A 57,208-nucleotide genomic window follows, 5' to 3' on the forward strand; every position below is an offset into this window, starting at 1 on the left:
AAAACACAGGCTTCTTCAACAAGATGAAATATCCCTCTGTGATCATACAGACTAATGTGTTGTTGTCTGCTGCTACTGCTGCCTCTCTCCGCCCTTGTATAAATTATGAATGCCTTCTTCGTGGAGAGCAATGGCCTTAACCAGAGTATGGGTATTTAACTGAACATTTAAAAACATTAGCCAGATACTTGGAGCGTGATGCCATCAGTGAAAGAGGAGGATGGATTGACAAAAAGGGGGAACTGGATAATGCAGGGCGAAAGGAGGAGAGAGAGAGAGAGGCAGAGGGATTAGACATGGGGAAATTCTTTGCGGTCGCTCATAAAAATGGTGGAAGCAGGAAAGAAAACATGTTCCCTCTGACCGCACTATGCTTTGATGGCACTTGATGAACTCTTGTGTGCGGACATGGGACATAGACAGAGACAGGGAGGGAGCAAGAGCTATATGTGCCACAAGGACTTTGGCTGAATTCATCATCCACATGCTTTAATCCAATGTGTTGCTTGGCGGCAGGCTCCATTCATCAGCCCCCACTCTTAGCTGTGCTGCTGACTAACACGACCCATCAACAGCAGTATATACTCAGCAGGCACGTTTCTATTCGCTGCCATTCACTACTGTCAGAGCTCTCCTTTCCCTCCTTGTGCTACTTTATGCACTAAATTTGGCTTCTGTATGACATATTTTTCCAACATCATGCATTTTTATTAATCAAAAGTGGGCATAATTTATCAAGCGTGGAGTCTCCAGAGAAACACATTGAGGTGAAGCTGTGAAGTGCTGTCTGTATACACACGTCTCCCTCAGGTTTTTTTTTAATTTCATTTATGAGCCCTATTTTGCACATTGACAGAGAATCATTTTATAAAATGTATTTAAATGAATGGTTTGCTTATTTGCACATCCAGCAGACCCGGACCAATGTTTACATTATTTGGAGTTGTGTTTTTCTGTCCACGTGATTCATCTTTAGACCAGTGGCCAATCTCTTTTTAGCTTTGGTTTGGTCTCCAACTCCTGAAAAAAAATAAAAAAATCTTGTTCTACTATGTTCTCCAGTTTATCAAACCCTTTTTTTCTGAAAACAGCTGTCTGCAGGAAATTGTTGATGAGAGCAGCGAGACTGATCCAGAACAATAAAGTTGTTATGTGTCATATTATCATGACATGCAACGCCTTCATCAGTCATTTCATCCATTGTTAATACAATAGGATTGGATTGGCAGCTTTAAATGAGACATACGGTGCATCTGAGAATCATTGTCGGACAAGAAGCCCTCCACTTCCCCTTGTCTCTGCTGCTTCTCCTTAAGACCCGAGGCAGCACAGACCCTGCACCTCCGCTCTGTGATGTAATGAGGCACAAAACCCAGTTTATTTGAACAAAGCTCTGCAAACAGGAAGAGCAGTGAATCAGCAAATAAGCTAACTTGTCACAGATGTGCTGGTGGGCAGGTTTGATGGTCAATTAATTAGAGGCCATAAAAAGACAGTTCCTGTATGTTTTAAGGGAGGAGGGGTCATTGTTGTAATGGGATTAACCTTTTCCACTTGGTCAAATTACTAGAATCCGGCCTGTTAATCTGATTTGGGTGTGTCTGGCCTTAGCATGAGTCTCCCAAACAACCTCTGCCCTTATAAAAACTACTGCAAAGTGGCTGCATAACTTTTCATTTTGCCCCGACTCTCCTGTATCTACAGTAGGTAAGCGCTACTCCATTATTCCCCCTTGACCTTTAAATTTGGGACCATACTCCTCAAGTAAACACGGTAATCAGGTTTCCTGGCCTTCAGCTGAGCCTAATTGAAGATACTCAACTGAGAACTCAATTGTGTAAGTGTGATTTAGTCAGTGCCTGGCCTAATTAAAGTCCTGGAAATGACCTCAAAAGTTCTTGTGTGGCATTAATCAGCTAAGACACCTCATCAGCCACCCGCTTGGCATTAAGTGTGTGTGTGTGTGTGTGTGTGTGTGTGTGTGTGTGTGTGTGTGTGTGTGTGTGTGTGTGTGTGTGTGTGTGTGTGTGTGTGTGTGTGTGTGTGTGTGTGTGTGTGTGTGTGTGTGTGTGTGTGTGTGTGTGTGTGTGTGTGTGTGTGTGTGTGTGTGTGTGTGTGTGTGTGTGTGTGTGTGTGTGTGTGTGTGTGTGTGCGCTGTGAGACTGATTTCCTGGTCTTTAACCCCCGGCACAGCTCTGACAGGATCAGCCACACTGTGGTCTATTGACAGCCCTAATCCTAGCTCCGTGTTCAAGCCCCCACCGCCTGCCACCATTCTGATACTGCACACGTTCCTCATTTCCCCCGACATGTGGTCCACACACGGGGACTCAAGTTGTTTTTAGAGTAGCACCCCCCAACACCACCACCACATCATCCCCTCCCCTCGAGAGACCAAACTGGCTTTCGCTCACCTCCTGCCCACTCTCTGCAAATGTTTGCCGAGGTAATGCATGCAAGTTTTGATTAAAGCGCTCCCTTATGTTTTTTGGCTCGGAGCAGCTCAACCATTAACGCCCGTGCCATGAACAAATGGATTGTGTGCCGCTGCCAGGGCACTGCCTCTCCGCCTGCTCCGACTGCCTCTCCTCCATCCAGCTTAACACTCACAAACCGCACCTTTCAAAGCCTCTTGTCTTCCCTTGACCTCAACGTCCATATGTTCACTTTGACAACTTTTGAGATAGGTATCCGATCTAATGCCATTAGTTGATAACTGCAATGACTTCAGGCAGTGTCTTCTTCTGAAAGGAGTTCTTCATTTGAAAAAGTGAAAGACTGACTCAATAGATACATCAACATATACTTTTTTGTATATGACTAAACCTGCAATATGTCCCTAAACTGCAGGAATTTGTTACAGATATCCAAATGTCATACTTTGTACTTCTGGCCAATTGAATTCCTGACTCACCTCACAAACAAGAGTTACACACAGAGAGGTGTGTCTTTCTACCTTCCAGAAATCTCCTTTGTGCTCCGGTGCTTTAGTGCCGTCCTTTCTGTCTTATCACATTTTCACACAGCCCCCCCCCCCCCCCTCTGCAGCTTCCACAATTTTGAAATGCTGCCTTTTGTTTTCTAGAGCCTGAAAAGAGAGAATGAGTGGAACGAGGCCTCAGAGAAATCTCTGGGCCATCAGTGTTAATGCAGAACGCTGCGATGCATGCCAACGAGGCAACTGGGCACAAGTAACTCTCTACGCGTGCACTTGTGTGTAGGTATTCTGTACTCGATAAGAGAGCTTACTCCACAGCTCTGCTTAATGGAAACACGTTCAGCAGGATCAAAACAGAGCAAATCAGAGTCAGGAAGTCATCAGCTTAAACCACCACTCAGCGCCTCGTGCTTTGAAAGCAGCGTTTTGCAAACTGAGTTTACACATGAGCTACGAATGATGAACACTTTCCCCTGGCTCTGGTTTTCCTCCCAGGTATAATCTCCTGTTTTCTACATCTTCGGGCCTGTCATCGAGCTATTCCCGCTACTGCATAACTGATTTCCATGCTCGGCTCCTCTGGTATTTAAGATTAAGAAAAAAAAGTGAAAGAAGTGAAAGGAGGTTAGATTGATAGGTGTGATTTCTGATTTTATTGGCAGTGTTTGCTGTTCGCGAGGGAGTCGAGGGGAGGAAAACGAAGGGAAGAAAGTGAGCAATTGGGAAGAGAAGGAGCGCCGGAATGGAGATGATGAAGAGAGGGTGAGGGAAAGGAACGTTAAATCATCAGCGGTCTTCCCAGCACCACCTTAACGGGATGTCTTTTTCATGCCTCCATGCATGACACAGATTCATAAAGAGGGGTTCTGCTAATATGTTATGTCATAGGAGAAATGGAAAAAGTGGAGCGAGAGTGTTTCCACAGCTGGCCTCACGCTGGGAGCTCGGCGAGGCGGATTGCGGCCACACGGCGGGATCCACGATCAGTCATTAGCTACACGTGCCAATCATACGTTTAGCTTCCACCATACCGTGCCAATCAAGGATTTCATCTCCTCATTCCTATTCCCATTTCTTTTTAAAATAAACTTGGCTTAGAGGCCGCCCATATCTCACATGTGTTTTACTCTCTGGACAAGATTTCTTTTTAGAACTGCTCTGCAAAACCAATGGTGCCTGACTAACGATTTGCAAGCAAAATCTCAAGCAAAATCTATATTATCTATTTATAATTATTATACAAATACGTTTAGGTATAGTTTGCAATATCGGAGTATTTAGCGGCATCTAGTGGTGAGATTTTAGTTTGTAATGCTCCCTTGCTAGCTCCTCCCTTTTGAACACTTTACAGAAGTTTTGGTGGCCTTCAAGAACAAGAAGCCAGTAACTACAGTAAAGATGTCATCATCCACCACTGCCTCAAGTCTTTCCACAATATCAAGTAATGAGGTGAAGATGTATTTAGTTATTTATTCTGTAGTACTTCTTGGTCTTCCAACAGGTGCATTTCTCCTGTACTTTGTGCCTGATTCATTAAAACCTCTATAGGCAAAAGTGCTAACTAGTATGCATCATCTTTGTGATCCACTTCATGAAAATGGTGTGACTTCTGATATAGTGTAGTGTGTTAAGAAAAAACATCTATTTCTTCTATGATATGAAGTTCCCAAGTCAGTGCTTGAAAAGTGGTAAAAAGATAATATGCTGTTGAAAGTGTTAAGTGAAGTGCTCAAGCTTTTCAGCTTTTGGGACCGAATTTTTTTTTTTACTTAACAGCTGCATCCACGTGCATTAATATTTATGAGCCAACAGCTAAAGGCTCTACTGTCCAAGTACAAACTTCTGTTATTGATTTTGAGGCGAAGGCGCTGGGTCTGCAGAGGCTGGAGCGGAGAGAAGTCACAGTCACTGCTCCGGACCCTGGAAAGGTCACTGTTGACAAATTGGTGTGTTGATGGGTCAGTGAGAGGGGTCGTGAGCACGCGGGAAGAGGCCAGAGGGGTCAAGTTTGTGTAAACACAGACTAACCGTGTTGCAGCTACTGCCAGGAGCTGTTCAGACTTCAGCTCAGTTGTATAGCCTCATATTTCTATTGCGGTGTCCTTTACAACATTGAGCTTTAAAATGGGACAAGGGAACAACTTTATCAACTTGTATTTTCTCCTAGAACAACTGTATACCAAGCTTAACTTTCCAATTTCTGAATAAAAAAAAAAGTGTTTCCTTCCTTTGTAGTATTTTACGAGTTGTTTGAATTCACAGTGCAGGCGGGTGCAGGGTGTAGATATATTCTGTAGCTCCATTACCTCCCTATTGATTGAAGGGCTGGACTTGATGTGTTAATCCACTCTCCCCGGTGAAAGATTCCTGTCTATGGAGACACTATACACACACACACACTGTCTCTCTCTCTCTCTCTCCCTCTCGCGCTGGCTGAAAGAAAAAAAAACGTAATCAGCTGAGAATTCTACAAGGCTCCTCATTCACCTCGCCGTCTTGTGAAAGCCTTTGATCAAGAAGTGCTTAGGTTTCACATAAACGGCTGGATACCTTTCAGAGAGCACGCTAAGCACACAGCTACTTGGGGGATTTAGCCTGCTTTAATGCCTGTTTTCAGAGCTTTTCTGCGGTATTTGAGCCAACACGTTAGCTGAGGTGCATGGCGAGTTATGAACCGCCACACAAGTAGGTATATCGCACAGGCCAAACGAATGCGTGTCATGAAATATTGGCTTAACCCAAAGGCTCTTCTTCTTTGTTGTTTGACAGCAAAAGCGGCGCACCTTCAGTTAATGGGAGATATAAAACCCTCTTTTGTCAGCTCTTAATGTTATGGCACGTCGCATTCGGAAATTTGCATTGTGGAATTAAATGTTTTGCAGCGAAGCCTCACAAATAAAGACAGTCTATATACACTTTTTCGTAATTAGCTAAATGTTATAATCTAAAATGAAGCATCTTGATGGTATCAAGTTATTTAGTCAGTGATGCTGCATGCAACAAAAAAAAATAAGTACAAAATAAAGCTATTTAGAAACGAATATTAAAACCTCTAGATCGCATTGAGCTTCTTCACCATCTGCATTTATAATCCTGTGACTTGGAGTGTTTGTCTGAAAGCTGTTTACAGTTTAATTGCCGGATAAATGAGTTACTGACAAACCCTATGTCCTATGACAAATCCAGTAACTGTGTCCTATTTCTGCGGCATCTTATGCATTTTGTTTGGAAACACTCTCCTACTCTCCCAGGTCCAAAGACGCTGTGAATGCAATGAACCATTTTAAAATCATATCAAATAAACATGTTTGTGACTGTGTCGCAGCCTGCATATACGGTGTGTGTGTGTCTTTGTATCATAAATGTATGAGACATTACGGATTCCCTCTGCGATGTCTGCATAAAGACCTCTTGTTGTTTTCGGCTGAATCTATTTGTCTTGGTCTCCCTGTCATTCACTTGCAAGTTCATGAATATGTGTCAACACTTGCATAGCTTACCGTGCTTAGCAAACATGTTTTGCCGGCGCAAGGGACTTGCTATAATTAAAGCAAATGCATTTTTTAGCATAAACATTGTCGAGCAAAGTTGCACGTAACACTGATTAATTTCTTCCTTGTGTTTGCTAGTTAATCACTTATTTATTTCCAAACAACTGTTTTCCTCAGCACAAACCAAATCTTCCTGCTTCTGTACTTTGTCCACCATAACCCAGCAGGCTTTTGTCTTCATAAATTAGAACCCCCTGATTCGTTGTAATGATCGAGGGAATCCTTGCACTCAACAGGAGCACTGTGTCGGACTTACCTCCGGGGCCAAAACGCACCGGTTTCCACATCTTCTGAGTGGCCAGCGCAGTATTGACAAAAAAAGCAACACTCGCATGAGAGCCCCCCACCACCGCCCCCACCAATCAAAGCGCGGAGCAGCGAAAGGTTAAAAGCTCCTGGGGCCTGCAGACACATTTTTCAGGGGGGCGGGTAATAGGATCAGGGCTTCCATAACTCCCCAGAACAGCCAATCCTCCCTCGTTTCTGCCCGTTTAGCCTTCAAAGAGAAAGTTTGTGTGTCTGTGAGGGCTTGGTCAGGGGGTTAAGAGGAAAGTGCATTTTTTTGGTCGCAAACTCAATTTCCTTGGTGAGCCGTAGGGGCCATGCCTTTAAAAACCCAGTGCATTAAGCCTGTTTAATTTGTCCCACATACAGTATCCTCCCCGAACCTCTCACTCTGGTGTCCCGCTCGAAATAAGCAGCAAAAGAATGTCTATCCAAATATTTTCCTCCGTGTCGTGACCCTTTGTAACTATAATAATGACACACTGTGTATTCTTTCATGCGTCTGTGTCGTCCTGTCTTCGTGCTGTTATCTCAAAGTGGAACATTTGTCAGCGAAGAAAATGAGGCCAAATAAATGAACCCCATATCTTATTATTAGCATCTATGATGTATTCCCATAAGTAATTTCCTATGACAGCACTTAACAGTTCCCACACATGTTGTGTTTTAGGTTACATGACTTAGACTGTAATGTTAGGTTAAACACGTCAGACCTGAAAAAAGAACAAAAGTGAGTATATTCTAACTAGTCACATCAGCATTTATAACAGTAATATTTTGGAGAAATATCAGTATACATGAATGGATCTTTGTATTTCAATCAGTGGGTTTTCTCTGGCAGGTGAAGTGACAGAATTGGACTTCAACAAATTGGAGTTAGCCATGCGGTTTTGCACCCCTGGGCCCTGACCAATAGGGAGAAATATTTGAGCACTATTTCTTTCCTCTGTACAATGTAGTCTTTCTTTGTTTAATTTGGTTTCTTATCACACACGCAGAAGTAGATCTGGGAAATAAAATTGTTAGCTTTATTTCCGGTGTTAGATGAAAAGATCGATACCAATCTCTTGTCTGTGGGTTAATTACTGAGCTGCAGTCAAGCCGTGTGTAGCCTACATTAGCATAAACCACACAACTGCCATGGCTCTCTCCAAAGTGAAAAAAGACACTTACCAGCATCTTTAGCACTTGTGTATCCGATTTGTTAAGCCTTTTTATGGACATAAATGTGAAAAATACCAATTACAAATACATTTGTTGATACACATTGATGTTCTCTGGCTTTGTTTTTAACCTTAGATCAAGTTTCTTGGCAATTTCATGGTGCCACATTTTCCACTTATGTTTACATTGCAGAGTTGGATTTCTCTGTTGTTGATTGTATCCGTAGTTATTTTAAATATGTCCGCTGTATGATGCTGTGACACTGTGTTAATCTTTGTGGCCTTTTGTATCACGTACATGTCTCTACAATGCGACCAATTATCACCGCGCCTGTAAAGGCTACACGCCCGAGTGCCTGAACTGTTCATCTCACGACCGGGAGCAAAATACATTTTAGCCGTCATCACTTGAGCGAGGACACTAGCCCCCGATAATTAAAAAGGGCTCCATTGTCATGCAGAGCTGCTGTTGCGATGCATGCATAGCCCGGATCAGATGACGATGACAGGGCGAGTGTGTAGCTGGGCCCGGGACTGTGTGTAGGGGGGTGGGGGGAGGCAGGGTCCCTGAGTTTGACCTCGGCCGGGCTTCGCTCACCAGCTGCTGCCTGAAACAGGACACCTGAGCCCCTCCGCTGCCATCCACCTGGATCACTTACCTGACACACACACATATAGACTATATGCTTCATACACACACAGATACAGATGCAAACGCCAACGGTGCACCTTTCTTCCTCTTAATGTACAGTATAGTCATGCACACATTGCTCTCTTTAAGGCAGGGGTGTCCAAACTACGGCCCGCGGGCCAACTGCGGCCCGCGGCCCGCTTTTTATTGGCCCGCGGCCGATTTTAAAAATATAATGTAATATGGCCCTTTTTGAAAAAAAACAAAAAAAACAAAAACATTTTTTTTTTGCATTTCTCAGTTAACCCACTAGTGCAGGGGTGTCAAACACTGATTGATTGGCCCGTGGCACATTTTAAAAATATAATGTAATATGGCGCTTTTAATTTTTAAATAATTTAAATGCACTCATTATATTACATGTCCCATAAAAGAAAAAGAGCAACAAGCCCATCCCAGAGGACCCTGCATAATATTTTATTTTAAATTAATATTATTATGGAAAATCTATGTGTCCTTCTCCAATAGCTTCTAATTCATCTGACACAGTGTCTCCATTTTTTTTTCATACAAAATTCTTCAGATTTAGCCTCTTAATTTCCCTCTCAAAGTGCACCAGATTCATGCATTTCACTTTAAAAACTTTAAAAAATCTCCCGGGGGGGCATACCCCCGGACCCCTCTAGGACGGTCGGGACCTCGGCTGGATACTATTTTCACCCTGCTGGACATTGGACGCAAAGGCAGAAAACACTGGGTGTATCATTGGCATATAAACAAGAGGGGGAATGTGTCTGTTTAATGTACAAGGAAAGTGTTGCCGTGAAGAAGGATTACAATTTACGAAGACACTATGAAACTAAACATCAGAGCGGCTACATGTCCTGATAAATGTGTTATTTTTGCAAAGTGGCCCGGCCCTTCGTAGATTTTTCTGTATGTGGCCCTCAGTGAAAAAAGTTTGGACACCCCTGCTTTAAGGGAACATACATTGCTGTGAAAAGAAAGAAGTGCAGTCTCATCTGGAGGCCAGTAATACAGAGTCTTACCCTCTGTTTAAGTTTTTTTTCAGCATCTTAAATCCCAATTGTCTATTAATTGCATCTTGGAACTATAACTCTACTGTTGGCCCGAAGACGGCTACATGTGCCATGTGCATGACACATGTTGTTGGCAGCGTCTTCCTTTCACCTGCCAGCACTAAACTTTGCCAGGTCATAAACTTTTCTATTCTTTAATGGAAGCACCACGGCACACCTTACTATCCACCCTGCGTAATCTCATCATTTAGCCAGCCAAAAAAAGCATGTTGTAGCTTGAGCAAATGGTTAGCAATATGACAATCACTGTTTACTGCATAATCAAACTTTGGAGCTGATGTTTCCCTCAGTTTGGTTTCTGTGCACCTTCATCATATGGCAGCAGCATATAACCACAATTACATTGGAAACACTGTACCCACCAGCGAATATAGACACTTGTTCACTGGAATCCCCAAATAACTACTAAATCGAATTAAACCAACCCATATCTTAGTTATAGTGAACACAAACTTTTTTAGTTTAGAAATTTTTATGACATAAGACACTAATTTTGTCCTTGTGATGTATACATCTTGTGTTGAGGTTGTGTATACCTTAGTGTTGTTTTGCAGCCGGGATACACTTGAGAAATGTTTAATCTCATGAGGTTTTCCCTGTTAAATAAAGGTTAAATACCATGTACCAGCATGACCACCAAGCATGCTGAGAAAAAGAGCACCGTGTCAAGAAATGTCCACAAACTTTATGACTGTTTTGTAAAGGCCAGGCGGCATTATGGGCGGCGATACATCACCCTCAAACCTAAACCTTACAGCAGTCACATGTGTGGCAAAATACCTGACGGCAAAGTGTAAACGATCCTCCATACACCATCGCTGATGACTGTAGCATCCCCAGAAACAAATCCATCACCCGATTACACCCAAACCTCCATGGCAACACACTCCTTTGGGGATAAAAAAAAGTTAACGCACTGCCACACCTGTCATATTTATCAGCACGAGTGGGGCCTCTGTTTTGTAGCAGCCAGAGCTTGTGCATACTTCACACATTGACCCCTGTGGTACTGTCATTTGTCAGAGCGAGACAAACCCTAACTAAACGGCTAAATGGAGGGAGTGGAGACCCCCACCTCCCTATAATTTGGGTGGTGGAATGACAGAGTGGGGAGTGACGCTGGAATAACACACACAGTGTTATATGTCATAGGGTGCTTAGCATGAACAACCCCTCTGCTCCCAAAACAGGTTAAAAAACAACTAGACTAAATCTAATTCACTTGACCAAAGGGACACATTTGCCCCCATAGCTCACTGTAGGTAAGAACAACAGCTCGGATTTCCCCCATCGCCCGCCCTCTTTATCTTTTACATCAACCCCAAGTGTGCCTTGACCTGCTCCACCAAAGTATACAGTGGGAGAGGTAATATTGAGTCTGTCTGTGACACCTCGTAAGGCTCTCTCCTCGAGGCTAGTTCATCACGTTGGCTCCCTCCAGTAACACTTTGCAGCTATAGCCCTGGGTGATAAATAAATTACTGGTCGGAGCCTTGACTCTTTTTTTTTTCTTCGGTGGTGTTTGCATGCTGTCCCTTCGCTCAGCACCGTGGCACTCCGACAGTGTCAATTATTAACAAGCTGCTTTTTGCCTCAGTGTGTGCTCTCTCTTTTTCAGTGTGTGTGTGTCTGCGTGTGTTTGTAAGATTGTGTTGTTTCTGGGCTTAAAGTTAACCGGGGTGTTAAGAGGTTGAAGAGTTTTGCAGCAATAATGCTGTGTGTGTGTGTGTGTGTGTGTGTGTGTGTGTGTGTGTGTGTGTGTGTGTGTGTGTGTGTGTGTGTGTGTGTGTGTGTGTGTGTGTGTGTGTGTGTGTGTGTGTGTGTGTGTGTGTGTGTGTGTGTGTGTGTGTGTGTGTGTGTGTGTGTGTGTGTGTGTGTGTGTGTGTGTGTGTGTGTGTGTGTGTGTGTGTGTGTGTGTGTGTGTGTGTGTGTGTGTGTGTGTGTGTGTGTGTGTGTGTGTGTGTGTGTGAGGACCTCTTGAGCATGATGGGCAAATGTCTGTAATGAGTGGGAGGTAAACAGGGGCAGTTCTCACTTATTCATAAGGCAAACAGAGACTGTTCAGTGAATGGGAATAAGTGAATGATGATTTATTCAGGGCTATTTGTTTCAGGCCACACCGGCTAATTTCCCTCAACAAACAACTAGTGTTCTTATTTCAACTCTTTACCCCAATTGCCTTAGGCTATACTTCTAGTTCTTATAATCTCAGCAATCACAGACATCTATTTGGACCATCTCACCATCACTGACGTATTTCAGTTGAGGACGTATGTATTGTCTCCCTGCCCAGAAACAATGCTGCATTTGATCATACCGCTTACAGTAAACCTTGATCATAAATACAGCCTGACATAATTATCAAATATGACAAAAAATTGTGAATATGCCAATCACAATTCGCCAATACCCCAAATAACATCTTGAAATCGCTAATTTTACTCATTTTTGGACCAATGGTCCATAAGAGAAAAGATGTGAAAAGGATTAGACATTTTAAATACATAATAACAGCCAGTATTATTCTCTGACAAAACCACAAATTGCTGTTAAAAATGACACTTTGTGGTTTCGGGTGGAGTTATGTGCTGTAACTATTACTTAATAACATACAACAGTCTATCTGTCTGTACGGCCCTTCTGTGCAGCTTCTCTGATGGTTTCCTGGCAACCTCGCTGTGAAGTAAAGATGTTGTTTGTGGAGAAATTGTTACCGCATGTAACTTTGCATAAGGCCACAAAAATGTTTCCTTTTTTTTTACTATTTTTTTTCAACCTTTCTATTTTTTTTCTACAAGGTTTCAAGAAATGTCATGTTTATAGCCTATGTGAGCTTAAAACTGTTAGTAGGTTGATTTTTAAAACTTTTGACGGAGACAGGCTAGTTAACAGAGTTATCCGTTTTCCCACGATTTCTATTCTTTAGGCTAAGCTAAGCTACTTACCACCATCTAGCCAGCCTCAAAGCTAACTCACAAATAAATAATTTATATCTTCTCATCTGACTTTCTGCAAGAGCTGTAATAAGTGTATTTTCAAAGTGTGTTGGACTTTTTCTTTAACTTCACAACTAGACAAAACAGAAAAAAGCAACAAGTCCTCATATTTGAGATGCTACAGTAGAACCAGAGAATTTTTGGCATTTTTGCTCGATGAAACACTTAAACAATCAATTGGTGCCACAAGATTCCAGTTTATTTTACTGGAATCCATGGCATATTTGGGTTTTATGAAAGAGGGCTGTGTACATGCCCAAACACATTAACATGACTTTCCCAAAAGACCTGATATTACCATCATACTTGTATCCATGTGAATGCACTTTGATTGTGTGACTAAAAGGTTCCAGTCCTGAGTGGCAGGACTTCCACTAACAGGGCAAACTTCTCCCTCCCTTGAGGCCGTTTTGGGCCCTAGCTTTCAAGACGATCTGGTCGTCTTGTTTAGAGTTCTGTCACCCTGCTTTTCATCCAGGGGGAAAGGAAAATTTGAGCTTAGCATGAACAGATCTTTAATCATGTGTCAAGATGAATTATCGCCCTTTGAAACGCAGCAGCTCTTTTGAAGGGAGGAGAGGTGCGTGAAAACTTTTTTCGAAAAGTCAAAACACACATGTCTGGAAAGAGGCCTGCCTGCCAGACAATCTTAATTGCTAATTGTGTGTGTTGTCTGCTGTTCTCCGGGCACAGAAGTGACAGTTCAAAGAGCGCTACTTGCTTTTATTACTGGCGTGCCGAACGTTGGGTGGAATGCCCTTTTCATCACGAACAAACAATCGGTCGTTTTCATGAGAATGTCTTTAAACATAAAACCCAACAATTTTGCTGCAGCGTAGCTAAAACATTTATTCTCTCTGCCGTTTTCCGCAGGCCACAATCCCTCTGTTCTGTCACATTGAGGAAAAGCTGAAGAGTGGTTCAAAAATATAACATAAGTGAAGTATAAGTAGCCTATGAAACGTAGGAAGAGTAACATTATTTATTCATGTGAATCAGTAAAACAGATCAAACCAGAATTGTCGGTGGCTTTTGAGTGATATACTGTAGATTTATATATGTTTGGAATATGACACGCAGGTATCTAGGTAACATCAGGCCATCGTGCATCAGATAACAAAATCTGCTTTGAAGATGCAAGGTCCACGATAGATGAAGGAAAACTTGAAATTGAAAGTGCGACTCCGTCACCCCCTTGGCTGTTTTGATTAAGGCTGTGTGTGGAGCGTGCCTGCCGGAGATATTTGCTCAGACTTGGCCAAGGATTAAGGGCTTCTCTACTGGGATCCAGAGAAAACAGAGGTCTGATCCCCTCCATGTCCCTCCACGGGGCACAGGCGAGTGGTGACTGTGTTCGTGTGTGGATTCTAGCTGGGCATTGTGTGTGTGTGTGTGTGCTCGGATAGTATTCATATACTGTACATACAAAGCCATGTCTGCGTGTATGTATGCAAGCGTGTGTGACTCTGTGTTCTAGGAAAAATACGCACAAAATCATCCGGGTGTTGGCAAAATCCTCTCAATGCTGCCTCTTTCTTCAAAGCAATCTCTCCATGATCCCTTCACTTCATCATTTATATGGCCTATATGATGCTCAGGGCACTTCACACGCAAGCATACACACAACACACCGCGCACACACACATGCACATTCTCAGAACCTTGTTTGTCTAAAGCGCTGGCGGGTTGTTATCGCACAGCCCACCCATCTTTCAGCGTGCTCCTGTGACGTGTGTGTGTAAAGACTAGGGCTCAGAGTTGCGTGTATGGAGAGGTGGGGTCTGGATGAGTGGAGGTTTTGATAGCTTAGAGTTAAAGGGGTAGCGGGTGCAAGCTAATCGTGCGCAGGTGACTCCACGCAGGTGTTCCCGCGTCTTTACATACGTGTGTTTGTGAGCGAGAGTGATGCCACATTGATGGAATGAGTAAAAGAAGCATAAAAGGGAGGGCAACATAAGAAGAAGAAAGGGAAAAGTGGATCAAAGGGACTTGGCGAGGTAACCAGAAATGCCTGTCTTTCTGCAGCGGCTCGCCACACCCTCTGAAAAAACCACCACATGCGGTCAGCTGTTTTTCAATAGACGGGCTTCAAGTTCTCCCCAGGTTCCGTGCCGTTGATATTGAGCTGAATGCCGCTTGACAGGGGTGGTCTGCGCGCCGTCCCGCAAGCAGATGTTGCCTTTCCATTTTTCTCCCTTTTCATAGTCAGCGGGGCCTTCAGAGAATAGAGCGGGGAGAGGATGGAACCTGTCTGTGTTTATTACTGTGAGGAACCGTCACTGAAGAGGCCCACGCCGACCCACTCAAGAAGGAATAACAAGCAAATTGGACAAGTCAACAAATGGACAGGAGCACCCCCCCCCCCCATTCTGCTCAGCTCCCACGACTTGACGCAGGTTGATACAGTCACAACATTATCTCACCATGCTGACGATCAGCATGAATACGCTTGAGATATTCAAAGACTTTCAACAGGTTTTACACTCCCATCACATAGTGGCGCATCTGCTAAGTGCCTGTCAGTGCAATATTTTTCAGATCAGTCAGCAAACGCCAAGAGATTCCACCAGCAAAGAATAATATGGAGGTGCAGTGGAGGAGGGTAGAAGAGATGGAGACGGGGGAGTTAAGGACAAGTGTACTGTAAATGGGAGGGAGAGAGAGTTAAAAGACATAGATAGAGGCTGACAGCTTGTCCTTTTAGTTCAAATACTGTATACAGCATTGCTATTAAAGCTATAGCACGTACATTTTTCACATAAAATAAATGTCAGTTACATTCAAGCCATTGCCAAATGAGTTGACACAAAGTTGATCACATCTATCAGCTCCATACAACTCTCTCTGTATTTCTCAGTATTGCAGCGTTTACAAACTGGTGTCGCCCCCTCTGACACTCAGCTCAAGAAGCGCACACACAACATTTGTCATTGATTCTACTGCAAAGAAAAAAATGTACAACAGAATGAATTAAATCCAATACAGAAGAAAGTTACGCACTATAGCTTTAACACTGCAGTTAATCTACACAGTGACAGAGGCGTGTTTGCTGTTTGACCGTAACACCATCATCAGGAGGGGGTAGAGGGATTATATAAGAAGTGTTCCTCGTTATTGCTCGGTCAGGCTTGAACAGTGTTCGTTTGTCAGAATGATCCTCAACATATACATATGTATCAGCACTTTAACCTGCTCAATTATTCTGAAGCTTTTCAAGTACTATTCCAGATGGGGTTTTGTCTATTCATGGAAAAAGGTCTTCTAGACAATGTAAGGATTAAGCACAATGTTAATCTATTTTTGGTTCGATTAAATATGCATTTCTGACAAATTAGTTGGCATTTGACCTTCAGTTTGAGACAGGTAATGTTGCCTGATAAAACCCGAACCATTGATTCGACGATCAGATGAATCCGAAATGTGGTCGACTGTGTCGTTTGAGCACATCTGTTTACGATTATAATTCCAAAATGGTCAAAATAATTCATTATAAACTGTTATTTTAGTAGTATTTTACATATTATGGCTGACTAGACTGCACCCCTATATAAATGAGATGGATTCTCTACCTTCTTGGTTTCCGCTCAAAATAATGCTGCCTCACCATTTTGAGCAAACCTCCGGAACTTTTGAATACAACTTGGGTATTGGAACACCTACAATTACATTACCTATAGCAGAGGTATTTCAAAAGGCAGGAGACCAAGAATTCTCGTCCACTGTTCTTGACATTGTCCCCCAAAAAACTCCTACCTCGGAGTCTTCAAGCTGCCAATAAGCTATCAGGAGACCAAGAATAAGGCTTTCAGATTGGAAGCATCTTTCAAAATCTGAAAAGCAGCGATGGAGTGCTCTAATGATTCTGAGCTCGATAGGTGCGTGAGCGGGACTTTAATGACTTTAATGCTTGCTCCTTAGCGCTGTGGATATGGTGTCCCATTATAATGTATGCAAAGATTTTTGAGGTGAAATCATTGCCATGAAATATATATAAATAGACCAGTGAAAATGAAATATTTACATATAACATCTTTTATTCAAGGAGAGCCATAAAAATCCCAACAACTTTAAGAAAAACAACAGTCAGAACAGCACGATTAGATTGGTAACATTATCCCACAAAATCTACAGTATATTAGGTTCTTTTTTTGATGCTCACACCAAAAAACACTGTTGATTTTGTGTCTTTTGAGGCACATCTGCTTTTAGAAAGTGGCTCACAATACATGTAGACAGAAATTAAGAACACAACTCAGCCATTGTTCTCATGCTCCCTGGGTTTAAAAAACACTTCCACACACACATCGCCTCGAGGCAACGAAGGCCAGTGACATCAAGTGTATTCAATTCACAAGGAGGCATGTTGAGGAAATTTGAGTCACAGTTTGGGAAGGCCCTTTGTAGGGTTCTCTCCCTCCACTGGAGTTGCCGTTGCTTGAATAACAGTGGGGGCTATCTTTGCCTGTAACTTTATTAACTGGTGGTGGGGAAACGTCCCCTTGAAATAACAAACTAACAGCTCTGACACAGAGAGCTAAGTGGAGACAAGTGTTCCTCCACTCATACCGAGGAGACTAAATATATATTAGAAATGATGTCCTGAAATTAAAATGAGGATACCATGTTTGTAGTGTTCAGTATAAAATAAACGTAACTCTAAATGCATGGGAAGCATAATTATAAGATAGGAAAAAAATCACTGAGGAGTTATTCAAAATACATACATACTGCTGGAATAAATACATTTAAAAAATACATATATTTTTTTCTTTTCATATTCTTTTTTTGCTAGAAAAATGTTAAACTTTAAAGCAGCTATGTATGTTTAAAATATGGCATTAAACACTCAGTGACAGCTCTTATCAAAAGCCCCTTTTGATTTCACCCATCTTCTTAAAGAAGCACTGCATACACTATTCCTGTCAAAAGGACTGCAAACTGAAAACTAAAACTAAAAAACTAAAACAATTTCCTCAGATAGTGCAGGGAGATGTGATGCAAATCCTTCCACAACAAAAAATATCTCCATGATTGTGGATTAGAGGCAGCTCAGTTTCATAATGAAAAATGTAACAGTGAAACATTGCATATCTTGGGTTTCGCGGGGTGGAGATAGGGCCTCTCTCTCACATATTGCTTAGGTTAGTGCTGAGGATGGAGTCATAGGAACACTGCTGGGCATTTTTTTGATTATGAGAATATTTTGGTTGATTTTTGATATTGATATTAAAGTTGATTTTGAGAATGACCCAATAAAATAACAATACATTTGTTATATTCTTAAAATATATATATATATTTTGTCTAACTTACATTATTCGAATTAAATCATTATAAGGTTGTAAATTTAAATCAAACAAAATTAAATAAAAAATAAAAATTGTCAGAACAGACAACATTTTACAAGACAAAAGTCGTGACATAACAATGAAAAAGTTAATTTATGTAAAGACATGATAATAAAGTAACAAAAGAACAAAACAACCAAAATGTTATACTTAAATAAACCAGATTAGATTAGATGTGCATGTATAAGCAATTTCTGACTCAATAAATAGGACTATCTTTGCTTGCAGAATAAGTATTAGGTTATCCACAAAATATTAATCGCAATTTTTAATTAGAATTTCTTTCAAATGAAAACTTTTTTAAACATAGGACATGTCTCTTCAGACATTATGACTTTTCCTAAAATATCAAAACATAATTCTCAAAATCTCCTTTTTTCCCCACCCTACAGTACTCCTTATACTTTGTTGCAGTATTTCTTTTAGTCCTCAGTGTCAAAGAGAAAATCCCATTCAGTCATCCCAGCCAAAGAAACGCCCTGTCATCTGGTAGAACTTCATGTTGAAGGGCCTGTAGAAGTCCCGTAGCCTCTGCACCACCTCGGGGTCAATGTTGGGATGGGTCCTCCCTTTGGTTTTGCCCAGGCAGTGGGGCTTGCTGCTGCCCTCTGCCTTCTTGAGACAGGGGAAGCCCTTGGTCTGGTTGAAGTAAAAGTGTTTGTCTGTGATGATCCTCTTGAGCCCCAGGAAGTCCTGCACGCGGCCCAGCTCTCCGGCCGGGTCGCTGATCAGTCGCTCTCCGCTCACAAACAGGATCTGCTCCATGGGGAAGTACTGCAGCCAGTTGTCCAGGTGCTTGGCGTAGATGCCGATCTGGACGGCGCTCCACGAGGTGTCGATGAGCCCCGTAGTCCTGTTTTTGAAGGTGAGGCTCTCGAAAGAGGGAATGTCTGGCTTCTTAGACAGCGTCTGCGTGTAGTCCGAGATCGCCCTGGTGACCGGGTCCCTCACCACCACGATCAGCTTGGTGTCCCGGGACATGGCGGATATCCTGGCTGGAGCCTCTCGGGTCACAAAGTAGCTGGGGGTTTTCTCCATGGTGATCTGGCCCTCCAGGGTCTTGGGCATCAGCTCCCTGGGTAGACAAAAATTGGAAAATTTAGAAAGAAAGGAAGTGAGATATTTGTTTGACCTGTACTTCTGATTGAATCACACTCAGCATCTGTCACAGTTGTAGAACCGCAACTGGCTGAACTCAAGCTATGTCACCAGAAACTTTTAATTCAATCAATCAAGAAAAACACGGGAAACAGTTTGTTTTTAGTAGTTTATTTATTTGATCTATATCAGTTTTCTTCTTCTCAAAGCTCATGTAACCAAGAGGTGTGACCAAATGTTGATTTGCAGGTTTGGCGCAGCACCCCGCTCTTGATTGTAAGACATTCTTGAGGTGATATTATGCAGATGCTACCTCATGTGTTCCTAAATGTAGCCTGAGGGCTTTTGAAATCAAGAAGGTGGCTCCCCTGGGCCCATTTGAAGGAGGGTATTCTTAACTGTCATATGGCGCTAAAAGGGGAATGTCAATCTCTATACCCATACTCCAGTAGTGCTGGTTGTAAAATATTGATATTTGAGCTGAAAGGCATGTCAGCATAATTGATCACCTCCCTGTCCTTCACTGTTTACAGCAAATGTTGGAAGAACATCAGAACAATATCTATTTGCTATTTCCCCTCAAATGAGAGAGGAACCATTCTTGTGGTTTCTTGTACTGTTTGTAAGCGATATAAACTGTTCTACTTGAGTAATCTGAACACAGAGTAAAGTCATCTATATTGGTATGCCAAATGTGTTCACCTCTATGAAATTAAATCCTTGTTATGAAAGTATATTCACAAGTCCCCCTTCAAATATATACATTAACAAAGTTCAGCAAGGCATAACCTGAGATTATAACACTATTTGGCACACTTTCCTAAAATGCGCTTGAGTCCTTTCTGCCATAAACTCAGAAAATGGATGGGATGCAACTTAATTCATTCGGCCACACCACAACTCCTTTCCCACTCCTCTTTCAAGGCTTCCCTTCTGCCCAGCTGCCTTCAGGACAGTGACCTTAAGCAAAGCGGGTAAAAGCAGCCCATGAAAGATTAACGTGCCCTCCCTCTGCCATTTAGAGCCTCTGCAGAATACAACTTTAAAATTCACCAAAGTACAGAATGCAGGCTTCAATTATTCATCTGCTCGGCTGGTGCTGCTTAAAGGCGAGGACTGGCGCTGACAAAGTGGCCCAGGCTGCTCCCAGGGTAGACGCAGTTTACCCGTGACAGCATTACTGAGACCCTAAAGGATGGAGGTCATCTGAAAGTTCTGAAGACTGAAGAATGTTCAACACTTCAATCTGTTGTATGGTAGCGGTGGCAAGCACTAGCAAGAAGCACTGATCAAAGTACAGCGTATGCATCCCGCCGAGTGTCTTTTTCTGATGTGACTGACACTGTTTTTCTGCCTTGCAGAAAGAGGCTAGTAAACAATCATGCTCCGTTTAACATTCACATAATGAAATGCAACAGAGGGTACTAAGATCTTTGCTGAAGACAAGCCTTACACAAACAGCCCATTTCTAAGAGACACAAGCAGTCATGATTAATGTGACGGCTGGATTCACCAAGGGCTTACCCCCAACAAGTCCTTCAAATTAACCACAGACATGTGTAGTTTCTAATAGCTCTGATCTTTTCTATAGCTCTGATGATTGTTGTCACAGATAAAGGAAACCAACGTTGATCGCTGGCAAAAATTGGGAGGTTACCAGTTGTTCCCCATGTTAAAATCCAATGTTTTGTGGACCTATCCAACCACCATAACCTCCAGTCTTCTCAGACTTTTTAAGCATTTTCTGAATCAAGTATTTGTGGATCCCCTTTTTTGGGAGAAGAGGATTTTCCCTTTCCTCAGTCAAGACTCCAACATGTTATGTTAAAGTATTTCAGAAAATAGATACATGAAGAAAAACAAAACATCTGGACGAGACTATTTTTGGGACGGATATGGAATACAATCAGCCCCCGATCACTGGAATTGAAGTTACGACAATTAATCCAAAACCAAATCAGCGGAACTGCTGAAGAGTCTGAATTACTGATGGAAAAGAGCTAATGTGTCTTTGCCAGTTTTCCTGTTTGTTTCAGGTGTTAGAACATCAGACAGGCTCAGTGTATAGAGTGAAACCGATCTAAAAGCTATAAGTCAATACCTTCAGGCTAGTGTCAAAACACATCCGTACTCTGAGTGGATGTTCTCTGGGAGGAACAGATCACCAGGTCAGCACAAGGGGGACGCACAGGAAGCGGTCGATAAGAGCAAGCGAGGCAACACAGGTGCACTGATGTGTCGACATCCGGCCACTGACCTCCAGAGTCCTCTCAGTATCTTCAATCCCTCCTACAGTGGTGTAAAGAGGAGCATGGACAATGCTCCTTTCCTCTCGCATTAACTCTGCCTCATCGCCCGAAGAATCCAGAGTGAGGCTGTGTATTGGTGCTTTAAAACAACTGCAATGGCTACCAAGCTGACAAGTCAATAATAAAGACCACAGAGACCTATTATCGATAAATGGAGGTCGCCAAGCACTGGTTATGCAGGTAGTCTTCCTGAGTGTCTTCCCAAGTATATTGGCAACATGCTGATTTGGGACTCGCTAGACTGCTGGAACAACCTTTACAGTACCAGGACTTTATGATGCAAAAGAGAGCATTATTGTTTTATGAAAAAGAAATAAGCCTGTACGAAAGGAAGCATCCATATTTGATGGCGTGCGTCAAGCTTGTTCTGTGGTCGATGCACTCACAGTGGTGGTGTGTTGGCACGTGGGCACTCTGGGGGGATTTTCAGGGTCAGTGAGGTATGTGGTATGGTGTGCAACATGAAGTCAGCCATGATTGGAAGTCCAAGTATGGAGGTCTTAAAGCTGTTGTGTATTTAGGTTGATGTAAATTTTGTAGTTATTCGAAGAATGTTTTAAGTATAATCAGTGGAGGGCCGTAATGTGAAACAGATACTAGTCGAACACGATTGTATGTCTATTTGTTATGACTACTTTTTATTCTGGATATATTTTTTTAGGATTTCAGTCCCAACCAATGCAAACTCAAGTTAAATCACTTGTCTACAGACTATGTATTTTTGATTATTTGATTTTGTGACTTAGGGTGAAATGCAAACCAAAGACATACTGTACAAGTAAATAACTACAGTTTTAAACTTTTACATTTTGATTCTGGAAAGGAGCAGGGAACACTTGTTTTTTACACACTGGCATTTCTTGCTGTTGTACCGCAGAAGCATGCAGGGCTTTGTAATGAAACTTTATTGGCAGGCTTGGTGATGTAAGAGATTAAAAACCATCGAAGTACTTGTTATTAAATGCAGTTCCAGATTCTGCTTTGATGTATTAATTGTTCCCCTAAAAACAACTCTGTAAGAACATTGATGCATGAAACACAGGCAGCGGGATCCACTCATGAAACAAGACAACGACCCAAACCGAAATGATGAACATGGTACATAAAATCTGGCCTCCGTTACAGTGACATTAGGATGACTAACAAGTTAAAAACTTAACAAAGAACTTGTGCATGACAGAAATTAACACGTGTTGTAATTGTACGTCATTCCTCTCATATGGAACTAACTAGCTGGAAAGGATGCCAGGACTCATTCAGGCAGCACTATTCCATAGTAAAAACCAAATCCAATGTAAACAGTCACGTGCAGTACATCATTCAATGTGTCCTTTGTAGGCTGGCTCGTCTATAAAATAACCACTTCAGAATAAAGGGCCTGATGCATCACTGCTTTGTTTTCCTTCATAACAAATTTCACTTGCAAACCAACTCAACTCTGCCCTCATAAACAGGCTGTGACTCACAACTGCCTGTTTTACAAATTTGAAAAAAAGTCTTGAATGCTCCATAATGTCTCATTTACTGTAAATTGGGTGCATGAATAAAATAAAAACTTGAGATAGAAATTAGTGAGTAGTTAAACACTAACAAGTGATCAGCTCCGAATGGGCCATTTCCTGGTGTTATCCTGGGCGTCTTTGAGAGGGGCCTTGGATCTGGGCCAATGTCTGTCAATTGACGGGAGTTGTAAAGACACAGATGCAAGTGGGCATGAGTGCTCTCCACTTCTCCCCCACAAGCCTTTGATTCATTTTTCCTCTTCCAGCAGGGAGCCCTGGCAGGCAACACTACACTCCCACTGTGTTCCCCTGCCACTACCACCAGATAATAATCTTGTAATTGGCTCAATATTTCTGCTGTTTTCAGCTGCGAAGCAAAAGGCCGGCATTGCTCTTGGTGGCTTGGACTCATCAGATATTTTCCAGGTCAGTGGATGCTAGCGGAGGTCAGAGAGGAAGGCGGAGGAGGAAGGATGGAGGGTGATTTAGAGTAATGGCTGCTGTGCGGTGAGGAAAAAGCCCACACCTCTGAGCTTGGAGCTTTACTGCGCTGCCAACCTTGTGCAACAACACAGCCCTTAACCTGGCCCTGCAATCTCCAACAGCACATAAAGGCATACAATGACACACATATCATGTGTAACAGCCTATGCAAATTACCATGGGATTCCCTTAAGAACAACTAATGAATGAGAAAATGACATGTTTGCTATACCTTCTAATTCATTCCCTTTGTAGCACGATAATGACATATTTTAGGGGTGGGAAGTGAGTGTTTTAATGGGGCCTTCATCATCATCTGAGGCTGGATGGCAAGAGAAACAACTGTTTATAATTCAGGGATTTCAGGTGTGAACGTCCAAGCAGCAGACAGTCCTATCAGGATAATTGACCGTTTTATGACCCTGACTGCCTCAGTCCTCCAGTTTCAGCCTACCTGACCTTTTTTCATGCACTGTCACCTTTGGCTGCACACCTGCAGGATTTACAGCTCTAAATCCTCCCCCTCATGGACAGTTAAGCACTCCTCCAGCATGGCTACACAGGATTTCTGCTGTTGGAATCCAATAGCTTCTGTAATAGAATTGAGTAACTGGAATTTTATGTTTTTGAACAGTGTGCAGGATTTCACTGTCCACCAACGGTTGCATTTTGGGATTATTAATCATTAGTTACCCCTCCGGTTGTAGGTGTGTCAATAATTGAAATTGTTGCATTTTATTGTAATCCCATTAATTTTTGGGTTTTGTTCACGTCGTGGTAGATAGCGCTGTTTTAAAAGACAACCTCATACTGAACTTTACTTTTCATTATTTTCATCAAACTGATCGATTCTGACCAAATCTTGGCCTTACTTTACTAAGAACTACATACATTTTGCATGCCGTGGTTCATTTGTGGCTAGCTGGTCCAACCCAAAACCCACCCAAAAACAACAAGAAAGCCATAAACGCAGTCCAAAAAGTCAAACCATTAATGTCTATTTTATAGTCAGACCTAACATCTGAAACTCATCGTGGTGTTTTCGATGCAACCTTCGCTATTGTTTTAGGTTTTCTTTCTATAATTTTTACTGAAGTGATACGTAGCTTTAAAACAAGGCAATTGGCAAGATCTTGATCAAAATTGTTTGAGATGGTGGAGATGGGGAAGTCATTCTTTGAAAGAATACAGAATCTAGTTATTTTATTAATGACGCAAAAGATTTAGGCATTTATACTTTGTGTAAAGTAGGAAATTATCCAAGGTGGGCTTTTCGAATTGAGTGAAATCACAGTGGTGCATGGGAACTGTAGGGGGTAGGAAGCAATTTTGAGAGACATACAATTACTAGATAAGAGAGTAATCTATTCTTGGAAAACAACATGGGAGGACAGGGTGTACTGTTTTCCTCTGGGAAATGACTTGGTTTTGATAAAGAGTGAGTAGGAAAGGGAAGAAACCCTGCACTACACAGGGGACACGTAAGATAACAATGTCAACGCAGATGAAAATGTCAACTTTTAAATGACTAAATACAATACATTCCTTGTCAAATTGATGATTATGTATGTTTCAAATTAGAAGAAAATGATGGGAATGGGTAAGATAAGTGTGTGTGGGTTCTGCCTGGGAGGAGAACAGGAAATTAAAATGGAAAATGGAAAAATAGTTGAGAGTTAAACCTAAGTGTCATTAATAAAACAACTTTGTGAATAACACAAATCTGACAAGTGGGAAACTTTGAGGAGGATAAAGTTTGCTGAAGATGGAGGTAAAAACAATAAAGGAAAGTTTATCACCCACACAAGAGTAGATTGGGGAAAAACAACATTAGAAATGGTACTAAGTTGTGTTGTCGATTCTTATTTGTCTTAAGAGTCAATCACCTTTGGCTGGTGAAAGCATTTAAAAACACTTTTCTTCTCACAAGCTTTGAAAAATAGTGTTGGCTTGTTGCCATTGCAATGTATCTCAGTGGAAATGTCTTGCTGCATTTGGAAAATTTCTATTTTTTCATATGCACTCAAATATTAGAGACCCTATAAATAATGTCTGTGAGGAAAAAATAATCAGACTTATGGGATTTGTTACTAGGTGAATTTGATTACAAATGGGGAACAGCAATAATATTGTATCATAAACCGTAGTACTCTAACTGTTTTTTTTCCTAAAATCTTGTATAAATAAATCTCCTTGCTGGACACTTGCCTTACCACTGAGCACTGAGTTTTTCCTTTCTTTTTTTCCTTTCCATACAACAACCGCTATGCGATTTAGTAAAACATTTATAGAGTTAGCTTTGCAGTATGTTCTTATAAATTTATCAGCAGTGTTTTCAACAGTATCCCTATTTTTTTCCTGAGCGCAGAGTGTAAGTCGGATTATTGCATAAGGGAAAAAAAGCTTTATCTTTATGGCGACTTGCTTGTGAATTATTCACCCTCTGACTGTGGAAGAGGCTACAGAAAGCATTCAAGCCTTCCAAAAAACCTTTTACACATCAACTAGCAGAGTCCGCTCACCTCCAGATCAAGACTGCATATCAGCACAGAGAACAGGGGAGGGAGGTGAGGAGTGGAGTCGGAGAGAGTGATGAGAGACGGAGAGAGAGGGAGATAAAAAATAGAAAGAGGAAAGAAACACACAGACGGAAGTATCACTAAGTAGTATTTTAAAGGATGATTTTAAATCAAAAGGAAGGGGTCAAATTATTGAGCAAGTCCTGAGCAAACCCTCAAGTTAGCCAAACTTACTTGGAGGAGAACACGAAAGTGAATACCTAAACTGACTTGGAAACCCATCACAGTTAACGGAACAACTGGTTTATTGTAGTTTTTCATTTAAAATGAAGAATTATTAATCACAATCAAGTTTTACCTTCAAATAAAGTGGGTTGGATACTCCGTGTTGATAACAATATTCAACTGTCTAACTTTGTTGTTCCCATATCTTCATAATTTATATGGGGAGAACAATGTTTTCATAACCAATAGTTCAGTTAGTTTTAAAACAGAATCTTTAATAATGGATTGGATTTATATAGCGCCTTATTCCCTAGGGACTCAAAGCGATTTACAGGGTTCCAGGTTCCATTCATACACACACATACCGGTGGTGGTAAGCTACCATAGTAGCCACAGCTGCCCTGGGGCAGACTGACGGAAGCGTGGCTGCCATTTTGTGCCAACGTCCCCTCCGACCACCACCTCAAACATACAGCATTCATACACATTCACACGAGGCAAGGTGGGTGAAGTGTCTTGCCCAAGGACACAACAAACATGACACAGGTGGCCAGGCAGGAATCGAACTGCCAACCCTTGGATCATTGGCCAACCCGCTCTTCCACCTGAGCCACAGTCGCCCCAAAAGCCTTTAAAAGTCTAATTTGGTAAATTCTCTCGAAGGAAGTCACAAGTGGAGTAACGTGTTCATATAGGCCTGACTTGTGCTGACCATGTCCATCAAAAGTATCCTAAAATGCAATGTATTTCAATGGAACTTCTATAAATGAACAAGACTGCAGACACAGTTGCAGCTCTGCGAGGCTGCACTTAGACATAGCAGTGCTTTAGGCTAAATGCTTATATCAGCATGCTAACACGCTCACAATGACAATGCTGACATGCTGATGTTTAACAGTTATAATGTTCACCATCTTAGTTTAGCTTGTTAGCATGCCTGTTAGTCACATACGCCTGGGCCTGTCTGTACAGCGTTTCATGGCAATCCATCAAATGCTTGTTAAGATAATTCAGTCTGTGGACAGTGGTGGACCAACCAACCAATCAACCAACATCACTGTCTCTAGAGGCAGGTTGTTACTGTGGTAAAAACAAATACAAATTGTGCTACGTACAGTATCCCTGCCAAATCTAATTGCCATGTCAGACAGTGCTCATGTGCATGTATGAGCAATTTGAATCTATATTCCCACTATTTTCCATTCCAACATTAATATATTCTATGGTTCCGAGTCTGTATAGGTTTTCTCCTATAGCCAGAGGCTGTTTATTTTCTCAAATTCTGCTCAAGACAAAACTGAGCTCAACCTACAGTATCTCTAACATTGATGGCGATACAGTGATTTGGGTGAGTTATAAAAATACATATGTGGCTTTTCTGAAATACTTCTATTTCAAATCTCCACGGGTGGTTGGGGCCAATGAATTTTAATCTGCCCACACTGTTGCTTTTGTCCATTCACACCTGGATTTTCATGTGGAAAGGTGCAATTACATTGACATGTGATCGCTTGAGATACATTTCAATGGTGTAAAAATGCGGTGAGAGTAGGCCAAGTAAAAACCTTTGTCCGAAATAGCCGATATGCGAAACCAATTCTGATTATTGCCTGGCGAGTCTGTAGGCTGCATTTTGCATTCAGTGACTAATGTTCCATTAAACCAAATTAAATAAAATTATTCTAAACCCTGACCACTAAATATAACCCAAAACGTGTCTCTGTATTGTATCTAATGTCATCACATGGGGTGTTGAGTTGACCGGATTCTTATTGGCACAACGCTCACAATACTTTTTCATATTTCTCTGACCCACTTGTTCAGTTACATGAAGTTTGAGACGGAGCATGTGGAGATGACACTTTAGAGGGATCGGCTTTAACAGCTCAATGCTATTTCTCTTTCTGCCAACTCAGTTTTTGGGGTCTCAACAGCTTTTGGGAGATAAGACACTTACACTTTGGCTTAATACCCAAGCTCATTTTCAAGGTATTGTGTTCAATTATATACTGAAGGTGGCTTCATTAGGAAATTTCAAGTGGTCTTTCCATAGCTCTCCTCATCCTTTGTCTATAGATTCTTGTATTGAAATAATCTGTGCCTTTTTTTCTTCTTCTTCAGAGAACCATTTGCCTCAAATGGAAACCATTTCAATGCGTATTTAAATTTTACATTTAAGCCTGATTTGAATACAAAAAAAATAAAAAGCCCTGTGTCAAATGCATGAGAGAAAAAATTAAATGTGAATTAGTTTAGAGCCAAATGGAAGGCTTTGAGGGGACTGCTCTGCGATAATTACCCATGACAAAAGGCTAGGGCTTTTGTCTTTGGGACCATTACCGTGGTGATTTCCAAGCTGCTGAAACATTCAATATAAACATTTCAGTATGCTGAATATGCCACATAGGCTGTCCCCAAAAAGATATGGGACACATTTATGCTGGCATCCCGTCTGTGTGTGTGTCTCTGCTGCTGCTCTTTTTATTGAAAGGGAGAAGAAGCAACTCAAATATTAGAAGCTCAGAAAAAATACATTAAAAGCTTGCGATTTTAAAAATATGAAGGCTAAAGTCTGATAACTAAAGCCCATTTTCAGATCCCTCTATAAACACAAAATGATGGGCTGGCAAAAAGACAATCCCTTTCGCCTTTTTTCATTACAGACTGAGACCCTGGCACTGGCATTCCTCAAGCTCAGTTTGGCGATATCGATTTCACCAGCAAACACCTAAACCATTTGGACATTTACTCAATTTCTTGTCGTGTTCAGCCTTTTGTGTACAATGGTGTTTTATACTTTTTTGTCCTTGAAGACTTTTAAGGAATCTTCAACCAAGTTACAGTTCTACAAGGAAATTCTGGTGTTTTTTTTTATATCTTTTCCCCTAGGATGCGAAAGCCGTCTGATCTGCCTTTCCTCAGCCCTTCCTCTATGATCTCATATGTATTCAGGGAGGTGTCGTATTAAACAAAGTCTTGTAAAATCAGAGATGAAGCTTTCATTATGGTTATTAGTGAAAGGAGACGTGAGCAGATTCAAGAAGTTGTCTCGTATAGTCAAAAAAGCATTTGGTCATTAAACTGTTGAGTGTTCTATTATGCTTCTGTTCTCACTCAGAAAAAGCATTGTGTTAAAAGTCTGACCACAGCTATGAGATGTACTCAATGGGTGCACCAATACAAGACAGTATTAATCATGTAGCAACATGCATGTCTGTTTTCATAAGTCATTTAGTCAGTGACGCATATGTCCTTATTGAGCTATGCCCCATTAATTCTGTTCAACACACCCTGAAAAAGCAGAGGTGTTGATAAATTACAGCTTATTTAAAAAACTCAAATGAACAATCAACCACTTTCAATCCTAAGTAGTTTTAGTTTAAGGTCTTTGCCTGCATCTGTTTTCCATTACTTTGTAAGCTGCAAAGCAGTAGGAGTTGCTGTGGCTTGTGTTTCACCAGCATCCAGTGGGGAGGTCCTGTAAAAATGAGTGAATTAGTGTCATGGTTACCTAAAGGGAGGAGCATTTATGTTGTTTTCCCTGTTGTGTACTATTTCCAGTGGAGATATCGTAAGAAAAATATATATATTTTTTTTTACAGCAAATCCCATGAAAAGTAGGACAGTGTGTGTGTGTGCAATTGAGTCCAGATGAACTATGGTTCCCGTGTTCATTGCAATAAAGTAACATTGGTTTTGAACAAAAATGGAGGTCTGTAGAACAGAAGAATATGCTTTATCCGTCTTTGGCTACATAGTTGTGCTATTAGGATCATTTGCTTGGTGGTTATTCAAAATGTATTAGTAGACCGTAAGAATAATATAGAATATTGCCAGCATAATTTCTGAACCTGAGGTGAAGATTTTGATCTCTAACATGAAAAGAGATATTTCATTAAAAACCACAGGAGTGAGGAAAATAAGGATTTAAGGAAGGAAAGAATGATGAAGAGCTGGGTGTGGTGGTATTACCGTAATGTGTGTGTGTGTGTGTGTGTGTTTGTTTGTGTGGTTACTGCTCCTTTATAAATCACAATCAGTTTAACCACACAATGCACATTCCCACAAGTTTAAATGCTTGTGGAGATGATGTCATGTGCAGCCTCAAAATCCAAATCTTCAGAAAACGCCTATTATTAATAATATTCAACAATATTTCCATCACACACCCACAACATACTGTAGGTAAGGATATTGATTTACTGATAAATACAGTGGAATAACGCACAGTTCAACTTAGAACTTGACAGCATGAAAGCCTAAGGCTGAGTCTTCTGGCACACAGCTTTGCTTGTAAACCGCCTGGAATTTTCAAAAATAGCTATTCTAGAGTAGAAGTAGAGAATGCTTGTTGTTAAAAACTCTTTTTGTCAATATCAGTGAATATCTCCTCCCGATCTCCATACTGTCTGTGCAGTGAAAAAAAATCCACTGTAAATACACAGTCTATAGGCTTTGTAAACTGGCATGTTGTGGTGGCCCCCTTTGTAAACATATCATTTGTTTCCATAACCAGTTTAGGATGTGTAGATTTTTTTTCAGTGCACACACAGTACAGACAGGTAGAGGACAGATTTTCACTGATTTTGACAAGAGTTATCCAGAATCAATGACTACATTTTAATGAAAACGTACAGAGGAGCCAAAATAAGCCAGGTAGTCTCTCAGTCGACGCACCTAGCAAATCGACACACTGTGAAACCAGAAGATCATTGTGTTTTGCCCTCAGACTTTGTGGACTACCTCACAGCAGAGAGCTGGTATCAGTTTCACGTGCCATCATGCTGAATTGAATTACACTTTTGACTTCCTTACTGTACTTTGCTTTAGGGCCAATAAGCAGTGGAGGGCAAGTCGCAGTAAAACCTCACTTCCACATGAAATCCAATAGCTGTAACACAATGAAAGCCATATAATTGACAGTTAACTTCAACCAGTTTTTTAGGAGCACGTGGAAGGAGTCAGGACTCTAAGCTTACCAAGCCGAACAAATAGTTAACAAGATAGCAAAACGATACAGCACATATTTAAGAAGAAACTTGAGCTCTTAAGTTTTGTACGTATTAGAGTACAAAGGGGAAGCTATGGAAGGCAGATAGACAGTGGGAGATATATACTGAGAGGGGAGTGCTGCTGAGAAGGCTGGGGATAAGAGTCAAGCATCAGGCAGGCAGCAGTATCGGGGAGTGTAGACGTGATTACACTGTCTCCATGCTCTCTTCCCCTCTGTCTACCATAGCCTTTTCCGATTTCATTTCCCTCCCCCCTCCCTCCCTCCATCCTTCTTACTCCCAGGCTCCGAATACAAAGCGCCTGGCATCAATCGCATCGCTTTCCTCATCTTTGTGCCAAGCCACAGCAGAGCAGCACACCAGCGAGCTTGCACCCTCTGCGCCGTCCTGCCACCACAGAAGAAGCAGAGAGGGCCAGAGATTAGCATATATGAATGCTCTCTCTTATCGCTTCTTCTGACATAAACTCATTACAAACGGGCTCGTTCAATCTCTCTTGGGGTTTTTTCCCCACTAGATTGTAGCGCAAAAGACTCACAGACAGAGGAAGGTGAAGATTATGTTCATATACTCACATCTTGAAGCTTTAAATATTGGATAGTTTTTTTCTCTCCTTAAACGTCCTGGAGAATAAATGAGCTTGGTAATAACAAGTTACCAAAATGATTTATGCTCACCAGGGATGAGAACGAATGCTGTTCGCTAAGGCGTGCAGGGAGGAGCCGAGGTTAAATATATGGTTGAATGCGTGATTTCCATTCTGTGTCTCTTGCATTATCCATAAAATAAACAGCCCGCAGAAAATGGAACACAGCTCGTTTCTGCTTAGGCGGCGAGCCGTGCATATAACAAACAGGTAATGTTGAGGTGTGAGAGATCGCATTGCCATCAGCACCAGTTGCACAAGCTCATAGTGATCGTAAGCAGCAGCATTGAGGTGGGGGGCGATGGAGAACAGGTTGGCGTTGAAAGAAAAGGTGAAAAATGACCCTCGGCGGAATGTCACAGGGGCTAAAACGACAAAGAATAGCAAGAGCGGAGCCAGCGGGTGCCTGGGGCCGGGCTGTGACCCAGAATTCAACAGAAGACCCCTAGTGAGAAACCAGGAGGCCCCAAGACGGCTGAGCTTAACTGGCCAGTGCAACAGGAAAACACCTCCTCTTCCTCCCCAGACGGCAGAGAGGTAACCCCATCTGGGAAAGCTGGATCCAGAGCTGCAAGATAATATGAAGTGTAACGGAGAACTGTGGCGTCTGAAGGGAGCCGCTGACAACGTGCTAATGTTTTAGCCTGTCAGCTCTCCGTAGGCAAAGACGGATGGTTTTAGAAATAGAATGTAATTATAGGGCAGAACCTCATTGTCCGGGTTAGGACAATGCATATAGTGTAGTGGATATTTTCTTTTGCCCTGCTAAAAAAGGCGCTATGCTGGAATAGGAAAGTGAGTTTGAGCAGAGACAAATCTCACATAAACCAACACAATATATGTTATATGTAGAAATTGGAACAACAGATTTGTTTCATGAACTATATTTAAGAATTCACCATATTTAAGAATTCAGTATTCAAGTATTTTTATACACTGAATATCATTTTATTTTCTGGGGGTGATTCAGAACTGAATCACACATTTATTTTACCAATTTCTTTATTCTAAATATCTTATTACTTTTGTAAAAACTTTAACGTAACATTATTACATGGTACGCTATTTTAAATACATTAGCCATATCTTGATATATATCTTGATATTTTAGGGATATCCTTATTCATAGCGTGACAAGGATTTCAAACATATTGCTCAGCTCTGATCGTAAGAGACAGAAAAGTAGAGAAAACCATGACCATATTTTTAAGAACTAATGCGTCAGTTTAATACTTTACCTCCAGTGTTGAAATAGTTAAGCCCCGGAGCAGAGCTGGAAGATTGACTGAAAGGCTCTTACGCTCAAACAGCTATAGCTTAATAGTTATCTCCATGAGGAATGTGGCACTTCATTCTTTTATGAGCAGGTCTGTGGTGTATTTATGTAAGCCATTTCTAAAATATATTTGCCCGCATCGGTCCAAACACCGACGTTGTAATTCTCGCCAAAGCCAACTGTCTTATTGCTAATCCAGAAGCCGATCAAATGCGAGCAGGTGATTGCATGTAGACAGTTCCCCGCCGTGTTTCCGTGGAGATGGTAAATGGGGTGTTCAAGGGGGAGGGGGCACAGTCTTGATGATTCATGTTATCAATCAGAGGGATATTTTTCAATATTTCAAATTGATGTAATCGTCCTAAAAACACATTAACATTGAGGGAGTACTCCGCAGAGAGATAATGGCTGGATATTTGTGCTGGTATTGAGTCAAACTCTGCCAGGCTTGAATGACAGATGTGACTCACATACAGAGAGAGGCCGCAGCATGAATAAATACGCTCTGTTCGCAACACAATTAGAAAATAAATAAATAGAGTGTAAAGACAATGATGAGGAGGGGCTGGGTGTGCACAATCATTCAGGAGAACACATTCATGGAGAAAAGAAGCAAACCAAAATTAAATGCATATTAGTGCCATTCATATTCATGGAGGTTGAAATGGAGGCCATTATGAACCACTTTCATCACATTTGCATTTACATTACGAGCCTTTAATATTATAGTACATAGTGTAATATAGTAAAGCTACAGAACAAATGGTGGTGACGCAAAAGTTAAATGTGTCGCAAACAACTGGCACGGGTTTAAGTACTTTATGAGAGTACTTGCTCCAGTAAATACCTGCTTATGTGTGAATGTATGAAATGTAGCAAAAGCATTTACAGTGTGTGCGTGTTTGTCAGCGAAGGTGTGTTAGATGTTGAGTGCTAACATATGTTTGTGGTGGTATGTCTTCTTGACTGTGTCTGTCTGCATGGGCGTGTTTTTTTTACATTCACCTAGAGACACAAATGCTCCTTTTAAAGGGCCATTTTTGCTATAATGTGCATCCAAGAGTTCATCGGGGAGAGCTAGAAACGCGCACTGGCACTCCATTGCCAGAAGTAAAAGCTTTTTGTGGGTGAGGGGGAAATCCCTCCTGCTGGATTTACGCCTTGCCAGAGCCGAGCCTGTTTAAAAGCCAGTTGGAAACAAGAAAGAGAGAAGAAACATAAGAGCAGAAACAGGGCGGTGAAAGAGAATATTCACTACTGCTGCTGCTGGGCAGAGTGGAAAATAATATGATGTAATAAATGGTATGTCAGAAACAGACCTGCCCGCGACAGCCACTGAGTCTATGCATGTGTGTGTGTGTGTGTGTGTGTGTACATCAAGGCCTCTGCATTAGAGCTCACGTGACATTTGTTAGCGAGGAAAAAAAGCACAGGATCATCAGTACAGCTGAGGCGATAGTGGGGTGAACCCCTGACAATATGAGCCTAATTACACACAGTTGTGTCAGAAGGGCCATTCATCAATGCTTGCGGTGAATCTTAAACAACAAAATCAATACAGTTGCGTCTCAATGGTCATAATGAGAATCTGCCTTATGGCAAGGATTTAAAATCAGCCGCATATTGGCTCATTTCAGGGAGCTGAAGATCAGTAATTACAGTAGGATGATTAAAAACTAAACAAACAGCATCTGACATTTTGAATGTATAATCCTAACAAGAGTAGTTGGTCATCAAAGTAAAATGGCACAATAACATTTCATCGTGATAAATAGAGTAATAATTATATCATTTTCTTGCTCCTGTCTTTTGTTAAAGGGAGTGGTTATTAATGACTGGGACAAGGGCTGGGGCAGACAGAAAGTCAATGTGACTCCCAATGTGTAGGAGCAACATGTAAACCAGTGTGGGCCCTGAACTCTCATTTGTGTTAATCAAACTCCACTAAATTGTTTGTATAATGGAATTATGGCTGCCAGGGAGGCCTGGGGGACATCAATTAAACAGATAAGCAAATGAAAATAAATCAATTTTTATCAAATGTGCGACCGCCCGCCTGTGTGTCCGGTAAACACAGGAACAACAGGAAGTGATTTTGTTCAGAGATTTGAGGGTCCATAAATCCCAGTGAAAAGCAATCAGGGTCACCGCTGTGTTGGCAGAGCCCTGGGAAACAGAGGGAGGACGGCACAAACATTACTTCCTGTTCAAATCTAAAGACGGAGGGGGGCAATACTCCGTTTTTCATTTTCATTTGTAAGTAATGATGCAGCGTTGGTTCTGGCTTCAGCTCTTGATTAAGTCTTTCATGGTCTTCAGATATTAGTTTTAGTCCACAAGTTATTTATTTATTTGCAGTTCAGTGATTTTGAAAATGTAGTGACTTCTAAGCATTCAGATGTAATTCACCAACTCTGGCTGTTTGAATTTATCAGGCCACTCAGTCTTTTTCACTTTGCTTTGTTGCAGCTCCCTGTTCTGTGCTTCTCATTGCAGAGCAGCATTATCCTTTGGAAGCTGTATTCAATCACTTGACTTGGCATTTAATAGCTTCATTACAAAAAGTTAAAGTATAGCAGGGATTGAGGGAAAGAACACTGTAATTATACTAAAGAAAATATGTGCAATTTAATGTTGCTGCAACGATTAATCGACAAATCGATTATTAATCGATTATTAAAATAATCGCCAACTATTTTGATAATCGATTAATCGTTTCGAGTAATTTTTTAATAAAAAATGTCCAAATTCTCTGATTTCAGCTTCTCAAATGTGAATATTTTCTGGTTTCTTTAATCCTATTATGACAGTAAACTGAAATATCTGTGTGTTTTGGACATAACAATACATTTGAGGATGTCAAGATGGGCTTTGGAAAATTGATCAACATTTTTCACCATTTTCTGACATTTTACGGACCAAAACACTAATCGATTAATAATCGAGAAAATAATCGTCAGATTAATCGATTATCAAAATAATCGTTAGTTGCAGTCCTAATTTAATGGTGGTTTCTTGTTTGGAATGGGTCCCTAAATGATCGAAGTATTACTACTTGTGTTTCTAGTATTCCTATGTCTTTAAAAGAAAAAAGAAAATGATCATGAAGTGCTACATGAGTATGCTGGGCGAGTGCGGCCTGAGACAGCCACAATGAGGCAAGGCAGAGCCGTTAATGGATGTGATCACAGCTTCCTGGTGAATAATGCAGCCTCGCTAATTGTCTGGATTAATAATTGATTGGGGCGTGTTAGAGGAGGAGTCGGTGGGAGCTTCAGTGGATAAAGAACATCCAACCATCTTGTTAGGGAAGACTTTGGATGCTGTATCTTGTCCATCTGTCTATGCTTGGTGGCTGGCTCTAAATGACCGGCTTCCTCCTCCTATTGATGATATGACTGTGGGGGAGGATGTGACTGTGTGAGACGAAGATGTCAGAATAAACAATCGCCCTGACAACATAATGATATAATGAGCCCCGGCCCCACCACATGTTTGACGGTTAAAATGACTTCGGCTCATGTCAAGTCCCACGGGCTCCGCAATGTTGTTACACCCTAAGTCCCCCACTGACCATAGCTGACCCAGAACAGGCCAGCTGCGTAAATATAAATCATTGCAATAATGCAGAAATTAAAAGCTATTGATATAACAGGGTCAGTTTTACAAATAGTTGGCATCACATCTGAAGCGTGGTGTTCCAGCCTGAACTCAGTGACAGGAACCAATGTTCAAAAGGGGGAAGGACACAAATCTGATGAGAAGACATACGTAGGTGGCAAAAGAATGGGACATAGGAGGGTAAGAAAAATAGATTTTACTGTAAACTTGATTTATCTGCTGTTCTCGAGGTGTCCAGTTTCTAGGGGATGCATAAAACCAGCCCATAAAAAAGTCTTGCAATCCTGTCTCAGCGGGTCAACACCTTCAAACGACTGTTGTGTTCTCACAGGAAACAATAGGATCAATATCCCCGGGTGTGTTCAAAGGATTTCTGACAATTCAAAATCATTTGTTATGGAGTTCAATAGGTGCTAGACACAAAAGAAAAGAAAAACAATGACCCAGTCACTGATTATTGAAGCCAATAAAAACTAATCTGTGTCAAAAAGTAGTGCAGATAGGCTTAATATGAAGCTGCAAATACCTATGGAAGTATGGTTCTGGAGATTGAAAGCACAAAACTATGTACCTCCACAGAAGCAAGGTTTAGCAGAGTTCAAGATTCGGGGAAAGCACTGATTTGCCTTTTTGCCTAGCTTAGCATTGAGACTGGGAACAGAAAGAAACAGTAAGCCTGGATCTGTCCAAAGGTAAACCCAACATTTAACAATTGTTTTTGTACAGATAAAATAGATGAGATATAATATGTTTATCAGTGAGCTCTGGAGCTGTTGGCAGGTGGATCTCAATACATTTGACTAGCTCTTCTCAGTCTTATGCTAAACAAAGACGACCAGCTGCTTGGCTGTAGCTTCAAATCTAACAGACATATTTGACAGCGGTATGGATCTTCTCATCTTATTCTTGACAAGAGTGGAAATAAGTGTGTTTGACAAAATGGAGGACTAATACCTATGACTTTCTATTTTATTAAGAGATGATTATACAACTTTATTCTGGACGGCGGTGAAAAGCTTCTCCCAGATTTTACATCCATAATTTCTCAGCCGTGCTGTATCTTTAATTTCTCTCATACTGGCCCATACTGTTCCCTGCTCTTCTCATTTACATGCAAATCCTCGTCTTTAGGATGATAGAGAAAAACCGAAGCCCTTTTGTGCAACTCCAGAGCACCGAGGATGTTCCTTCCGACTTCTATTAGCTGGACATGTTCCTTTGACAGCAATCTCCCTCCTGTCTAATGTACAGTCAGACCTAGTTACAGTAGCAATTACTAGTGCTCAGGTTAAGATTAATTGAATTATTGGGTGGCTTCCTTGCACTCGGCTATGGTGTATCAATCATGGCCTGAGCGCTACACAGACCCTTTATCACCCTCTTCCATCTTTATGTAAAATGACGCAGGCTGTGCAGTTGCACTCCATCTATCAATAAACGGGTCTGGGTTGGCAAACTCATTTTCTTACACATTCCTCTCTTTAATCAAGCAGCCTGGCATTGGGGGTAGTTAGTAAAATATGTCCACCATCTTTTCTCCAAATGTTAGTGGAAATAATGCTATAATAATAGAGCAGCTGGGAATACAGCAACTCTTGTTTGACTTTATGAATGTGAAATAGCACCTGCACTATGAGTTCATACAATATTTGTGATACATTTTAATTGATAACTTGTAAAGAGAAATCCTGCTATATAATGACTGTGAATGGCTCTTTTGTGCTACGCAATCTTTCAAACTCAAAATACAATAGACTTTATTTAAAGCATTTGTTTGCACAGCTGGATTTGTACTTGAGGAACCAGGTAACTTTTTGAAACCGCACATGCAATGGATCTGCAGTGCTTCTGTTTGAATAAAATAGCTTTCGAGACAGATTAAATGCCACTCTGTCATTTTCCACTATTCACCACCTCCATTATTAGCTATTTTAAAAATTGTGCAGGATTTCTGGTCGTGGTCTTTAGTACTGTCAAACCCTAATCTTCTTCATGTTTTATTTCCCTCATCACTACTGTGCAACTCTTTGTTCGTCATCTAGCAGCAATATACAGAGTACACACTGGATATAGAAGTGCTGAAAGCTTGAAAAAAAACATCTGAAGGAAATAATGTGTTGGCCTCTTTGTCGGCCATGCCAGAAAAATGCCAATCCCTCATTTCAGATGGACTCCAAAGCCACACACACACACACACACACACACGTACACTTGTGCCTCAAGCTTAGCCACAGTATAATTCTATGTTGTGCACAGAGACAGAGGTTGGGCAGTCACATAGAGGTTGTGCCTAAGGTGCCGTCTGGCATGGCCCCTGCCCATGTCTGTAGATCAAACTCTGCCAAGGCGACTGGCATTGGACATGTCCCGATGGAGCAAGACAAAAAGGATGTTTGGTGCCATCCTATCACCACACAGGCAGCTGCAGATAGCACACATGGCAAGGATGTCGAAGTCCATGCCTTCAAGCAGAGAGGCAGAGAGGGAAACAATCCCATGTTTGGCCAGGAAGCCTTAAAAAGACCCTTGAAAAGAGTAAAAGCCCTCCGTGCTGAGTGAACAGAAGTAAAAGGCTGGGAAGATGAACCTCCAACTTACTGAGTAGTCAACACTTGAATTTTTTTTTTAATGTACGCGGAAATGAAATACAGGACAAAGATGTGTGCCAAAATAAGAAAAATATGGCAAAAGTATTTTAAAGAAAACACAACGGTTGGAACGCAAAATGGAGGACCCAAGAGTGGAGGGCTTCCTTCTTTTTATTGGTTCTCAGGCTTTCCATAGCTCTGGTTCTCTCTCTCTTTCTGTCTGTCTCTATCTTATTCTCTCTGGTGGAAAATATGGAGCGCTCCCTATCCTGTGATAAAGCTGTTGCCTCTGAGATGGGAAAGAGAGATCCATCACACTGAGGCGTTGGCTTACCCTGCCAATCCGCACCACTGAGGGCTGTAACGCATATATGCTCCATCCATACATCATTTACCAAGCCCTTCTGTGCCCAAATAACATGGGCTTGGCTGCACGTTTCTGAAATCCTAAAGCACTCTGGCAAGTCCTCTGAAAGGCTTGATATGCATGAATTCTGGAGGTTGTTTTGTGGTTTGCTAAGTTCGCTTCTACGAAAGAGAACTGAAAGTGTAGTCTGAAGCCCCTTGACTCTCCAGTGCCAAATGATAGGGTTACAGTCTCTCTTTGTTTGTGGAAGGATAACACTTAACTTCCATCAACCTTGGACTGCCAAGAAGAAAAAAACTCAAAACATAGAGTAACAGAAATATAGTACAGGAGGAAAATTGCAAACATGATTCTTTCTGCTTTCTGAGTCATACTGCTTGTAAAGTGCCTGAAGGCAGAACGGCGGTGATGTTAGAAAACATTACATGGCAGGTTTCCATGCACTTCAAGGAAAATAAACATCACTGACATTCACGGGAATTGCTCAAAAAATAGTAAAGGGTTTTAGGTATATCACCTGAAAATAGAACCCTGATGAACAGACCTAAAACTAATGTTTTTAAAAGGTCAAACATCTCAACTTCAGGATCGATATGATGATATAAATTATTATAGTGCGCTATAGCTTTAGAGGGCAATGTATTTTGGTGGTGTCAAGGACAATACAAACTTAACCTCAAGTCTTCCTTTTGAAATATGAATCCAAGCATAAATGCTTCATAATGTATGGGCTAATACCTCATAAAAAGGCCAACAGCTGCTAAGCTGAGAATGGGCCTTAGATATGGCAGGGTCAAACAGGTTGCTGACAAGTACACACATAAACCCAAAAGTGAATAAACAACAGAATCATAGAAACAATGTAACCTGATCTTAATGTTACCGTACCATCTGCTGGCATTGTGAACTTTGAGGGTGGCACATTCTGTGGCAGTGACCCTTCCGACCGTGATCAATCACACTCCTTTTCTGCACATGCTCATCAAAGCTCCTAGAGTTCCTGATCCCTGATCCCCGAAATACTTGCATGAAAGTCACAAGTTAGCTTTCTTCATTGCTAGGTTAAAGAGTCAACAAACAGCTCTTATTTTAGGTTTGTCAGGTGAATACATCAGGTGTGAGCGTCTGGTGGAGATCCAGGTGGAGAGCACCCTGCACCTGCTGCCTGTCCTCACTCACCCATCGGGGGGCAGATTCCCAGGATGCCAGAGGGCAGCTGCTGACAGGCTCTACTTTGGATAGTCCCTTTGCTTCTATCTAGCTCCCCTGCATTGGGCCTCCTAGGGTCAGCTGCTAAGGGCATGCAAAGATGTTAGTGGGGGTGGCGGAGGTCAAGGAGTTGGCAAGGAGGGGGGACAACAGTCATGGGTGGGTTGCATGCCTTGAGCAGGAGGTGAGTGTCCCGGTTTTACAATTATACTTCCCGATAATCACTTTCACAATCCAAAGGCAGCTCAGAGCTCATGCTCGGGAGGTCTCTGGTGATCAGGTTACGTCCGCTGTGTGTGCCCTCTACAACCCCAACCGTGACCCCTCCACCCCACCTCTGCCAGTCCTCTCAATTCCACCTGCCATCCGCAAACCTGTGTCCATGTTAGCAGATGTTAAGAGAAACAGACTCAAAACCTGATTCTGTAAAAATGGGTACACTTTACCATGAAAAAAACATGCATTTTATTTAACTTTCATAATTAAATTCCATGCTTCGTTTGTGAAGTTTTGGCAAGTACGGTTCACATTTAATGAGTATACAGATTATGGGGCTTTCCAGACAAAATGAGTTTATTTTGGAAAGGCCTTTTTAAAACCAGAAGGTAGACATGCAGGTTTTATATACTGGGAATCTCCCACCAGTATATAAAACCTCTCCCATCCGAAATCGGTCCTGTTCCAACATCCTGTTTCATGACGAACCTGTCTAACTACAGCAGACAATTACCATCCACAGCTATTTCTGGAATAGAACATTTCATTTTAATTAAGAACAAGTATTTTCCAATGTAGTGTCAAATACAGGCTAAATAACCCATGTGGCAAATTACAGTGAAAGGGTTCATCACTGGTATCCAGTATGGTACAAAGGGTGAAGACCAAACTATTTTCTTCTCAATCGCTGTATTTATAACTCTGAGGAACATTTTATTCCTATATTCCTGGCTGGGTTAAGTCCAACTGTGGCAGCGAGTGCCAAAAGTACACTGGAGGTACTTACAGTTTAAATGCTCACATAAATATGGACACAGAGTACAGACACAGGGGTCTCTGTTTAATCTGGCCTCTTGTTTCACCTGGTATGTGATTTTGCCATGACAACCTGCATGAACACAACAATGTGTACATGTTACAACTATTTTTAATGTTGTATAGTTTTTACTTCCAATTAACAGTTTGAAGAGCTCTTCATTTCTTCACTTTTAATATCAGGCGGCAGCCTGATGAAGGTCTAATACCGGAACGTTGCTATTTATTGAACTTTTTTTGCAAGTCAGACAGTGTGCAGAATTAACTTTTTTGGACAATATGTAGTCCCTCCCATTAAGAGTTGTGTCATGGTTTCCATTGGTCCCCCGACAAGTGACATGTCATGAACAAGGCCAGAGTTTCAACTCTGCCACCCAATTAATTGACACCCACTCAAAAACACAGCCAACGTATGAAAAACTTGGAAGTCAGCCTCATTTCAAATGCTGGGAGATTAAGAGCATTTCGCCGTCAGTTCTTGACAAAAGTGTGTATTCTTTAGTTTAAAAAAAATTATTTTCTTAATGGAGTTGTGTTAACAAACCCAACTGGGCAGCCTAATGTAGGAAAAATGCAAATCAGAAATGAAGGGGAAAATGGCATTCATGGAATTTAAACACAGACTTACAAACTTTGCAAATATTGTTATTCCCCACTATTGCATATGGATCTAGATGTGTAGTTGACTAACTTAAGAGAAAAAAGTAGCTTTGATTTGTGTTATATACTATACTATTTTGCCCTTCAGAGACCACTGTGCCAAACAGTAATACAGATCTGCCGTTTTTTAACACAAATCCCCACTGGGTCACTGCTTTTATGAGTAAGAACTGTTTTTTACGACCATTACAGCATTTTCTTTCAAATAAGGCCAGTTTTATGAAGAGGGAAAGCCCTAATTCAATCTGATTTTTGTAGCTGAGCATATTCTTTTCATTTGCGTTCTCGTGGTTATAGGTATTACATACACCATGGAACATATTTACGGAGAAGCTTAAGTAGATACAGCAACATTGATCAACTTTACACAAAAGATTTGCTGATACATAAGCTGCCATACACATTTTCATTTCCTAGATAATTATTTGTTTTCAAAATATTTTTTAAGGTTTTTTAAAGCCCAGAGGACCGTACGGCACATGAAAAGTCTGGTTGTGTATGTTTGTCTATGTGTATACTTGTGTAAAAGAAGAAAAAATAACGTGTGTAACTGCACTGGTTGCATTTGTCTATATACAGAAGGATATGCGTGTGGCGGATTTGGCAGCATTGCCCTTGTCTTTAACAGGTCACATATGTTTTTATGAAGGGTAATTAACCCATTAGGGGATCTGGTGAAGGCTAATCCAACCGGTCTGCAGACTTCAAATGGGAACTGCGGTTGGGTCTAGACAGGTGAAAGCTGGGTATTCAGTAACCGAAGTAGGCCAAAACATAATACTGACTACTCTGAAGCATGGACCTCTGCTTTGGTTCGCAGTGTTTGTGCTTGACCTCCTTGTTCACTTCGAGTGTCTATTTCCACAACAAAAGCCTAACAGGTTGTATGTGATTATACGGATACACCACTGAGAAATGTGTAGTGAAATGTAACACTGGCCGACTGGGCGATTGGGCTGGGTGTTGGTTTCCTTTTCAACAAAAGGGCTGAATTTACTGAAAGTTTTTGGAAAATAATTGAACAAAAAAAAAATAATGATATTCTAATCAGAGAGCTAAAATCCTGTTTTAACTGAATGTACAACACCCCCTCCCCCATTTAGTTTTTACTGAAATGTCAAAAAATAAATATATAAAATTGTTACCAAGTTTTGAATAAATTCAGATGTTGAAACAGGATTTAACTCAACTACTTTGAGTATTTGGACATAAAAGTTTAAAGTTACCAATGTTTCATGCTGTGACTGCCGTGCTGTCAAAACCGCAGCTTTTATCGGTCTCAATAAATTACAGATTTTTGCATCATAGCTCTGGGTGTGTGACCGACTTATTTTCAGGCAGTTGATGGAAATTCCCGTAACAAGCCAGGCAAGTATAATTCTGAGAAAGCTGGAAAAGGAGGCTGGAGATGCCGCCACGTCACATTAAAAGCTTAGAGGTGTTAAAGTATGTTCCACACATTCCCATACGGACAGAGACCAGTGATTCATGCTGAGGAAGCACATCGGCCTTGACAATAAACAAAGAATCTCCTAAGACGGAAGCATCCGCGTTTGAAGAATTCACTGTTTACTAATGAAAGGAATCACAGTTTTAAATTGGACACGGTGATTAGTCACAGAAAATCTGGACTTGTTTTGAACAAACACCAATAGATTGTTTTATATTTTTTTTTTCCAAGGAAAGTGTTCTGAGTATTGCAAATGTACTATGGAAGTTTGTTTCTCAACCTTGACACTTTAGCTTTCAAACTGTCACGTGTCAGATGAGTTTCAAACATTCTTACCGCTTTGAAATTTTAAAAGCATCTGTATGGCAACTCTTGCTCCGAGGCACAAAAACTGCCACGATCTTGACAAGGGGCCCGTTAAGTTTTAGCGATGCAATCAGACTGATTTCCTGGTTTTTCCAACAAGCGGTTTTTGAAGTGCACAAAACACGTCTATATGACCCCAAGCCAGTAACTTTCAATGAATGCAACTCAATCAAAAGCTTCCGCAAAAACACATAAAAGCCATCAGAGGAGAGGACTCTCAAACGTTGAGCTGACAAGATGAACTCCAGAGTGGGCCACGCTGTTGCAACAGTTATTTATTCCTCTTTTCATTTCAAGGGTCCTCCTGTTTTAAATGGACGGCATTAAGAGGGGAACCGGCACTAAGGTCTGTCCTTGGAGGCACGGTCCAAATTCCAGAGAATCTTGGCAACTCCTCGGGATAGATGGGACCCTCATGGATATAAAACCCCACAATGGATGAATAGGTAAACAGAAGGGTGTGAAAGAGTGATGGCAAAAAGAGAATGTTCGCTCTCAGAGAGGCACAAAGAGGGAGGTGTGTGTGTGTGTGTGTGTGTGTGTGTGTGTGTGTGTGTGTGTGTGTGTGTGTGTGTGTGTGTGTGTGTGTGTGTGTGTGTGTGTGTGTGTGTGTGTGTGTGTGTGTGTGTGTGTGTGTGTGTGTGTGTGTGTGTGTGTGTGAGAGCAGGAGATGGGAGAGAGCCAGAGTGTTTGTGGGAGGAGAGGGGGGCGAGCGGAGAGGGCCTGGAGGGAGTTGTCGGTTAGGGAGAGTAAAAGTTTTGTCTCCCAGCTTTTAGAGGGAGCTGTGTGTAGTGTTAACTCAATCAAAAGGTGAATTATACCTCCTGAGACACTCAGGTAACCTTTCATTATGGCCCTAATCCTTCTTAATAACAGAGCTGCGATGTCGGCAATGCCCCATTAGACAGAGAACCACTGAGAGAGAGAGAGAGAGGGAGCCATTATTCCCCACAGGCCTTGTGGAAATGTGAACACACAACACTCACTCACGCACACTCGCAGTGACAGATGAAATCAATCACAAATTTCGACTTGAGCGAGGGAAAAACCATGCAGCATACTCCTTCCATCAGGAGACGGGGACGTTGGAGGAGAGTCAATGTTTGTTTATGTGGGATCAGAGTTTCTCTAAAGTTTCACTTCTGTCAGGCAAGACTGAAACTGATTCTAAAAAAGCAAATTCAGTCTGAAACTGCCTTTTTAGAGACTAAACTTCAAAGACAAACATAAGAAAATATACAGTTTTCAAGCTATAAAAAAAGGTTTGATGTGTTATAGTTAAAAAAATTCTGCAGAAAAAATATATTTTTTTAATTAAGTTAATTAGGTGTTTTGCACTTGGGTTGTAGTCGACAGCATTAAGTTAGACCTTTTAGAAAAAAACTTTTTACGATTTAGATTAGAAGCTTAAAACTTTATGCAACACAAAAAGATGTGTTTAAGAGCTACAGCTGGACACAATGTTCTTAATCAAATTATTAATTTGCACAAGGAAATTATTATCGGTTTGAAGGGGGGAAAAGAAAAGAAAACTTCTGGAAAAAGTTTTGTGGACTATGAACATGTCTACTTTCTTTTGCTTTTTACAGACATGTGTACTTCGAAAAGTACTTGACATGAAATAAAGTCACATTAAGTAAGGAAATTTAATTGCTACTTCTTGACATGTTTTGTTTTGAATACTTATTTCCCAGCCTGATCGAGCTGGAAACAGTGCTTTCACTATGGCCCTCACCGAAGCAACTTAAAAGGCAGTCAACCCTAAAATGTGCGACAAAATGAGCAGCCCGATAACATCTAATGAAAGCAGGCCTAATGTGGTGTCATAAATCAACAGGCTGTCCACACTGCTTCTCCATCCAGCAGCAATTAAGCTACTCCTATAAAAATGTTGAGATTTTAAGGGAAGATTTCTGGGCTATGTAGACTAATCTTTATCAGTGATGTAGTAGTAGGCTATATAAAAAGTTGTATAAACACAATGTATCATCATGGCAATTGGATGAGTAGCCTAAGAGCAATACACAGAAGTAGCTAATAGATTTTGTTAAGGACATTAATTGATGTGCTATAATTTCATATTTCTACAGTAATAACAGCACTTACCTCAGATTTAAAATTGGAATATAAAAGTATGCTTAAAGTTGTATAAACACAATATATCATCATGCCAATTGCATCAGTAGCCTAATAACCTACAGAAGCCAATCCTTAAGAGGGACACATTAATGTGTTCTAAATATCATAGTTTTACAGTAACTTTAAAGTTGTAATATACATTTATGCTTGAGATAAATGCCGATCTAAGAAACAGTTTTTCCTCTGTGCACAATAAGGTTGCTTTAGTTATTATTCACCTGTACCACTCCAGTCCGTTCTCGTAGTTGCGGTCGAAGAAGTGCGGCTCCGCTCCCACGGCTCTGATGTCCGGATGAACCCGGAGAAACTCCAGCAGAGCCCGTGTGCCTCCTTTCTTCACCCCGATGATGAGCGCCTGGGGCAGCTTCTTGCTCCCCTCCCCAAGCGGGCTGAGTTTACCTGCTGCTGCTGCTGATGCAAACCTCGGCGACACTTTCCTGGAGGCGATAACTAAATCCGGAGGCGGCAAGATGAAAGACTCCTCCGGCAGCGCGCGCTCATCGTCCGCGAGAGCCCTTGATGAGGAGCGCCGGGCGGCCCCGTAGCCCATCACCTCATCATCAGACCCGGCGGTCCATTCGTACATTAGTCTTTTAGTCCTTAGCGACCTAAAGTCCTCGAAAGCCCGTCTGGAGGACGCCTTGAGCGGAGAGGGCGAAGTGGTAGTACAGCGGTCGGTGAGGCAGTGCAGGAGGAAGAGAGAGGTGAGGAGGGAACCCAGCATGACCGCCGTTTTCCTGAAGATGCCTCGGGACGGGGGGTCCAGTTTAGTAATGCGGCTAAAAGCCATACCGGTCCCTGGGTGGTCGGTACAGGAGCCACAGCCATGCTAGGCACACATTATTTAGTCTTATTGCCATTAAGAAACCGAGGAGTGAGTCTACATCCACAGTTTGGAAAACACCTGTCTCCTTAAAAAAAAAAAAAAAAAAAAGTCCCAAATGATACCTGCTGCACAGGTAAGAATGCCAAAACCGACCGAAAATAGCCAAAACAACAGCCCACAGGTGCTTCCAGACGGTGTACAACGATTTATACACTCAAGATAATGAATTTTCTCCTCTGTCCTTGCTCTGTGTAGGATGCCACCACCACCAGACCCTGCTGTACCAGCCGCACGTGTATAGAGTTGTAAACTTGTCTCGCACGTCAGGTTGCTTGACAGGCACCTCCCCGGCCAATGAGATGAAGAGAGAAGCAGGCCTGCGCCAATTATATCCAAGGTAGGCGGGGACATTGATGCACAGGACAATCTCAGCCAAATTAAGAGCTTATTTTAATTTTCAAAATAAAGTTATATTTAGTAAGTAAAGTAAAGTGGACATACCAAAATAAACACCACAGTAATGTACAGAGACATGACACAAACACATTTCTAAACTTACAAAATAAAGGCAAAAATGTCACTGTTTATTTGATATATTTTACTGCTGATTTTACTTATCAACATATTCCAATTCCTCCACAACAATAGCCCATTACCTAATATGTGCATGTGTTCGTGTCTGTGAATTTCAGACAAATACAAATTCAGTCAATACACACACAGTACAATATATAAATAATACACCCACACACCACCTCTATGTGAAAACAAACTGCTGTCATGCGTGCGGGTGTAAACTTTTAAGACGTTTCTCGACTGCATGTCCCAACATTTTTCATATCAGCATGTTTTGAGATGGCAAAAGGATTCCTCAAAATATCAGAAACACCCGAACCTCGACAATTTCTCCGTCGCCGACACATGCAGCTGAAGTCAGGCCACCTAAGAAGATGGCCTCCGCCCTGAACTCCCTTTTATGACACACGGAAGAACAAAAAAAGTGAAATAATGATAACGGGGCTTATTATTTCTTTACAAGTGAACAAGAACAGAACCAAATGTTTCACATCTGCTCCTGCCTTGCGGTTATTAGCATGAGAATGTGTCGGCAGTGCTTCAATGCTGCACAGCTCACTGCTCGAGAAAGAGGATGGAGACCTCAACATTGGGATGTATTGCCAGCGCCAGATGTCCCCCCATGTTGTCGAAACAATACAATGGGACGTCCCGCATTTAACAAATCACACCCCGTGTCTTTTCTCTGTCTCCCTGACACTGGAGAGATGCTCAACCCCCTCAAAGCCCCTGATGACACCCAGCATTCCCTCACAGAGGTCAAATGGCTTCACACTCCGTCTTATGGTAGACAAACACTGGTCAAATATTGATACTTGAAGAAGTCAAGTTTCTGTCTGTTCGTGACAAATTGAATGCTTGAAGTTTCTAGAAATTCTGTGAGCACAATGTATTTATTTATTTATTTAAGTATTTACACAAATGGACAATCTCACTACATATCGGTTCTCAACCTGTTGTTGTGGACCCCCAATAGAGGTCACAAGATAAACCCGAGGGGTCAGGCATGATTAATGTGGAAGGAGAGAAGCCAAAACAAATTTATTCTGCACAAAATAGTGTTTGGTCATCGTTTTTTTGTTGTGAATAGTTTCATAAGTATTCAGATCATTTACTAAAGTATAAATTGCATAGTTGTAAAAATTCTCATTGTGCAGAATGGCCATTTTCCAACTATTACATAATTATACATACTCTGTTATATGACTGGTCGTTTTCTTGATGCATTATGGCAAAAGTGTAAACACTGCAATATTAAACAAAATATACTTAAAGTTTTAAAATGAAAAGTGTTTGCGTAATGCTAAAAATTGGCCCAATATGAGTGTCATATTATTATTTATTATAACATTGGATTATTATTATTATGAATGCATTCATGTGTAAAACAGATTTTTAATGTTGTAAATAACCAAAGTGGAGCTACTTTTAACTACTTTATCCACTAGAAGGTGTGTCATATTTTCATAAAATTGTAATCTGTTTTGAATAAAAAGTTTAATCTGCAAAGTAGCAATAGTTGTAAAATGAATTTGAAGAGTAAAAATTACATTTCCCTCTGACATGTATAACATCATAGAAGTATAAAAAGTATCACATTGAAATGATTGTATGTAAAGAACTTGAGTTAATGTGTGTAGTTACTTTTATCCACTGATTTTACCCTAGAACTCTAAAATTGTAAACAAAACAATCAGAGAAGTAAAACCCCTAACTCACGAGTCACGACTCATAGACATACTGTATTACATGTGTGACAAGGGCAGTCTGATTAAAAAAGGATTGATTAGTCTAATAACACTGTTGTCATCAGTGGTGACTGAGTAGGAACTCTAGATCCAGGCCGCGGCTGGTGCAATGTACCCATTTTCAGTCTGGTTTAATGTTTGTGTAGCGACACATACTTCCTTTAAAAAAAAAAAAAAAAACAGCAGTTAGCGTGTAATTACACACCCAGACATTGGTGCTTTTAGAAAAATGTGCAAGCAGTCTAGAAGGCATGTAAAAACGTAATTCCGCTTTCATCTTCACCGTTTATCCAAATTGCAGCACTATGGTTACACTGACGCAGCCTTTTTGGAATTTTGGATGCAGAGTCGGGGTTTTAAGTTTAAAGGGAGTACAAACACAAACTGTTTATTATCCTTTGAATATAATCATGCATTTCACTTTGCATATTGAATACATTCTCAGGGAAATGCCATGGGAACACAAACACATGCCATGGCACAAAGCAAAATAGGGAACCGGCTGAATTATCTGTGTCCGATTGTTGTTTCATAGAAATGTATAAAACATACTTGTGCATTAGCTCTCTCAAATGCACCGTCAACTGTGAGAATATAGTCATGCAGAGACTGTTTCCATTGCCGAGCTGGCCAAGTAGTTAGACTGTGTGTCTCAGCCGTACACATAATCTCCAGACAGGTTTATGAACTGAGGTTTGGGAGCTGTCAGTCCGCAGGAGACATCTTTACTGCCAATATTATGGCTTTACGTTTTTCGAAACCTGAAATCGGTTGCGATAAAATAAAATTCTGCTATTTTCTTTTTTATTATTTTGCGGGACAATATTCATCTTTAGTTTCGGACAACCAGCCTTTTTTAATGCCATATTAAACGTATGCTGGACATTGAAATATTATCCAAAAAGGTACAAGGCTCCATGGGGCAAACATGGATAGAAACAGATGCAGCTTGTAAAAAAAAAAGAAAAAAGTGGAATTTGTATGGATGTAATTTACGACATGTTGCCTGAACCAAGATCAGCGTCACACATTTCCACACAAGCCGAGCAGGTCCTTGGCTCCAGAAGTTTCTCTCCTAAAAACATTTCTTCTTGAGTAAAATTGAAATTGCCCATTGCCCACATAGGAGCTAAATTAAGTATGTTAGCAAAAAAAAGGAATTGCGGCAAAATAGTTACTTCCTGACCCGACAGCTTTAATGTGATTCAAACTCTTTTTCTATATTTTAGATATTTAAAAAAAAAAAATCAAAATGCAACAGTTGTGAAGAAAAAAAAATCCCTTTTTTGGTACATTACCTGCTCAGGCTATTACAGAAAAAAAAGCCAATGTCACTATACTTGCACATATGCTCATGGTGTGTGAGCAATGACTCAATGTTTTAACGAAACAGGGTGTTTTTTTCACTGCCAGAGGAAATGTACTCATTCTATATACACAGCTGTTGGCCATTCATCGAGGTTGGTTTCTTCTGCTTCACTGGCAGGCGGCGCGCTCAACAGGAAGGGTTTCCATTGAGCACGGAAAGCCAAATAAATTGCGCCTCTTAATCAGATTAATGCTCATCTGAAGTGGACTGTTTCTGTAAATAGTCTGAAAAAGACAACATACAACCAATTTGAATTAAGCACACAAGCAATTACTCTCCATTCATCAATGCTTTATCTTTGGATTTTTTGTTTGCGGATGTTTACCACAAGCAGAGGAGAAGGAGATCCGTCGTCTAAAACATCCGTCCACCTCCGTCTTTTAAACAGGAGGGCTATGGCTTCGTTTAGATAGAATGTATATGTTATACTCTTTTCAAGGGAAGGCATTAATTTAGAAACACAACTTTATATTATCTTCCAAAATCTTAAACCAATTCAAAACAAAAGTATAAGAATTCATGGATACTTCAAAGTGAAAAGTAATCTTAAACAACCTCCTTATAAGGTGTGTGTGTGTGTGTGTGTGTGTGTGTGTGTGTGTGTGTGTGGTGCCATTGCTTGTGCTGTTGTGTGTACAACGAGTCCTACATTAGACTGTGCGTGGTGTGTTGCATCTGTGTCACATTCCTTCCTCCAAGAGGCAGCAGGATGCAGCTGATAATGAGAGAGGCAGGCAGTCAGGGTGGGGAGGGAGGGAGGCGCAGTTTGAGTTAGAAGGTTGTGTGTACTGTACTGTTTGTCCATCTCTCCAGTCCAGTAATCAGGTTAAAAGACAGGCTGGTGTGTGTGTACTAAAAGGTTAATGGCACATATGGCTGGGCATGTTCTATTGTAACCTGGAGAATAACTGTTCAAACCAATCCTCTAAATGCACTTGGAAGAAAATACTGTAATGTCATGGTGACTTTGAGTCAAGCTGAATCACATCAAACATCTATGAAATGCTCCACATGGGATGTTGTAACCAGGTAGCTAAAAATCTGGATTGTTCTCACGTAAAATAAATGGTTGGTTTCAAATACTACACATCTTTATAACGTTAAATAAATTTTAAAGCTCTACTGAAACTCAGCATGAAACCACAATAGTTCAATAGCAAGGCCAAAAGAAGCAGCTCTTTCATGTAAAAATAACAAAAACTGATCTAACTTTAGCATAAAACTAAAGTTCATGAAGGACTTTATTATTTTTCATTAGTAATATAGAAAATGTTTTTAGAAACCTTTTAAACTAATTATTCCACACATCCATCTTTAAGGCATCAATAAATGCCTTTTAACAGAGATACAGTTCTCAGTAAAGCCCTCATTTACCAGACTGAGGGAGGAGATGATGGCATCATTATACAACAAGTCCCAAAGTCTAGGAACAAATGTTGACCTTTTGACCTCTGCTTGGTGCCTGGGACAAGGGCAAAGCGTGGAGATGGTGGTGTTGGCTGATATGGGATTGATATTGGGCATCCAAATGACCATCCCAGATGATGCGTCACATGTGAGCCAATTAGAGCCCCATTGGTAGAGGAAGCGTGCTGTGCTCATTAAAAAGCAATATGTGGAAGCCTGATCTGCCATTTCCTGGAGATAAGTATCAGCTCATACATCCAAAGACGACAGCTAGGGCCGCGGGTTGTTTTTAGCCACCGCAGGGCAGCGTAATCACAAAGCATAGATCGTCCGACTGTGTGTTCGAATTAAGCATGTTTCTAACTGAGCCTGAAATTGTGTGGGTCTGACTGTGGGTTTGGGGCTCCTGCAATCTGGGCCGGGATATCTTCATGCTGTTTGCTGTCGTAATGCAATGATGGAGCCCAAGCGCAATCGATTAAAGCAATCATTTGTTGAATCAGGTGTTTTTCTGCCTGACTGCAATGACGCTATGATGTTCTTTCTTTTGCGGTGCTTGTGTTCAACTGAACAACCTTTGGTTTGATGTAGAACAGTACACGCAGGGCAGCAACAGTCTTTATTTTGGCAAATGACCATGTGTCAAATAACTGACAAAATACAGTGTCACAGCCCATATGGACATTATATTAGCTATAGCACTTGCATGTGTGATGTTGTGGTTTTAAGGCATGTTGCACAGCCACAACTGGGAGTTAACACATATTTGATGATATCATAGCAATCAGACTCATTTAAAGGCAACTTTTCAGAGTGGGGATTTTGAACAATTAGTGCACGTTCCACCAGCAATATCATGTTGTCCGTCCTAACAGTTTTGTTTTCTTTTTGAAAGCAATCCCAATCCCAGGAATGACACCTCAAACCTCCATCAATCCAAATGAGCTCTGTGTGGTCTTTAAGTCCACATTGAGGTGCGAGTCAGCCCTGTTTCTAACATTGACGGACATGCAAGAGTCGGAACGTCATCCAACACAAACAAAACCCTCAGATCGAGTGAATAATGCACAAAGTTAAAATAATTCTGAGTGAAAGAGAAGCTGAGGATGAAGGGGGCAGCTGCTGTCAGAGCTGGGGTAACCGGTACGTGTGCAGCGTGATGGAGAAAGGCTGATTTTGAAAAGATTATATTACCTGTCTCTGCTATTGACTTTAAAAAAAAATATATATATATAAAATATATTTTTTTTGTCTGTTTTTGGTCTATTGGTAATGTGTTCAGAACAACACAAACCTTTGAAAATCAATAAATATACTTCAAAAAAAGTGCTTTTGTTAATCCCAGTCCACGTTTATCTACCATAGATGAACTTCCTTGGCTACATGAGCAGAGATGCATTGATAGACAAGACTGTGGTGCTGGATATGGCGGATATTGCATTACCTCTGGAGAAAGGTCTCCATTGCTAATGACAAATGGATGGTTGAAGTGACTGAAAAGAGATTGATCTCCTTACATTTAACTCCACAAGCATTCCATCTTTTCACAGCCGTCTTTGAGGTTTGTCAGTATATTAACTAAAATCTTTTGTACAGATTTCAGATTTTAGAATTTGTTTTGTTCTCAGGTCCATTCGGGCTGGAAACCACAAACTCTCAAAACACCGGACACTGGTCTTCCTCGTCATGAGAACTGGGATGACGGGCGGAATGATCGTGTTTGTGAGTACATTTGGGGTGACGTTTGAAAGGCTTGTGTTACATCTCAGACATCCTGAGGAAGACTAATACGCTTAGCTATTTGTTAGAAGTGCTGCTAACGGCAAGCAACAGAGTAATTCCCTGTGTCTAAAATCTAAAATGTATTAGCATAATGATTAAAACAATAGGGCAACTATTTCATCATTATGCCACATCAGATCTGATTACACAATTAGTAAGGTAAGTGTGTCTAAATATTTCATATAACCACAAAATTCCCATTTTAAATTACATCGCTAAACAAGGCCTATGAGCATAGGAAATGATCGTATGAAGTGATTTTTCTTTGTCAATTGGACAATAAACTCGCCATTTTTCTATCCTTCATGCCGAGGAGAGGAGCTAACCTCTCGCCCCACCGTGGCAATATCTACATCTCGCCCGGTCACGTGGAAAATATGTAATGAAGACTATTTGTTAACGTCAGGGCCTGGCACGGTGCTGCCTCTTGGAACAACCTGAGCCACTCGGCCATTAACCCACTTTTAGTTCTTGTTTTTTCAGACACCTCAGAAGTCTAATTAAATTTCGGCCTCGGGTGACTCGTTAATAACAACTGTAGCGTGGATTATTCCCTGTTAGCTGCACCACACTTTATCGTAATGGCAGTGGCATGGTTGTGTTTGCATGTGGCTGCCCCAGTGTGTGTATTTTTCTAACCTCTTTGCAGTCACTGCTTCAAGATGATTGTGTTGGCCTCCAACTGTTAAAGTTGTATTCAAGTATTTCAGCTTAAAATAGCTCCAAAAGTAGCAGACTGATACTTATGTTGTATAGGCTATACACATTCTGAAAGGTTTCCCTTAGGGGTAATTTCACCATACATCAGAATGATTGATTGAGAATAATGGTTCACCTCTTAGCTAAAGGTTTGATCCAGTATTTTAAGTGTTGCCATTTAGCTACTGTACCTCAGACTTCTGTTGCATGTTAGAACGAGAGACTGAGAAAGCCACTTGACGCAGCATTGCCGTTAACATTCCTGCAGACATTTGCGGTTTTAAAACTCACAATAAATTACACATTTGCATACTTACACATACAAATAGAGAACCCAAACACATCTTCAAGTATAGCTGCTGGAGACGAGACATGTAGTCCACTGTTTGTTAAGAAGACACAACAGAGATAGTGAAAAAACACAATCATTCAACTACACTATACAAACTGCTGAAAACAAATGGTATTTTCTATGTAAAACCTAGTTAAATTCCTTAAATAATTTAAAATCACAGTGTTTAAATATTTATTTAAGAGGTCAAAATCAAAACTGCAGAGGCAAGATGCCATATCTTATGCAACAAAAAGTTGCTTGTAGCAAAGTAAATAAAAAAAACAAAAGAACTACAACTAGTTGCTGGATATTCAATCTGTGTTCAAACTTATTTAGCTTTTATTGTTGGCCTATATAGCACAGCCTTCAACTGTGGAATTGTGTCTTAAATGTCTATCTTTACAACAAAGTCACTTAAAGTTAATCACTGCAGAGTAAAGCCATCAAAGCCATAAACGTTGCTCAACTGTTCGAAACTGTAACTACCGCGGGCCTTTTGCTGAAGTCAGGTGGACCATTCACTTGGTGAAACTGCTAAAGCTATTAAGGGATGAGAGTCCCAGTGCTTCAGAACATTAACTGAGATCCATCAGCACCACTACGAATGCAGACAAATAGTGCAGACACACACACACACACACACACACACACACACACACACATACACACACACACACACACACACAGTTGCTGGAAACTGATCGACACAGACATATTTATACATATAGACACCCACCCACACAGACACACAAACACACACACACACACACACACACACACACACACACACACACATACACACACACACACAGTGATCACAGAGCCGAGACAGATGTGACTGCTCTTGACAATCGAAACAGAACCACATCTGGGTTTATAGTTAGGTATGTTTCCCAGGAGCGTTCCCCTCTTTACTCTGAACGCACTGCTCTCTCTCTCTCCACCCACACTGACTAAAGGCGCAGCACCGCCATGCGTTGTCTATGTAATGTGTAGACGCCATGATTTATTAATTTCATTACAATTCTCAAACCTGGTCAAAAGTCTTGCATTCCATACACACACACACACACACACACATCTTACAATAAAGCTCTCAGTCAGACTGAAAAAGAAGAGATCCCATTTCAATCTGATAAGCCGCAAATGGAGGAGTCATGAGAATAAAATATGGTGTCGCAACACAACCTTTCATATCACTTTCACCACTCGTAGAATGACAAAGAGTGATACAATAAAAGTCTGGACAAGGTTGCGTCAACTCCCCCTTCGTCCATAACAAGGATGGGGAAGGCAGATGCATGAGAGAAATCAGTCCCGTTGCTTTGAAAATGTTTATTAGTTGGCTGTTTCTAAACTCTTAACACCTAGTAACATGGAGTGAAATGGATTGGACACCCAGGATGTTTTGGGTATTTCTCTCTTATGTTTTCGAGGAATCCATCAAACACAGACCGCAACTTGTTTCCCCCTGCTCTTTTTTAAACTGATACCCCAACACTGGGAGGAGTGGAAGTCTATTTTCCATAGAGAGAGAATGAAAAAAAAATCTATCGTTTAATGTGAGAGAAATCCCCTGTAACTGAGCTTCCTGCTGCTGTCTTGCTGTCTCTGCACTGTACATCACCCCAGCCCAGACCCCCAACCCCCAACCCTCCACCCCCCAAACCACAATGTCAGCACAACCTCATTTCAATGTACAGATAGGGGAGAGATACGGCCAACACTTCTGCCGCCACAATTTGACACAACTAATTTAGAACTGGACTTTTATGGAAGCCCGGAATATATTACCTCGCCAGAAACATAATAATAATGGAGCAGCATCAATCAAACAGAGCCTGTGCATACATTGGTGTAATAAAGCTTATCTCTGGGTGACACAGTCCGTCTGACTCAGCCTGCCAGCCAGAACGAAACTATATGCGAGCCCTGCCATCAGGCGCTGGTTAA

The 57,208-nt window shown here is 41.2% G+C and overlaps 1 protein-coding gene across 1 annotated transcript; it reads right to left on the reverse strand.

The window, feature by feature from the left end:
• Positions 1–16,712: 16,712 nt before the first annotated feature.
• On the reverse strand, positions 16,713–47,535 carry LOC307267114 (heparan sulfate glucosamine 3-O-sulfotransferase 3A1-like). Its single transcript, XM_080049338.1, has 2 exons — positions 46,733–47,535; positions 16,713–19,087 (listed from the first exon to the last, which is right to left on the reverse strand). The coding sequence occupies exons 1-2, from the start codon at positions 47,302–47,304 to the stop codon at positions 18,466–18,468; spliced, it is 1,194 nt and encodes a 397-aa protein (XP_079905464.1). The 5' UTR covers positions 47,305–47,535; the 3' UTR covers positions 16,713–18,465.
• Between the last annotated feature and the right edge of the window lie 9,673 nt (positions 47,536–57,208).

Source organism: Ammodytes marinus (assembly GCF_949987685.1).
Source record: "Ammodytes marinus genome assembly, chromosome: 20".
NCBI lineage: Eukaryota > Metazoa > Chordata > Actinopteri > Uranoscopiformes > Ammodytidae > Ammodytes > Ammodytes marinus.

Coding starts and splice junctions, on each gene's coding strand:
- LOC307267114 (XM_080049338.1), bottom strand. CDS start 47,304: ATGGCTTTTAGCCGCATTACTAAACTGGACCCCCCGTCCCGAGGCATC. Junction 19,088..46,732: donor AACGGACTGGAGTGGTACAG/GTGAATAATAAC, acceptor TTGTCTACCCAG/GGAGCTGATGCCCAAGACCC.